Source organism: Myotis daubentonii, chromosome 5, assembly GCF_963259705.1.
Source record: "Myotis daubentonii chromosome 5, mMyoDau2.1, whole genome shotgun sequence".
NCBI lineage: Eukaryota > Metazoa > Chordata > Mammalia > Chiroptera > Vespertilionidae > Myotis > Myotis daubentonii.
In genome coordinates this window covers 78,967,938-79,038,166 of record NC_081844.1, presented here as the reverse complement: position 1 = coordinate 79,038,166, position 70,229 = coordinate 78,967,938, and the positions used below count along the sequence as shown (strand labels likewise).

The 70,229-nt window shown below is 51.1% G+C and overlaps 2 protein-coding genes and 1 pseudogene across 5 annotated transcripts; 2 read left to right on the top strand and 1 right to left on the bottom strand.

Moving 5' to 3' along the window:
* Positions 1-1,255: 1,255 nt before the first annotated feature.
* IL9 (interleukin 9) lies at positions 1,256-4,688 on the top strand. The gene is made up of 5 exons (XM_059699537.1): positions 1,256-1,369; positions 1,488-1,523; positions 1,609-1,641; positions 2,713-2,844; positions 4,578-4,688. Exons 1-5 carry the CDS (start codon positions 1,256-1,258, stop codon positions 4,686-4,688), a joined length of 426 nt encoding a protein of 141 aa, XP_059555520.1.
* Positions 4,689-13,722: 9,034 nt separating this feature from the next.
* On the bottom strand, positions 13,723-55,631 carry SLC25A48 (solute carrier family 25 member 48). Of its 4 annotated transcripts, XM_059698438.1 has the most exons (8): positions 55,484-55,628; positions 50,390-50,433; positions 46,529-46,600; positions 43,764-44,022; positions 27,978-28,235; positions 25,329-25,462; positions 18,087-18,216; positions 13,853-14,003 (listed from the first exon to the last, which is right to left on the bottom strand). In XM_059698438.1, exons 1-7 carry the CDS (start codon positions 55,527-55,529, stop codon positions 18,094-18,096), a joined length of 936 nt encoding a protein of 311 aa, XP_059554421.1. In that variant the 5' UTR covers positions 55,530-55,628; the 3' UTR covers positions 13,853-14,003; positions 18,087-18,093. The 4 variants fall into 4 exon arrangements, with proteins under 4 accessions (XP_059554420.1, XP_059554423.1, XP_059554422.1 ...); XM_059698437.1 differs by lacking the exon at positions 18,087-18,216 and having other exon boundaries at positions 13,723-14,003; positions 55,484-55,630; XM_059698440.1 differs by lacking the exons at positions 25,329-25,462; positions 27,978-28,235 and having other exon boundaries at positions 13,723-14,003; positions 55,484-55,631.
* Positions 49,000-49,563, top strand: LOC132235671 (small ribosomal subunit protein eS12-like; annotated as a pseudogene).
* Positions 55,632-70,229: the final 14,598 nt, after the last annotated feature.

Genomic DNA, 70,229 nt, shown 5'->3' with positions numbered 1-70,229 from the left:
GGGTGGGTAGGAGGGTGGTGACCCAAGCCCAACTGGGCAGGCCAGAGTTTGGCCTGGGGAGAAAAAAAAATGTTAGTTTGCTCACTTTTTTCCTGACTTGAATATGTGCGGCTCCCCCTAGTAAACCAGGACCTACCCGAGATACCAGTGATACCTCTGGCTCATGGGCCATCAAGCCCTCTCCCCAGACAGCACAGGACAGGACGGGCCTCCAGCCCGTCAGAGATGAGGCAGCCCTGGTGTCAAAGCCCCTCCCTTCTATCCAGCGGCCCGAGCTGAGTGAGCAGAAGGGAAATGGGAGAAGAGACACTGGCTTGGGCCACCAGCTCCTGGCTTACCCTTCCGTGGCGTGGTTCCCATGAAGCTCTTAGAACTGTGACTGGTATGCAGTAAGTGCTCAATAAACGTTAGCGACGATCCCGTTGCGAGCGCTGAGTTTTCACTCTGTGTAGCACAGTGCTATGTGGTCTTTCAAGGCCAGTGCCAACAGGCACGCTTGCTGCATTCTTGTTCTTACACGGAAGAGGTCCTCTTGAGACCCTTGTTCAAAGGAATGCTCGCATCGAGCTGCATGTATGTGAGGGGCAGAGTCTGGTCCCAGGCAAGGGAGACATCGTGGAGATCTGGGAATAAAGAACAGTAAGGCTGAGGTAGCGGTGACTAGACTGAGTTTGCAAAGACTGAGGCTGCAAAAGCCCTGTCCCACAGAGCAGCTCAGGAAACTGCACTATCTCTCATCCTCCTGCCCCGTCCGCCATCCTCTGCCCACCCAGCCCAGCGCCACCTTCCTCAGAACACCCGTGTCTGGCTATTACTCTATCGCATTTCCAATAAAGTGAACGAGGGAAAATACAGCCCTGGGCTTTCGTGGAGAGTTTTGACCCTCACAACCAGAACCTCTGCCGCATATGCGTGTGCGTGTGTGCGTGTGTGTGTGTGTGTGTGTGTGTGTGTGTGTGTGTGTTTTAAGATCTTTAACTTTTCCTATAGCATCCTCACACCCAACCTTTTCAAAAGCATTTTTTTCTAATGAATGATATTTCCTGAGATAATACAGCATAGTCTTTACCAAGTGACTCAGTTTGCTATAATATGTATATCTTTTTTTTTTCAATGTCAAGTGGCCCAAACTTACAAAGAAAAAGTGGGCACTTGGTATCAGTTTGATGTCGGGGTTTTTCCACATTTGCGAGGGAGCTTTAAATACGACTCGAGGTGAAGGTGTCTGCAGGCTGCGCTCCAGCTCCGTGTCAAGATGCTCCTGACTGTGGCCCTTGCCTCTGCCCTTCTCCTCAGCTCCGTGGCTGGGCAGGGGTGTTTGACCTTGGTAGGGATCAAGGACGTCACGCACCTCATTAATAACCTACAGGTAAGCTGCGGAGAGGGGCACCAGTGGGAGAGGCAGCTACTGACATGTAAGTGCATTATTTTAGGAGAATGAAAAACACATCACACATTATGGGTTCTTGTCTCTTAATCTATTTTAGAAAGATCCACTGTCAAAATGCAGCTGTAGCGGCAATGTGAGTAAATGCTCTGTTAAGATCTTTCCAAGCTGATTTTAATTTCCATATCTGGAATCTTCACTTTGAAATTACTCTTTTGCAGGTGACCAATTGCTTGTGTCTGCCCATTCCTTCTGTAAGTATAGTAAAAGCCTATAATCTTGATCTCGTTCTTTTTCTAAAGTGTTTAAGCAAAAATAATTGCTTTATTTGGTATTTTAGATAAGCAAGTGTTACTTAATAATTACAATTGTTACAGATTAGTATTTCCTTAAGAAAACAGGCTCTGGGAATTCTATATCATATAGATTTCTTTGTAGTTGGTCAGCTCTATGTTCCTTGAGAAGTTTGATCACTTTTTAATATTTAAAAAAGAATCTTGATTGTCCTTCTAAATGAGCTGTGCCAGGTGCATTATTAAATCAAACTGGAACTGAGATGATAACAGATGATATAGCCCATATCATATTATTCTCTAATGCACTTGACAATAACTCTTAGGTTGCAAAGCAATGTAAATAAAACGGCAACGCTGCATCTTTTCTCTGGACGCACGGTCTGCTTAGCTGATGTAGGGGGCCTCTGGGAGGACAATGGCCAAGGCTGTGGGTGGAGGGGAAGTGGGAAGGGCGTCTGGAAGTCCAATGCCCACTTGAGCGGAGAGGAAGTGGGGCAGGAACTTTCTGGCTGAGGTGAGGAGGAAGAACTTATCCAAGGGGCCCTGCTTGCTTTCTCTGAAGCAAGGACTGGGAGAACCAGAGCTCCCGCCCCAGCTGAGGGCCGGCCCACCCAGCAGCTGAGAACCGGACAGGCAGCACCACCAACTCTACCCCTTCCGCCCCTCGGCCCAGCCCACGGGGTTAGCTCCTGCAGAAACACCGCTGCGTTCATGGGCACATCCCGTCCGGCTGGTGTGCAAGGGCTTTTCCTTCTCTGACTTTCAAACTCACTATTGCCAGACTCGGAACAGGGAGCACTGTTTGACCAGGAGACTCTGAACTGCCTGATTTCCAGGGCCCGCAGGCCTCAGGCTCCCGGATAGAACATCCTGAAACCCGCAGGGAGTATGGCTGCGGACGAAGGGCCTCCCCAGGAGCACTGGTCATTTCCTAGACTGGCAAGGGATGTCGTCCGTTTCGGCTCCATTGGTTAAATTAAAATAGTGTCTAAAAGCATTCTTTTTCTAATTCCCTCTCAATATTCCCAGGACAACTGCACCACACCCTGCTTCCAGGAGGGCCTGGCCCAGATGGCCAACACCACAGTGCGAGCAAGTTTCCCCCTGGTTTTCAATCGGGTGAGGAAAACGGTCGGAGCCCTGAAGAACAGCAAGTGTCCGGTGAGTGTGTTTGCATCTGTGATATCCCTACTCGGCTCAGTTGTTTCTATGTGAATGTAATGCCAAGTCTGTCTGAGTGAGAATGGATGATGACGGTGGAACTGGTAGTTCAAGGTCGATAAGAGATATATCAGAAAATGAATCAGAACCACAGATTGAAGTGAGCGCTGCCGCGGAGAGCCCGATGGTCCCTAGCTTTAAAAACACCTCTGTTGCCATTTCCTTCTCTCCACCTACTGAATCCGATTGTAATTAGATGCTAAAATCTAGGGAGTTGGGGCCATAGCCCACAGAACACTAACTTATCCAGAGATTCAATTTGCTAACCTATTAGCAACAGAATGGCAGTTGTGGCCTGCACGTTAAAGAAGGTTTGGGGGAGGGTTGGCTAAGGAGGTGTTTAAAGGAAAACTCACCCAGATCCAGGTGAAAGCTGGCCATTTGCTCTACATGCCCATCAGCACGTTATCTTCTGTAGCCTATACCCTGTCCCTGCAGGGCTGGGGAGGGGAGTGGGCACCTTGGGAGTTGGCATCGCCACCCGAGCTCATAGAAGGCTGAGGGCCCTTCGCTCAGCTGCCTAATGCAGCGGTTCTCAACCTGTGGGTCGCAACCCCTTCAACGACCCTTTCACAGGGGTCGCCTAAGACCATCCTGCATATCAGATATTTACATTACGATTCATAACAGTAGCAACATTACAGTTATGAGGTAGCAACGGAAATAATTTTATGGTTGGGTCACAACATGAGGAACTGCATTTAAAGGGCCAGAAGGTTGAGAACCAATGGAACATGTTTCTACCATCAACAGCATGTGGTTCTAAGGGCTTAATATATACTGTTTCATTGCGTGGCTACCTTGCAGACTTGTCAGGTTTATCACCCTCACTTTAGAGAGGAGGAAACTGAGGCTCGGCGAGGTTAACTAATTTTCCTAAGGCTACATCTATACTAACGAAAGGATAATGTGCTAGTTAAACTGGAAGACATCCTTCTGGACAAAGCCATGGTGGTGGGGACCGAGATAGAGGCGGTTAGGGGTGATCAGGCTGGTAGGGGAGGGCAGTTAGGGCAATTGGGCCAGCAGGGGAGCAGTTAGGGGCATCAGGCTGGCAGGCAGAGGCGGTTAGGGGTGATCAGGCAGACAGGCAGGTGAGTAGTTAGGATCCAGCAATCCTGAATTGTGAGAGGGATGTCCAACTGCGGGATCGGGCCTAAACCAGCAGTGGGACATCCCCCGAGGGGTCCCAGATTGGAGAGGGTGTAGGCCGGGCTGAGGGACCCACCCACCCTGTGCACAAATTTCGTGCACTGGGCTTCTAGTATTTAATAAGTGGCAAAGCTGAGATTTGAATTCTGGTCAATGTGACCCCAAGGCCCTGCCCTTCACCACTGTGTTATAAATGACCTTAAAAGGACAGTAAAAAAATTGTTGGCCTCAAAGAGTCCAAGAAAAGGTTTTCCCTAATAAAGAAATTTAGGAGCATTTGATAGGGGTGTGTGTGTGTGTCCTGAAATCCTACCGCAAAGTCAGCCACCTGCGTGTCTACACAAAATGCTAGCCCTGGGCCTCCCCATCCACTTGCTCTGTGTCTCAAGCTCCCTGCTGCTTGCCCAGCTTCTCCCCAAAGAACCCCCGCCCCTCAGCAGGTCCTGGGCAGGGCAGTTCCTGGGCTGCTGGGTTCCATACTGCTATAACCACTCCGTCTTTGTTCACTTTTATCCCCACAGAATTTTTCCTGTGAACAGCCGTGCAACCAAACCACCACAGGCAACACACTGATGTTTCTCAGCAGCCTCCTGGGAGTTCTCCAGAAAGAAAGGATGAGAGGCAGAGCATAAAGATAAAAAATAGTATTTATTCTATTTATTGAATTTTAAAAGCCTTCTCTTTAAGTTGTTGCAGTTTAAAAATTAAGTAAGCCACGCTAAATCAAAATCAATTGTTATATTTTTTTATAATTAAAAATATATATTTGTTTAGATTTTTATATCTTTATTTTGGAATAAATATATATGAAAAAAAGAACACATCTGGTCTCCAGGTGCTTATTCCCACCTTGCTGCTCAGAACAAAGAGCAACAAGCTCTGCCCAAGGGCTGAACGGCTGCCGGGGGCTGAGGCTGTGGGGGGAGCTGAGGGCTGCTACTGGGGGACAAGGGCATGTCTGAGGCGCCCCAGCTGTGGGTGCTGGGGGAGGCAGGTTCAGGCATCGCCAAGAGTTTGGGGCCCTGAGAGACTAATGGTGGGAGAAGGCAGCAGTTTGGCAAGCCCAGAAGCGGGGAGAGCACTCAAGAATGTGGGCATGTTTATGCACAGAAAGTGCTGGGGCCGAGCCAGGAGCAAGTTGTGGAGCAGGCCCTGGGTCAGAACACAAACCAGAGGAACCCTGGGATCCCTGCAGCCAGCCAGCACCTCCACTAGCACCACCACGGCCGGGGCAGTGCTGGCTGGGTGCGCAGGAATTGGGGTGGTATGACCCGCAGAATGGCCCCTCCCCCGCAGCCCGAGGGTTCAAGCTTGGGAGAGCTGAGAGGCACCCGGGATGGGGACTGCTTTTCTGGGTACAGGCAGGAATAGAAGTGCTTCCCCTGCCTGTTGGGTACTTCTGACCACAAGGATATGGGAAGTTTAGAGCATCAGGAGACAGAATTTCTCCAAGGGCTTTGCTCAGCTTTTATTTTCGATCAACTACAACCTCAACAACATCCCACGTGACCTGCACGGCAAACAGCCCTTGGCCCGAGTGAGGTTCTCTGATGAGCTCGGTGGCGGGGCCCCTGGGGCTGTGCAGCTCCTTTAGCGACGGGGCGGGCACAAGTGCGCCCCTCCCCCCCTCTCCTGCAGCCCAGCCCCTCCCACAGAGGAGAGGGAGGAGGAGGAGTTTTCGCAAAGGAGGCCCATGTCAGGGACAGAAATTGTGGGTCAATCATACTTTTTTAAATCTTAGTTTGGACTGAAAGATAAATTTCTCAGCGATTAGTTTGCAGGGGTGTGTGTAGCAAAGGATTTCTAAGTCTAGAGGCACCCCTGGGTTAGCCTTCGGCCTCCCTCAGCGCTAAAGGCCACCAAGCATTCTGCAGGGGACACAGACCTTCAGACAAACAGATAATCGTCGCAGTTTGTTGATCCACCTGCTTCTCTCGAGAGGTGGAAAGTGGTGTGGCAGTGGTGGGTGAGTGGGGGTGGGACGCAAGCTCCAGCACGGTTTCCTGGGTGTGAGGATGTGTGTTGACCAGCCTCTCCCAGCATCTGCTACATGGTTTCTCCCCTGAGACTCCGGGCACGGTCCTCAGCGCCCGCCCTCTTCACCACAGTGACTCCTGCAGGCAGTACCCAGAGGGCTGTCCTGCCTGTCTCCCTAGCTTGGTTGTGGGTTCCCAGGGACAAACTGAGAAAAAGACCTATCAAACTATACACTTATTATTCATTAATATTGGCATGTACTATTAAGCACTTACTCTAAGCATGCCTCCTCCCACTCAGTCCCCCGTGGCCACGGGGTGGGAAACAGAGGCTCAGAAAGGCGGAATGAGTCCCGGGGCCCAGCTGGTGAGAGTTAGATAGGACTGGCCCCAGCTGTCTCTGATGCGAAACCCTTGCATTTCCCTTCTGCTCTGATTCTGTGAATACCAGCTGACCATGTTGTGCTCACTGACTGCAGAGGGTAAAAGAGATTTAAAATAATAGGAGCCCACACACCCACAACCAAAAACCTGGGGCCCCGTCGTCTTCAGCCGGCAGTCCGTTTAGCGGTTTAGGAAGGAAATACACAGTGCACACGTCATATGTTCCATAACACCCAGGGCAGGGCCGGGGCAGGATTCCGTCATTAAAGCCATTAATATTCTGCAGCCAACACAGGAGCCACCACATGAGGTGATCAGGTTTGGCAGCCAAATGCGTCTCCACAAACGCTGGGCTCTGGGAGCTGTTTGGACACAGAATTGTGCTGAGGGCTGAGGGCTGAGGGCCCTTCTCCGTCCGGCGCTGCCCCCTCACAGAGGGCTCTCCCCGGCTTACCTGGGCTGGGCGTCCCCGGCAGCGACACAGGCTTCAGCAGCTACCGGATGGCCCGCCACGTGGGGTCCGGGCCGCGCTGCAGGGCCTCCTCCTCTCCTCTCCTCCTCCTGGGTTTTCTGAATGACTGTCCCAGACGCAGCTGTGTCGCGTTACACACTGTGGTTTACAGGCCGCAGTGCCCGCTTCCCCTCCCTGCAAGCGCGCCCACGCTGAGATCACGGCAGGGGCAGATGCTGGCGATTGGGCTCAGAGCAAACCTGGGAACGCAATCGCTGCCGCAGAGGTGGGCAAAGAGATGAGCTGCAACCCACGCCACGGATTCCTCCCCAGCGGGGCTTGGTGGTTTCCCTCAGCTTTTCTGCAAAAGCTGTAAAACCCGCAGGACCCACCCCTGCGTCAGCCTTAAAGCCGCCTTCTCCCTGTGCCCCGCCGGTTGAGATTTCTCTAGAAGAGAACTCGCCTTTACTGAGTGTTTACTGGTACCAGGCACTGCGCTCAGCATGCTTTGCGGAATGTATAGTTGGACCTTTACCACCACCACCCCTTGAGATAGATACAGAATTATTTCACATAATTATTCCCAGCGCACAAATGAGGAAACCGAGGTCCAGACAGGTTACATACTAATAACTTGCCTGGGGCAAACGGCTTACAAGTGGTAAAGCCAAGGTCCTAACTCAGATACCAGACTCTAGACTCTAGAGCCAACTCCTAAATCTGACCAACAGGGGCCTGCTGCTGCCTCCTCCATGTTGCTAGGACCCAGGCTAAGTTGTTTCCAGGGGAAATTCCTGACCAGGCCACACCACTGCTGGTCGAAGCCACACCCCAATGCTGCCGGCCTTGCCGCTGACCAGTCCACATGCACCTGTTTCTCTATCTTCCCGTCCATCCAGTGTGAAATGGGACGGTATTGTGAAGGCTCAACCCTGTGATTCCTTCCCCACCCAGACCAAGACCGCTCTCCCTCTGGAAAGGGAGCCCTCAGCAGAAATGCAAAGACCATTCGCCCATTTAAGTGGCTAATTCAATGGCTTTTACTATAGTCACAGGGTTGGGCAACCATCACCACAATCTAATTTGAGAACATGTCATCACCCCTGGGAGAAACCCTGTACACACCAGCAGCCATCCCCTCTCCCCCCTTCCTCCGGCCGAGTCAACCAGTGATCTACTTCCTGTCTCCATCAATCTGCCTCTTCTGGATTTTTCCTATAAATGGAATCACTCAATACATGTTTTTCTGTGTGACTGGCTTCTTTTACTTAGCATGGTGCTTTGAAATTTCATTCATGTTGTAGCCTATAGAGATAGGCGTTTGGGTTGATTCTGCCTTTTCGCCATTCTGAATAGTGCTGCTATGAACATTCTTGTAAAGGTTTTGTGAGGACATATGTTTTCACTTCTCATGGGTTTACATCTAAGAGTGGAGTTGCTGGGTCACATGGTAATTCTACCTTAACTTTTTGAGGAACTGCCAAACTGTTTTCCAAAGTGGCTATACCACTTTATATTTCCACCAGCAATGCATGAGGTTTCCAACTTCACAGCCTTAGCAACACTTACTATCTATCATGTTTATCGTAGCCATCCCAGTCCGATTATCTCGCTGTGAATTTAGTTTATTTTCCTAATAACTAGTGTTGCATCTTTTGATGCAGCTTTGCGTCTGCTCATTGGCCACTTATATTTCTTCCTGAGAGAAATGTCTAATCAAATACTTTGACCAGAGAGGAGCATGGACGTGTCATAGAGCACAGCGGAGAGGCCTGGGTTGGCAGATATGGCACACATGGGCCATGTGGCCCGGGCCAAATGGGAATGAAGACGCTTCCACAGAAGCCACATGGAGGAAAGACCAGGACTTAGGACTAGAGAGGGGGGATGCCAGGTACGGTGATGTATCTCCCAAGAGACAGAAGCTTCTCCTATACCTCAAACCCCCAAATCTAACGAAAGCAGTGGTTCTCACCCTTCCTAATGCCGGGACCCTTTAATACAGTTCCTCATGTTGTGATGACCCCCAACATAAAATTATTTTCGTTGCTACTTCATAACTGTAATTTTGCTACTGTTATGAATCGTAATGTAAATATCTGATATGCAGGATGTATTTTCGTTGTTAAAAATTGAACATAAAGCATAGTGATTAATCACAAAAACAATATGTAAATATATATGTGTTTTCCGATGGTCTTAGGCGACCCCTGTGAAAGGGTCGTTCGACCCCCAAAGGGGTCGCGACCCACAGGTTGAGAACCGCTGATCTAAAGTCACTCTCAGGGCAGGGAGAAGGAGAAAATCCTGAACTGACTGCATGTAACCTGTAATTTCGGAATTTTACCCTGAAATGGCAAAATTACTTCTCATGCCATGAGGTAGAATGGATGGTGGTAAAAAACTAAATCCAGTTAAAGTTCATTTATTATGTACACACCTGAAGCTGTGGTGAGTCACTCAGCACATACCAGTGAAACCTGCAGGGAGCGCCAGGTGCCGACCTCAGCACAACAGCGAACACAGCAGCATCCTCAGAGTCTGCAGGTGTGTGTGGGGGGAGACTGGCCTTCGCTGCTGGGAAGCAGAGGGGCAGGGCACTAGGGTGGGTCTTGTGACTGGCAGGGGTGACTGAGCCCAGAGAATACTGGCCCCTCCCCACATTCATCCGGGGGGAGGGGTCGGGGGTGGTGGCTTTTCTGGATCCGAGGTGCTTATGGGCTGAACTCCTCTGCTGGACAAAATGTTTCCTGGAAATTTCTCTGATGTCAGTCTGAGAGAGGGGCCAGAACCCTGAAGGATGAGAATCAATGACTCGTCAGACACCCTGGGGACAGAAGGGCCATATCAGCATCTGCAACCACCCCTCCCCAAGTACACATATCAGATGTTCACGTATCGGTCCAAAGGCCTAGGAGACAGGCATCTGGAGCTCTCGGGGTTTCACCTGCAGAGACGAGGCCCAGGAAGCACCGCCGCAGCCATCCTGCAGCGCCCCCTGAAAATGCAAGCACCCCAGATGCACAGAGAGGAAGGCAGGCCAAGAAAAATCCCAGGGACCCACCCCTATGTTTTGCATTTTACAGTTTAGAAAACCACTTTTGCACTTGATTCTTATGGAAGCCCTGGAAGGTAAGTAGGGATACTCTGTGTGGCCATTTTACAGATGAGGAAACTGAGGCGCAGCAGAGGCAAAAGCTTGCCAAGGTCACGCAGCTAGCTGATGACAGACCTGGAACTAGAACCCAAAGCAGAGGTCTCCCTAGTCCAGTGATGGCGAACCGATGACACGCGTGTCAGAGATGACACGCGAACTCATTTTTTTGGTTGATTTTTCTTTGTTAAATGGCATTTAAATATATAAAATAAATATCAAAAATATAAGTCTTTGTTTTACTATGGTTGCAAAGATCAGAAAATTTCTAGATGTGACACGGCACCAGAGTTAAGTTAGGGTTTTTCAAAATGCTGACACGCCGAGCTCAAAAGGTTCACCATCGCTGCTCTAGTCTGAGGTTCGTCCCACAGAGAAGCGAAAGGACAAGAAGGGAGGCAGGAGGCCCAAAACACAGGAAGCGGAGTTACAGGGCCCGGACGCTCTCATCACCGAGCCAGGGTCACCAGCCACCCGAAGTCTATGCCTGTGCAGGATTTAGTTGACCTCTGCTGCCACCAAGTGGTGACTCTGCAGCTTACCAGCCAGGAAAGCCTTTGGTGACAGATTTCTTTTTGTGGAGCAGCCGCTCAAAGGGGCCCTGGGGTCAAAACAATTGTCATACCAAGTATAACATAAGATGGCATCCGCCCTTTTCACTCTCATTTTCCCACGAGTGTGCAAGGGAGCTTTCCACAGGCTACGCGGCAGCTGGCACCACAACAGATTGAAAGCAGAAGCGTATGGGGATCCGCCTGTCCTCTAGTTCAGCCAGAAGTTAGGGAGATCTGCAAAAATGTAACAGTGCAACTCTTTCATTATTTATTTTTTGGGGAAACATAGCCATTTTCATAAAAGTGTTATTATTTTAACATGTAATAGGGTTGTTACGCTTTATATAAATATTTTTTAAATTCTTTTAATTTCTGGCAAATGTTACAATCTGCATAAACAAAAGTTCTCTATAATTTTGAAGAATGAATGGGACCGCTGTTGAGAACTGCTGTGACCGAGTGCCAACGGATGCTTTTGGCACCGATTCAAGGCCAGCAAGAATCCCCTTTGGGGATGCAGTGAGGAAGGAAACTTTACTCAGTGCAAACGCGGCCGTGGGACAGCTGAATCGAGATGCAGCGCGGCTGTGGAAACTGTGGAACAGCTCTGGGGCCAGGGCTCCTGGGGCCAGGCCCCTCTCCGGCTAGACAGCTCCGCTCTGCACACGCTGGCCCGCTTCACGCTGCTCTGGCAAACCCTGGTGTTTCAGCTCAGCCAGGGATGACGCTTCATTCCTTTTTTTCTTTTGAGAGAGAAACATCAATTTTTTGTTCCACTTATTTATACATTCATTGGTTGATTCTTGTTTGTGCCCTGGCTGGGGATGGAACCCACAACCATGATGTATGGGGAACAATGCTCCCACCAACTGAGCCACCCAGTCAGGACCCCAGCTTCATTCTTATGTAGACAGAAATCCCTGCCCATGGTCCCTGATTGGTCCATCTCATGCAAATGAGGGCTCCAAATCCTTGCAGTTTGATTGGCCCAAAAGGCACTGACTGTCCTGATTGGTTAAAATAGCCACTCTGACTGGTCACAGCTGTGCAGCTCTGATTGGGCTGGGAAAGCCTCAATCCTACAGGTTGAAATAGAATTTCAGGAAACCTTTATAAGGGCTGGCTCAGATGGCAGAAACAGTGCAGGCCGGCAGTTCAGCACAGGCTTCTCTGTGAAGTGCCGTTTGCGTGAGAGGCTCCATGCAGGAATGGCTGCTACGCTGTTTTTTGTTTGTTTTTAAATATGAGCCCAGTTCATCACCAGGAGCCCTTCTTAGTAGACGTCTTCCCCACCCCCCTCAGGGTTCACAAAGGTAATGGTAATTGTTACTTTTTTCTCCGATACCAGAAATGCTCCCTGTTCATGGAGGTCAGGGTGTTCAGGCTAAAGAAAAGCAGAGGCAGGACAGCCTGGTGGGTGGTGGTCAGACAGGAGCTGGTCCCGTGGGTTTGTTGGATACTCAATCATTCCTTCAACAAACATTTAAATACTCACACGTGCCTGGTATTGGATGGGATGGGAAAATGGTTGGCAGTACGGGGAACCTGGGACAGAGCAGCAAGAGGTGAGTCTGGAAGAGCAGCTCTGATGGGGATTGCCAAAGGCCTTCACTGACCGTTCAGGACTCTGTACGTTACACAGGTGTCCCAACCACTTTCTCTTTCCCACTATGAAATGATGTTCCATGGGCTGGACAGCAGGGAGCAGTGTGGCCTCGAGATTACCAAATGGAACTGGAAGTACATTGGAGCCTCCGTTTCTCCGCCTGTGAACTTGGCCTCTTTCTGTTCACCTCCTCCTCTCATGGAGCAGATCAGAGAACACCAAGAGGAACTGCGAAGGATTCTGACACCCGAAGAAGGTTGTTTCTTGGACCTCAGCCTTATCAGCGCGTCCAGCAGACGCCTTCTGCTGGCCTTGTGAACACACCACCACTTCCAAACGAACTGGGCCACCGGGACCAGCACCGGGAAACTGTCTCGTTGAAGCCGACTTACTAGGAAAAACACACTGTAGACCGCGTTAGAGAAAAGACCTCAGGTTCACTGGGAAGGGACTAGATGACAGTGGACATCTCTTCACCAGTGTCCACAGGGCCTGCCCAGGACCAGTGATGCTGGGTGGGCAGGCCCACCTGTCAGGAGAACCATACACCAGAACGGAAGTGCTGCTGTCCCCGACACAAACGACAGGGTCTGCACGTAGTAGGTGCTCAACAAATGCTTGATGACCGGTGGAGGGGGGGAGTGTTGGACTGCAGCCTGCAGATCTGCCCGAGGGACCCGCCATCGCCAGGGGCTGTGAAGCAGGAAGACCAAGGAGGGCACATTGAGGGTTTTTTTCAAGGAGGGAACCCTTTGCTAAAGCATCAGGATAAACAATGAGGCTGAACACGTTCAACTTCTTTATGCCTTGAGCAGCGCTGTGCCTTGGTGCTGGGTCTGGTAGGGCAGGGAATTTCCAGAAACATGCTCTGAGTCACTCAAGGGCGGTGGAAGGGGGTGGGGAAATCACAGGGGGCGGGGAGGGAGAAAAGAAATCTAAGGATATTTTCACCACCAGGTTTTAAGCCAGGAATGGCAACTAGATTCCTTTGTCTGTCACTTCTGACCGGCTGGTGGTGGCTGCTCAGGGCACTGTGCTGAGGGGGACTCTGACGCTGCATCCGGCTCCACAGGAGGGGCTCCCTGCCTGATTCACGATGCCTGTTGTCGGCACGAAGAGTGGGAGTGACATCACGGGCACGAGCAATGGCCTCCCCACATGGCTCGAGTGAGAAACACAATGTAGAGTCATGACATCATTCTGGAAACCGGGCTGTGGACAAAGTATTTCATTTTGCTTCATTTTGTTCTCCATGTGAAAATAAGGCCAAGACAACGCCCACCCCACTCGCACTCAGTGCCCCAGCCTCTGGAGCGTGACCAGCACGTACTGCTGGCCGCGGGGGGTAGAGCGCCTACAGGGCTTCCTCTCACTCCGTTGCCCACCTCAGGGAGCTGGGAAAAGGGAAGTGAGACTTCTCACCTGCGTGGAGTGGCCTCTTCTCTGGTGACATCTACAGGGGTCTAAACAGAGGGAAGAGTGAGGGTGGCCTGTGTCTCTTGGAAGCCAGGCAGAAGCATCCGATACAGAAATGACCTGAAGAAGTTTTCATTGTTTTTATTTGAAAACTTAGAGACAACTCCAGCTCCTCTGTGAATTCCCAGTGAGTTTACAGCAGTCATGGGAAACAGGTCTATTTCGCCCCACTTTTTGCCAGGTGCCAGTGCAGATAAAAAACAGGTGGCGGTTTATCAATGGTCCAGCTGGGAGGGGAGGAGCAGAGTGCTTGCAATCCGAAAGAAGGGGTTCGGAGGTGAGCAGGTTCTGGAGAGGCCTCGCCTTGCAGGGAATGAGGCCCTGGTCCATGACACCAGCCCTGGCCCTGGGGAAAAAGGAGGAAAGGTCAGGCTTTCATACAATCAGTCAGCAAGAAGTAGTAGTCAAACAACCCACTTAGAGCTGCTTGGGCGAAGCAACAATTGGTAAAGCATCAGCATGAGAACAGGCTGGTGGAAGGCTATGAGGTCATCTAGGTTACAGTCAAACCTTGGTTCTCGAACGAACATCTCCCATCTTCAACAGTTCGCTTCTCAACCTGACCACCCTTTCATGCTGATACCTGTATGATCCGTCAGACATTTCTCAGGCGACTAACAAAGGAGAGAATGCGTGAGTATGAGTCAGTTTATTGCTAAACTGCATGTTGTCAACATCTCAGGAAATTGTGCACTGAATATTTGTGTGTGTTTTTGTTCTTATTGCTGCTTATTATTATTAAATTTTCATTTTTTACTGTACATTTCATTTCCTTTTTGTTAAATTTTCATTTACATTTCATGTCCTTTTTGTTTTAAAGTGTTTATAGATTAAACAGTACATTAGGCATGTCCTGTATATAAGTATTATATATTGAGAATATTATGATGAGTGAAATAAGCTAGTCAGAGAAAGACATGATCTCACCTATAAGTGAAATCTAATGAACATAATAAACTGATGAACAAAATAGATCCAGAAACATGGAGGTATAGAACAGACTGACATATCTTGGGGGCGGGGGGAGTGAGAAAGGGCAGGAGGAGACAGGAAGAGATTAACCAAAGGACTCATATACATATATGCATAACCAAAGAGCACAGACAATAGTGTGGTGAAGGTCTGGGGTGGGGTAGAGGCTGGGAGGGGGGTTAAGGGGAGAAAAATTGGGAGACATCTGTAATACTGTCAACAATAAAATAAAATTGTTAAAGAAAGGAAGATTACTAGTAAAACGGAATTATTTGGGGGTCTAGAATGAATTAATTCAATTTACATGATTTCTAGTGGGGGGCGGGGGGGTGGGGGGGAGATTCGGTTTTCAAACAGCCTTCCAGAATGAATCAAGTTCGAGAACCAAGGTTCCACTATATTTGCATATTTTCAAAAAAATGGGTGGGAGGGAGACTGTATCTACTTCCCTTGAAAATGAATTTCCTGACATTGAAAGTAGACCAATGAGGTTTGGAGCACGAAAGTCATGGCAGGGGCAGAACAGCATTATTTCTGGAAGGTTCTGGATGTGGGGGACCCAGGTGGACAGGTAGGAGTTGTGCACTGGATTCACTGGCCTCAGACAAGCCCAAGAACCGACCGCTGACCAGTGGCTGGGCCCCCTTTCTATCACCAAAGGTCATCTCCCTCGCGTAGTCTGACTTGGGTTTCTCCGTACGAACAGATAAAGCCACATCGTGAAACGACCACCTCGTGCTGCATTCACTTGGGTACAAACGGTCCGTGGGTCCCTCTTGTGTTGGCCTGGAGAGAACCACCTGAGCAGGTGGGTGAAAAGGAGGTGTGGGAGCCGGGAGCGCTCTGTATCTGGTTGTTAGATGGAGGCTGGAGCTGGCTGTGACCTGCAGGCACCTGAAGACAATTCCAGGGATTCCCACTGCCTGCACTCGGCACTTTTGAGATCGTCACCATCCTACCACTTCCCTAGTTCTCTAATGACATCATCTCACTGTTGTCAGTTTCCAGGGCTGGGCAAACTTTTTAAACAGGGGGCCAGTTCACTGTCCCTCAGACTGTTGGAGGGCCGGACTATAGTTTTAAAAAAAATATGAACAAATTTCTATGCACACTGCACATATCTTATTTTGAAGTAAAAAAACAAAATGGGAACAAATACAATATTTGTATTTGCATGTGGCCCGCAGGCCGTAGTTTGAGGACCCCTGGTTTAGACCATGAGGGAGGCACTGGTTTCCATGTGGTCAAAGCGTGGATACTACCTTGGCCTGAACCATGACTGGCCTGAGATCTCAGAGCAGGGGGTAAGTTCAAATCCAAGATCTGTTAGAGGGCCTTGGTGTTCTTGGGTCAGAGCAGGAGGCTTGTTTAAGATGAGGCTCCGGAAAAGTCACTGGGAACCCCCTCCCCAATTCTTGCTGGGAGCACCAGCCTCCTCCCACCCCAGCTGACATCTGTGCCCTTGTATGGTCAGAGCACTTTCAGGAAGAAACACTTCCAGTCAGGGGGTGTGTGTGTGTGGGGGGGGGCCGGGGGGGTGGTCACTGTCCTGAATGGCCAAGTCTAAAACAATCAGGGTTTGGCGTGCTAGAAACTTCTTCCTTCCTCCTGAAGTAGCCTGTCACCAGGGTGGTCACAAGTGACAGATGGCGACAGCTCCGGCAAGCGTCCAGCCACTCTGGGAGCGGCCAGGCCTTGGCATTAAACCACCTTGCGGCTGAAGATTTAAGGACATGGGGAAACGGTCCTGGACTATTAAACAGGAGAGATTATAAAACATTGTGAGAAGTAGGATCCCTTTTTGGAGGTACCACATACAAAACACTTAGAAAATAATAGAAAGGTCTTGGAATTATAGGGTTTTTGTTGCTGTTCTTTCAGTTTACTTCTTTTCCCCCTAGTTTTCTAGAATAAAATGCATTGATTTTATTATAAATTTTTTTAAAAGGGGGAATGGCTAATATCTGAGCACAGCTTTAAGAACCAGGCCTCCCTTCCCTGCCTTGGACACAACCCTAGTACAGTAACTTGTCACCCAAGATGTTTAATTATGCAAAATGCATTGCTGCCCTCTGCCTTTTATAAGAGAGGGCAGAAAGCCAGGGAAGCTGTGAATGTGGGTGCTTTAGTAAAGAGCTAAAAGCATTTGCTTTAAAGCCGTGTCCAGGGCTATCCCTGGCTTACTCTAGCCAGCTCGATCTGCCCTGCCCTCCCCCCTGGCCTGTCCAGGCATCCCACAGGGGTCAGCTTCCTCAGCGGAGGGTGCAGGGAGGTTTGCTAAGACCTTCCTGATGAAGACCATCCTTCCTGAGCAATCTGCAGTCACCACAGCCAAAGCACATTGGTTTCTGGGTAACTAGAAAACTCAGCGACTTCGTCCACTTTGTCTCTGAGCTCTGCAAGGGACCGGTTTGGGCCAGGGGAGAAGAAACAAGAGAGGAAAAGAAGAGAAAGAACTGAGAAGATATGGAAGTTGATCATCCAGCCACTTGGTGATATTTGTGAGTGGCCATTCATGTGTCAAGCTGTGTGAGGAGGCACAGGCCATCGAGGTGAAATAATAGCCACAGTTCTCCTGGGACTTCCACGCTGGCTGGGAGTGAGGCAAATCATCAGGCAGTTACAATGCAGGGGGATGTGGTAGGGGCTGAGCAGGGGTTGTGGGAGGGAGCCTACAGCAGGCACAACTCCTGGCTGAGGCATCAGGGCAGGCTTCCTGGAGGAGGAGACTTCCAGACCAAGGCCTGGATGACAAAGAGTTGAGGAAGCCAAGGACAATGGGAAAGGTATGAAAACAGTTTGGGGACAGCATGCCAGGCAGGGGCAGCATTGCAAAGTCACAGAAATGAGAATGAGGATGGTATACTTAGGATGGTGGTGAGGATGAAGTAGTTAAGGACTGATGCTTTACCTAGTGGGTAATGGGGAGCCACTGAAGGCATTTGAGCAAGGGAGTCTCTTACTCAGATTTCTGTTTGTAGATGCTTTGGGCCAGTGATCTTTCTGCAATGAGGAAGGGAGAAGGAAAGGGTGTGGGGGGAGGAAATGGGGCAGAGGCTGTTCCCTAGAGTTCTGGAAGCCTGCTGGTGGCTCTCAGACTCAGGCACTTAGCTCAGTTGGAAGGTGGGAAGATGGTGCCTGTGTGACAGGGGTGGGTACCCTGGTTTGAGTCCTCACTTCTGAGCCTGGGTCATTAAATTATACAGTGAAACCTCTCTCCAAGGGCCATGGATGCTGCTGAGTGGAAAAACAGATATGTGAGCTTACTATACAGAGGTCAGTTGTGTGCCCACCCAGCTCACCACCAGTCACAGGCAGGCATTTGAGAAGGGCTTTCGATGACAAGAAGGGTGGCGATCCGAGTCCCAGGATCAACACAGATTAGATAGGAAACCAATGCAGGGAGACATTTTCATGGCTAAGAGGAGAGTTTCAAGCTCTGGGAGGTGCGACTGACCTGGCACTCAGGGGCTGGTCACCGGGTAGTTCCCTCTGATGGCCCGCAGCGAGAGCTCGTACCCCAGGAACATGGCTGCGCTCATGGGGAAGCCCCGCACAGCATTCACCGTGATGCCTCTGAAAAACACCTGTGACAGGGAACAGCATTAGCACAGGGGACTGACCGCACCTCTGCAGGGCCACACCGGAGGGCAGGGAGCGGGCTGGTGGTGATGCCCGCTCAGGTCCGTCTCAGGCTGGGCCCTGCAGAGCCGGAAGGACCTGTGCGGGCAAAGGCTGCCTGGGATGCCCAGCCATGCCCTGCCCTGACCCAGGTCATGCTGGATGGCACTTCTCCTGCCAGGCCTGGCCCACATGCACTGTGACAAAACTGTTGAGTCCTGTGAACACCCACATCTCCTTGCTTAATCGCTGCTCTCTCTTGTGAGCACGCACATACACACATGCACACACGTGCATGTGCACACATGATTTCCAGGAATCTAGAAGTCAGAACTCCCCCCTCCTCTTTGCAGTGGTGGACAGAGCACCAGCCCCAACCAATACAGTGACAGGGGCTTCCTGGGACATGCCCAGGGACCAGTGGGGAGAACTCAGGCCACGTGAAGAGGGCAGACACAGAGTTGAGGCACAGCTGTGCCATTTAGTAGCTGTGCTATTTGGGCAAGTGGCAGCCTCTGGAATCTCAAATTTTCCAACTGTAAAACGGGGTGATCATGCCATTGACCCGATACAGCTATTGAGGGAATAAATGAGATGACGCTGTGGAGCACGGACGCAGTGTTGACTAGCACATCACCATCCTTGTTACCTAAAGTCATCGCTTTGGACAGAGTGGCACCCAACCTCGATCATTAGTGGGAGTGCCTCGGGGTGGTGGCCTGTTGATGAGCCGCTAGCCTTGGCCTTAATACAAGAAGGCTATGTTTGCCTTCCATCCCAGGGAATACGATAAGGTGCTTTCCTTCCTCCCTGAATCCTCTTGCCTGGTGCAAGAAGACACTAATCGATGTGACCTAGTTGCAGCCCTCGGAAAGTTTATAACCTACTAAAGGAGCGAAGCCCCACTCAGGAATAATTACAACATCATGTAGAATGTGGTGAGAATAGATAAGGGCTTTGGTGAGCAGTGGGGTGGAGAGGAACTGTCCTTAAATGTCCTCCCTGGACAAAACATCTAAAGGCAAATTCCTATCCAAGCATAGATGAGCTGGTAACTGTCAGGCATAAGATGCAACTCTGTCACCTGACTCCTGTATGATTTACTACGTTTATGAATTAGGGCTGGTATTGTAATTTTAAGAAAGTGGAAATCCAGCCCTTTGCATTCCCTGTTTGCTGAGTAGTTGGGCACTGTGGTGTCAGGTCAGGTGCAGGCCACTGACAGGGTGTCAGGGGACCTTCCTTCAGGAGCGGTGCCTGCGTCTTGTCACTCTGTGGCAGCCTGGGAGACGCAGCTGGATGGGAAGGGGAGAGGGGGCCTCATGGACTTGGGGAGCCTGGGCCTCGGGGAAGGGAGCTGATGGACAGGATCCAGGAGGTGAGCAGGTGGCTCCTCCAAACCCTGGAGCAATTCAGGTAGGGGGCAAGTGGGATCCTCGCGACATTAGCTCTCTTTTCTCATGTCTAACCTTTCTGGAATTCCACAGGCTCACCCAGAGTGACTGAATAATAGCCAGGAACCGGGTCAGGCTCTGGAGGGAAATTCCATGCGAGGTGCCCCAGAGGCTCCCCTGCAAGGCAGGCCAGGCAAATCCCCCTGTCCCACAGCACTGGGCCCTGCAGGAGCCCTAGGCCACTTCAGACAGACAGACAGACAGACAGACAGACAGACAGACAGACGCTCCTCCCTCCCTCTGCTCTGCGAGGCTGAAAGGTGGCTAACAAAACGCACACCTTCTGGCTTTTACTGCAGCTCTCAGAACACAGAAAACACCGGACTGAGTTGTTCCTCATGAAGCCTCAATGGCACACCACTGCCCAAGGTCAAGTGCACACCCTTCCCTGGCCTGTCAGGGCCCACACCCTCTGTTCCTGCTCTTTCCCTGGACTGCCTCTTACACCTCACACCTGTCACTCTGGGCAGTCTAAAAGCCTGTCATTCCTCCTAAGGGACCAGCTCTCTTCACCACTGGGCCTCTGCTGGAATGCTCCCAAATCTGGCTGTGCCCTCTAGTAGTCCTCCAGGCCACCCCGTGCTGGACTATGGTCCCCTGCCTTCTGTGCACTCATCTCTGCCATCACAGCACTTATCACACCCATGCCAACTGCCCGTGACTGGCCCATCCTCTCATTAATAACCCCAGTAAGGGCAGTGGGAGCAGGGCTGTGTGTGTGGCTCATCTCCGAATCCCCAGCACCTGCACTGTGCCTGGCCTAGAGGACCCTCTATAGCAGCAGTCACCAACCTTTCGGACCTCACGGACCACCAGCGGTCTGTGGACCACCGGTTGCCATTCTACAGATCTATTAAATGAATCAATGGATGAGAGGAAGGAAGGAAGGAAGGACTCGTTGATACCAGAAGAATGGTTTCTGAGCTGAAAGAGTCCCAGTGTGATGTGGTAGTGGAGGATTCCTGGAGTGGAGAGAAGGTTCCAGACCCCCACATTGCAGAACCAAAGAGCAACCAACCCTGGTGCTTCAGGAAGCTTTCTACTACAAATGCTCCTCGCTGTCTCCCCTTAGAGTTAACCACTCTTGTCCTACTGTCCCAAATCCTTCACAAGGACACCAAGTCACTCCTCCAGCATCCTATTTCAGATGACAGCTCTCCAAGTATGAGCCATGGCCCATGTGGCCCACAGCGATCCTCACAGCAGGCAGAAGATGGATCCAAAACTTGGTAATGCCCTGGACCATGGACTTCTCACCCCCATCATGAAGGCTGCTTTACTGCTAATCATTAAGAGTTACAAAAAGGGCTACTAACATTGAACACTGCCATCATTATTTTATTGCTTTCCAATTCTCTCTTACCACTGAGTTCTTCTCCAAGGGGAAAGTGGAAACAGCTTAGGGCTTTGTACACCCCTCAGTGAGCTGCAGTAAAAGTGTTTTGGAGGGGGTATTCCACAAAGCAGTGCCCAAGCCAAGTGGGACTGGAGCCATCCTTCAGGCCTGGGAAAAGGCGTTCCTCCTACTGCTACGAATATGACTGTGAGACAGCCCAACCTTCCGGGACTGTGTGGGAATTTTTGCTACCATATGTTATTTATGTTACTTATATGCAAACTTACATACAAATATACATAAATATCCATACACATATATATATGCATGCACAGGCTGGGAATATTTTTGGACTATATCACACAAAATAACAGTAATTGCCTTCGAGAAAGTACTGGGAACCACCAGTGATATTTAGACAATATATCTTCTTATACCTTTTGAAACACCCTATGTTCATACATAACCTTTTTTAACCTTCTAATAAAAAATTTAAAAATTAACCTCAGTCAATGAGGTGATTAATCAAGCTGACTATGGCTATCTTTGCTTAATACCTATCTCTGACTATAACTATGGACCAAATGCAATTGAGATTTAAAAATTGATCATCTGGCCTTAGTTGCCCTCAAGGACTTTTTTTTTTTTTTTTTTTTTTTTTACTGAGCACCATAATTTTTGGAGAAAATAATATCAGCAATATATTTTGCCTCTACAGGCATTTTTAGAATTGTGACATTAATATTTCAGATAACAGACAAAAAAATATCATATGAAAACAGAACATCCCCATTTGAATCTCTCTTATGTGTACTCGGTTGAATCACAAACTGTGCTTCTGCCAAAAAAAGAAAAGACAGTTGAGGTGAGAATTCTAGGAAGATGGCAGAGCAGGAAACACAGGAATCCATCTCCCCACCTACACAACAATTGTACAAGTAGAATCTGTCTGATTTTGGAATTCTGGAGTTTACTGAAGGTTTGGACAGTAAATTGTGATTAATTTCAATTCTTAGCATGGTGGCAGCTACCCACCTTCCACCCAAGCCCTGAGGGAGGAAGCTGTGCACTGTTCTTGGAGCACCTGCACACAGCTGTGGGAGCCAGGATAGGCAATAAGGACCCAGCCCCACCCCCTCCCCCCAATATCGAAGCTGGTTCTGATCACCGATTGCTGTTTCTGGTCAGTGAGGTACCATTGTTGTTTCACCCAACCCCACCCTCCATTGATACAAGCTCCTCCCGCTCTGGCTGAAGGGACTTCCAGGGGACTTAAAGGGCTAATGCCCTTCCCCCTTCATTTTTCTCTATTTCCCCTTAAAGATTAGGACATTCAAAAGCAACTGCATGTTTGGGGAAAATTAGAAAGTGACTGAACGTGCCCAGGGAAAGCTGCCGGCTCAGAAAGGACCTGAAAGGATCTATGTTCACAGCTGGTCCTGGGCACAGAGACAGCCTGCAGCAACCAGAAAATCAAAACAATAAACAGAGGCAATGACAATAAACACCACGCCCTTGGAAAAGAGAAGAATCTGATTTCCAGAGTTACCTCATTACTGTATTAGATTCAGAAGTCTAGTTTTTAACAACAACAACAAAAAATCACAAGGCATTCAAAAATAAATAAATTAGCAGAAACTGTTCCTGAAAAAGACCTGATAGCAGAACTACTTGACAAAAATTTTAAAATAACTGTCTTATAGATGCTTGAAGAACTGAAGGGAGATATGGAAAAAGTCAAGAAAATGATATATGAATGAAATTGAAATATCAGTGAGGAAACAAAAAACTCAGAAAGAAACCAAACAGAAATTCTGGAACTAAAAAGTACAATAGCTGAAATTTAAAATTCACTAAAAGGATTCAAAGGCATATTTTAACAAACAGAAGAATCAGCAAACTTGAACGTAAGACAATGAAAGGTATTGAGGCCAAGGAACAGAAAGGAAAAAGATTGAAGAAAAGTCAACAGAGACTAAGGGACCTGTGGTAAACTCTGAAGCCAGTCAACATATGCTTTGTGGGAGTCCCAGAAGGAGAAGAGAAAAAAGAGCAGAGAGAATATTTGAAGTAATACTAGCTGAAAAGTTCCTAAGTCTGATGAAAGACATGAATATAAACATCAAAGTCTCTCAATAAATTCCAAGTAGGATGAACTCAAAGAGACCCATACCAAGACACAAATAAACTTTTTAAAGACAAAGAAATAATCTTGAAAGCAGCAAGAGAGAAGCAACTCAGTGGACAAAGGATACTCAGGAAGATAATTTTAGAGGCCAGAAGACAATGAGACAATATATTCAAAGCACTAAAAGAAAAAAAAGTAGTCAGTTGGGAATCCTATATCAGCACCACTATCCAATCCTACAAGAGTGAGGGAGAAATTAAAACATTCCCAGATAAACAAAAGCTGAGGGAGATCATTACCACTAGACCCACTCTGTAAGAAGTGCTCAATGGAGTCCTTCAGGGTGAAATGAAATGACATTGGACAGTGAAGAAATTAAGAGCTCAATAAAGGCAAATGCACAGGGAGAGTGACGTCAGCATCGCAGCAGCACAAGACACTCCTTGCTTGGTCCCCACCTCAACAACAAAAATTCCGCATCCATCCATGAACAGAAGTGCCTCTGTGGGAGTTGAGGGATCCAGCACCATACACCAAGGGACCCAAGAGCAGTGGGTCCCATTTGTACATCAGGTAATAGGCAGACAGACCTCAGTACTGGCAGTGGAGCCTGCAGGACCTGTGAACTGGCTCCAGCCCCTGTTGGCCATGGTCCACGAGCATCTGGAGAATTCTGACTCAGGCAGTCTCCCACAGATGAGACGGCCTTTGTAGAAGTCCAGGCTTTGAGAGGAGAAGTTCCAGTACTCCATTGGAGCAAAACAAATAAAAGTTTGGATGCATTGGAGTGGGCAATTAGTAACTATTGGAGGGATTGGGACAAGGCAACTACATGAAAAAAAAAAAAAAAAAAGTCCAGAGATCAGTAGTAACATTTAAACTAATAAAAATCCTAATACTAATGACAATGACAAATGGATAACTTTTTCTAAATGTTCTCTATGTGTGATGCATTAAGCTAAGCACTTTTTATATGCACCATTTAATTTAACCCACAAATATCCCTGTCGTTCATGGTAGGAATGGTTATCCTTGGAGAAACTGAGGCCCATAGAGGTGAAGCAACTTGTGTGGATTGCTCCAGCTCACAAGTAACCAAGCTTGGCTTGGAACTCAAATCGTCTGATTCTAAGAGGCATGTCAAGAGAATCGGGGGCCTATTTGCGGGAGAGGAGACAAGACTGTTTCTTTGGAGGGTGTTCGGGGTGTCAGGGGAGGCAAGATGGACAGGGATGGATTTGTTTATAACCTTGGGTGCCAGATATGGAAGTCTGGTCTTCATTCTGGGACAGTTTAGAGGCAGGAAGGGGCTTGGGTTTAGGTAAAGACCCTTGGGTGCAGGGAGGAGAAGCGAGGAGGAGGGAGATGAGGCCTGGTTGGAGGCTGCCTCGAGAGCTGAGACCAGGGGGAAGGGCGTCTGTACTTGTGTGGGCGGGGGAGTTGAAGACAGATGGGGAGCTGGAACCTGTGAGACGTGATGACTGAGGTGGTTCTGGGACTTCCCACTTGGAGCGGGGAGGGGAAGGCGCTGAGCAATGAGTGAGGAAGGACCTCTAGCCCAGCGGTTCTCAGCCTGTGGGTCGCGACCCCTTTGGCGGTCGAACAACCCTTTCACAGGGGTCGCCTAAGACCATCCTGCATATCAGATATTTACATTACGATTCATAACAGTAGCAACATTACAGTTATGAAGTAGCAACGAAAATAATTTTATGGTTGGGTCACAACATGAGGAACTATATTTAAAGGGCCAGAAGGTTGAGAACCACTGCTCTAGCCTATCTCGATGAGAAGGCAAGTGTTGGTGACACACAGATGTGGGTCTGGGTCCCGGTTCTGCCATGCAGCAGCTGTTTGACCTCAGGTGGGTTCCTAGTCCTCTTTGAACCGCTGTCAGGTGGGGCGTGCACCCACCTCCTCCACCAGCCCGGGGCAAGGACCAGATGAGACAAGTTTCTCTTGGAGTGCTTGATAAATGGTAACCACCTGCACCTCAGTTTCCCTTCTCTAGACTCTCACAGCCCCTCAGCCTGTGACCCGCCTTCTAGGAACTGAACTGACCCCGCCGGGTTATTGTGTAAACATAAAAACTAGCACATTCTTGGATGGGGAGAGAAAAACAAACTTGTGCCAAAGTTCAAAGTACTGCTGTGGGCTTACTTTAAGACCGTCCTTCTGGTAACTCTGGGAGATACAGTCTAGGACACCTTTGTATTTGTTTATATAAACCCCATCAGCCTGGAGTCGACTTTTCACAACATCCATAGGAGTCGCTGTCCCCCAAGAAATTGCTCCTGTAAAGAGAGAGACAAACAGGAGTCAGGGGCTGGCTGGTTGGGGTCTGGAGGGGACCCTGCCGCTTCCTGCCACTAGGAAGCTTAGTCATCTGCTGAGGGAAGTGGAAAAGTTCAGGGTCGGGGCCCGTAAGGGCTGTTCCTGAGCCTCCCTTGAGACTTGCTGTGGGACCTCACAGAATTCTCCTACCCTGCGGGCCTTGGTTTGTCATCTGTAAAATGGGGCAGCAGTACCTGTCTTCATGGGGTTGCTATGAGGATAAATAAACGGACGCAGGTGAGGCATTTAGTGCAGTGCCAGGCGCATAGCCAGTGCTTCGTAGGCGGAAGCCTTTCTTAGCAGCTTTTATTGGAGAAACAGGAACAGGCTCACCAGTGCTTGCAGCGCCTTTCCAGGCGCCAGGGGAGGCCCAGGCTGAGTCTGAGGAGGAGGGCTCACAGCTCCCCAGAGGCAGGATCTACCTTGAACACACAGAAGCTAAACAAGCACTGGCCAGCCTGGGGATTGGAAAGAAAAGCAGGAGCAGGTCTTTGGAAAGCTCTTATCTCTTCCAGGTATTTGGAATAAAAGTCTTAGGACCTCACGCCCTGGCTCATCCTGGTTGGATATGCTCAGGTGCGCTGGTTTGGGCGCTTTTGTGACTTTCAGGGACTCTGGGAAAACAACACCGAGTTATTGTGTAAACACAAAAACTAGCACATTCTTGGATGGGGAGAGAAAAACAAACCTGTGCCAAAGTTCAGGGCAGCTGGTTTGCAAGTTTTGTAATTGCTGCCAAGAGGCTCCCCAAAGAGCCTTTGCCTGCCCCAGACTCTGCTCATCCCGGCCTCCCTCCAGCCCCTGTGGCCGCGGTGTCAGGGCGCCCTCTGCACCTCTCTTTTCTGCCTCAGGTCAGGATAACTGGCCACTCCCCCTGGCACACTCCCTGTCCCTCAGCCCAAGGGCGAGGGTACTACAGATGGAGGTTCGCCTGCCAGGCCACTCACACCTGCTCTCACCAGAAATGAGAGCAGGTGGGGCTTTGTTTGTCCTCAGCCAGCTTCCTGAGCACATACTAGGAGTGGCCAGCCTCAGGCAATGGGGCGTTGGGGGTGGTGGGAGTGAGGGAAAACACTGGTGTTTGGGCTTTGTTATGTGCTGGCAGAGTTTCACACACAGCTCATTATGATGAGGAGGAAAGACAATTTTCTTCTCTCCGCAGCAAAGGCCATGTTATCAGCCTCTTAAAAAGCATTCTCCATGTTCAATATTGACCAATGTCACCCCAATTCATTTAATAAATAAATAAAAGCATTCTCTCCTGACTCCCACGCCCCTCTAGCTATGCTGCACTTCTCTCTGCCCTGGTAGAGCACAGTCAAGTCCCTCCCAGGTGCTGGGTTCTCCAATTTCCTTTATCCCACCCTCTCAATCCCACTCCAGTCAGGTTGCCACACCTTCTCTTGACCAAAATGGGGCTTGTCAAAGTGCCTGGTGGCCTATATACCTCGCAGAGGTCCTTGGTGGGAAAGAGACAGGGCAGCCCACAGCACAGAGACCAGTGGGGCTGGAGCACAGCAAGCGGACCCAGGAGCAGAGAATTCGTGCAGACGGGTAACAGGCAGCCCGGTCGCAGAGGGCCTTAAACACCGCTGCAAGGACACCGACTTCTACCCTATGTGACAGGGGGATGCAGTGTGAATTCTGAGTAGAGAGGTTAAGTTCTGGTCCATGGTCACGAAATGGGTAAGTGGGGATTTGCACTTGGATCTTTCTGAGGCAGAGTCCCTGCTGAGGTCTGCACTGGCTGTGTGACCTTGGGTTGGCCACTTAATTTCTCTGAATCTGAACTTTCTCATCCTAAAAAATGGGGAGACTGATTCCTACCTTCTGGAGGTAATGAAATCCCCACACGAGGAAGGTTTATAGTGTGCCAATATTAAAATATGGTGAACCGTAATAACCAATTTCCTTTGAAAAGCTCAGTAACACCTGACACAGAGTAAGTGCTCAAAATGTATCTTCTGACTGAAAGTTCAATGAGCCCAAATAGGGACTTGCCATCCCCACAGGTCCAGTGGAGAGGAGATGGAAGAAAGGGAGGACCATTCTGCATTCCTAGTCCTTTCTCTGGCACATAGTAGGTACAGTGGGGCCTTGACTTACGAGTGTCCCGACTAACAAATTTTTCGAGATACGAGCCGTCTCTTGGCCGATTTTTTGCTTTGAGTTGCGACCTAAAATTCGGGTTACCAGCCAGCTTCAGATACCCCACCGCTAGTTGGCGCAGCGAACGTCACAGTGAACGCCACAACATCAGCCCAGCATCATGTGTCTCACTTGTTCTCTGTTGATTTGACATATGAGTAATTTGAGTTTCGAGCTCCGTCACGGAACGAATTAAACTCGTAAGTCAAGGCCCCACTGTATTTAACATGGAATTGTTGGATGAGGGAAGAGTAGGGCATGGTAGGCCCCCCAACTGTCCCACTGCGGTGGCCAGGACAGGGACAGGTACCAACACTGCTCTCTTACCTGCCACGCCACCTGCCAGCCATACAGCATAGGGGCTGGGGTCTGCACAGGCCTCAGGTGTGATCCAGTTGGTCAGGAACACATAGGGAACAAAGTAGAGGCAATAGCCCGGGACGTCCCTCAGCATCATGGCACCGGCACCCCGGTATAGCCCCGCCAGGCCCTCAGTCCGCACGATGGTTGCAATGCAATGCACAGGCCCCTGGTAGGCTGGCTGCTCCCCGAGAGCCACTGCCCTGTTCTTCAAACTGAGGCTGGCTGCAAAGACAGGGCAGGCAAGATAACAAGTGACCCAGGGGACAAGAGACTGGCCATTCTCTGGCACTAGAGCCAGCCCAGCCCACTGACAATTCCCTCTCAGGTGGCCCACTGGATTTTACCAAACCTCTGACCTTCTTGGCAGCTCAAACCAGGATTCTGGAATCCCAACAGAGAGCCCTGCCAACATGAGCAGCCAGATTGGAGACAATCTATCCAGGTGATAAAGCACCAGTTGCCTTAGAATGTTCAGGCGCTGCTGGTCAACCATCACTATGTCTCTCTAACAGATGTGACTGTAGAATGCCTAGGATCAACTATGAGAAGGCATACCAAGCTCTTTCTTGAATCAGAGACTGGAAAATCCAGCACATTATGCGTGTGTGTGTGTGTGTGTGCGCGTGCATTTGTGTGTGTGCATGAGTGTACTTGTGGTAAAAAAATACACGAGTCCTGGCTGAGTGGTTCAGTTGGTTGGAGTTTCGTCCTGTACACCAAAAGGTTGTGGGTTTGATTCCTGGTCAGGGCACATACCTAGGTTGTGGTCTGATCCTAAGTTGGGGCATGGATGGAAGGCAACTAATCAGTGTTTTTTTCTCTCTCTCTTTCTCTTTTTCTAAAAAATCAATAAAAAGCATATTTTTAAAAAAGTACATGAGATTTGGACCCAGTTCCAAATCCTGGCCCCACCACTTACAAATATTAGGTCCTTGATAGGCCACCCTTTCCAGCCTTTGTTTCCTTATCTTTATAAAGAAGACAGTATTGTACCCTTTATACAGAATACAGTACTGTATTGTATATTGACAGTTGCTAAGAGAGATTTTAAAAGTTCCCACCATATACACGCCCACAAAATGGCAACTGTGTGAGGTGACGGGCGTGTTAACTAACCTAAACTTGGTAATCATTTGCACTATACACACATATCAAATCACATTGTATACCTTAGATTCACACAATGTTTACATTAATTATCAATAAAGCTGAAAAATATTTGCTCATAAAAGAAAAGGAGCACAGACTTTTGTGAGTATAAATAAGGCAGTAACTATAAAGTTCTCAGCACAGTTCTAGGAACATCGTGGAGGTGCAGTAGATGGCCGACAGGTTATTACTAAGACCGAGGTTGACTGGCACACATCAGGTGCAGGCTGTGCCGGCTGGAGGGCTGGACAGTGCTCCCTGGTGCCATTGGCCCCTCCAAGACCAGGGCGCAGGGCTGCTGTCTCCTTGTCTGACTTCCAGGGTCAGGTCACAGGTTGTATGTCTAGCTTCTTCTAGGGGTATGCGTAGCCACCAAGCAGCGACTCTGGCTCTCAGATTTAATCCTTCCCCCGGCTCCCCCGGCTCCATCTCTGATGTTCATCTCCTCTGCTATGGACCCTTTAGCACAGCTTTGACTCATGGCCAGAGAGACTTCCCTGTCCCCATGCAGGTAAAGCAGACTTAGTCTCAACTTGTTCCCATCTTAAAGAACTACCATGACATGCCTAGGAAGGAAGCTTGCCTATTTTGCCACCACACCTATTTTGCCACCAGGGTTTAACTCCCAGAATGCACCATTTCTGATTTTCCACACCTGGCAAAGAGGAACATCAGTTTCATTATACAGTTGAACTTCCAAGTTCCCCAAATAGTTCCATCTTTATTAGAGGAAAGGTCGGGACAAGACATTCGGCTCCATGGTGCCGCGGTCCAAACTGGAGATTTGGGGGTAAAGTGCAACCTGTCCTTTCACGCATCCCAGAGTAAGTGAGGTCAAGGAGGAGGTTTCCATTTTCCTAGGAAATGTGCTTGAAAAAACTAATCCTGCATTTTCCTTTTGTGGGGTGGGGAGTGGGGACGAGCACCCACAGCCACACATGTTCAGACAACTGCAGTGTGGGCAGGAGACTGAGTCCCACTCGCTTCTACAGCCGATCCCACAGGAAGTGAGTTACTTTTAGTGGCCACTTTTGGGGGGCACAGGGCCCTCTGAGCTCAGAGCAAGATCAGACACTGTGGTCTTTTAAAGCCCACTGAGACGTCACTGGACACCCCTTCCTCTCCCAAATCTACTATAACATGGCTGGGGTCATCCGGGGATATTTTGGCACAAGGCAAACTCGATGCAATTGTCCCGACATAAACTTTGCCTGGCCACTCAAGTCCAAGTGCAGTGATCTGAGTAAGAGTTTTAATGAATCAGCGATGGAAATGAGGTGGCTTTCTGAAGTTACTGATTGAAGGAGCGCACCTGATAACATCCTGCTGATTCAGAGGATGGATGTTGAAAACAGTATTTGCCCAACCTCCAACTGGCCCTGGGGATAGAGAACCTGAACTTTCCTTTTCTTTCCAGAGTGAGCAATAAGGAAATCCTCCCCAGTTCTCCCAGGTTTGTTACACAAGCAATCTAGCTTTTATTGCTTGAGTATGATCCACTAATGACTATTAAAGCAGTAAAATTGTCATGGTGATGACCATCATCTGAATACTGACTCGAGCCTGAACTGGCGGCCAGTGCCTTCTGGGCACAAGTTGATACTATGAAGGCCTTGGGACTCCACCGGACTCCCTCATCCCCATGTAATAACAAGTGTTGTTTAAAAAAACAAAAGACTTATTTGAAAAAAAAGACAAAAAAGAAAAAAATTGTATAAAGAACACCCTTAATATTCACTATCCAGATTCGCCTGTTATTGACATTTATTTTATGGTTTGCGCACTCTCCTCCCCCACCCCTTCTCCCTCAAACATGCGCATGCAATGACTGAGCAGCTGCCACTGTCCCCGTGCCTAAACCTGTCTGGGCTGTTCGTCTCCAGGCAACAGTGACCTGACCTGGGGTCAAGGTTTCACACGTCAGCTATGGGTATGATGTGGGTTTCAGGACTTACAGATTGAAGGGCAGTATCTGATAAGGTCCTCCTTGTCTGAAGGTGTCAATGTTGGGAAAACACTTGCCAAACCTTGAACCAGCCTTGTGAACAAGACCCAAACCTGCACTTCTTTTCGTTTACCCCAAGGTAAGCAACAGGAAATTCTTTATATATGCATGCATATATAGTTTTATATTCTGAACCACTTTAGGATGAATTATATACAAAATGGCCCTTTACCCTTAAATACTTCATGTATTTTCTAAGAATAGGGTGTTGTCTTACATACCATAGTGCAGTTATTGGTTTCATAAGCTACGTTGACAATACTGTTATCTAATGTGCCGTCTATGTTCACATTGTCATTTGACCTCATAATGACCTTTATAGGATCCCTCTCCTTCCCCAGCACAGAATCCAGTCTACTCAGGTGTTGCATTTAGTCATCATGTCTCCTTAGCTTCCTTTAATCTGGAGCCTTTCCACAACCTTTCTTTGTCTTTATGACACTGACATTTTTTTGAGAACTCACTGCCTCCCTTCTTGTAAACGGAACTTTCCTCATTTGGGGTTTGTTTGATGTTTCCTTGTTATTGTGTTGAGGTTATGAGTTCCTGGCCCAGCCTCCTCTCCATTCTCACTTCTTTTCCCATGAAGAGTAATCACTTTCAAGAGCCTTCTCTGGCCTCCTATGCTTGTTTTGCAGTTTGTTTGGTTTTTTTGTTTTGTTTTGTTTGTTTGTTTGTTTGTTTTTAAATATATTTTATTGATTTTTTTACAGGGAGGAAGGGAGATGGAAAGAGAGTTAGAAACATTGATGAGAGAGAAACATCGACCAGCTGCCTCCTGCACACCCCCTACTGGGGATGTGCCCGCAACCAAGGTATATGCCCTTGATCGGAATCGAACCTGGGACCCTTGAGTCCACAGGCTGACGCTCTATCCACTGAGCCAAACCGGTTAGGGCTGTTTTTTAATTGAGGTATACTTTACATTCAATTAAAGGTATAGCTACTAAGTGCACAAAAGGAGAGTTTTGACAAGGGTCGCTACACCCTACTGAGAAATGACCTCTTATACTTAAACTATTTTGGTTTCAGCCCACTCAGGCAGTGCAAAAATTCCAGATCTACCTACCCTCTCCCGCTTTTCAAGGTAAAGAACTCTGCCCATCCACATCACTCAATGAGAAGCATAGCTTTCTTTTAGGCGATGGTCGCTCAGGCCCATCTGCATTAGCAGTAGTGGTATGGACGATTCATCTGGGACCACAAAGCAGAAACTGCTATCAGTTGCTCAGAACACAAGATGCTCTGTGGCTGGGGCAGGGAGGTGTGGCCCTGAGAGGTAAAACCAGGGAGCCTTGACAGCTAGACATAGGAAAGCACTGAGTGAGAGTTCCGGGTAACGCTAGCAGTGGACCAATTTTAGTTTGTGAAAAACCAATTTTGATCCCTAAAAACTGACTTGGGAGGTTGCTGGCAAGCAGTTCTTAGAAATATGCACAACAGAATGCCATGGCCTCCCCTGTCATTCCTGCAAGGACCCTGAGGAAGGCGGCCAGGTGCTGAACCAGTGCCATGTGTCTTCACTTAACACCATAGATAGCCCGGCCGGCATGGCTCAGTGGTTGAGCGTCGACCTATGAACCAGGAGGTCATAGTTTGACTCCTGATCAGGGCATGTGCCTGGTTTATAGGCTTGATCCCCAGTGGGAACATGCAGGAGGCAGTCAATCAATGATTCTCTCTCATGATTGATGCTTCTACCTCTCTCTCCCTCTCCCTTCTTCTCTGAAATCAATAAAAATATTAAAAATTAAAATTAAAAAACAAAACACCATAGATAGGCTCCTGTGACTCTAAGCAAAATGATATGTAAAGAAACTACTTTACCACAAGCTAATTGATATAAACAAGAGTTAAGTTCCGACAGCAAGTTTCTGGTCACAAAAACTTCTTCAAACTTCTAAATAAGTAATCAAAACACTTCTAATATTAAACATTGAAATAAATGCGAGCTATATGCACATTTAAGAAGGATTCATAGAAAACAAGAAAAAGATTATTTTCCAACCCGTTTATTCCAATTCAGGATTTCAGGTGGCCAGAGCCTCTCCTAGCAGCTCAGGGTGTGGCATGACCCACGCTGGAGACACACACACACACACACACACACACACACACACACACACACACACACACTCAGACTAGAACAACTTAGACACGCCAATTCACCTACCATTGGGATGTGCAAGGAAACCTGAGGACCCAGCGAAAAGCCACTCAGGCATGGGAAGAATGTGCAACTCCACACAGACAGTGGCTGCTGCCTGGAATTGATTTTTCTCATCATTGTTATAAAATGACGTTGAACGAAATGATGTTATTCAAGGCCCCACCGTACTCAGCTCACACTGCACCACTGATCTCAGCCTGTTGTTCCTGAACTGTCAGGACTTGGGCTGAGGAGTGTACACATGCATGTGAAGGGATTCACATTAGGTTTTGTTATTTTGAAGAGGTGAAATGTATTTTGTTTCTCTAATTATAATTTTTTGCTCTAAAATGAGAATAAAACCATGAGTCAAATTTTGCTCATTTCTTATCATGAGTGCTTCCCTATTGGACCATTTTTTGCTGTGCTCTCTAAGTCAAGAGCTATGACCTTTCACAATGATAGGTATGGGTTATAAATCTCAAATGCTCATAATGCCTGTGTTTTTCTTTGTTTTGCCCAAATTCAGTTAGGATCAACTCAAGAGCTCTATACCAAGACTGGCAGGATGTTCAAGGTCAATGAAATTGGCTCCCACTCTGCTCCTAATTTTCCCCTTGGAGTGGAAGAGGGCCTACAAAGTTCTAAAAGAGCCTCCTCCAGATCCCTCCCACCTTGTCTGGAGCGGCCCACCCCCTAGATGTGGCTCTGACCTCACTGCCCTGCACCAGTGGCCAGTGCCTTGCTTGCCTCCTCCCTGGCCAGGAGGTCCCTTTGAAGAAGACTCTGCAGAGGGTGGGGGCTTCCAGGTTTGGCCAATCATAAAGTACCATGCAAGCACCTCTTGGGGGTCCTTCCAGACACAGGTCAGGGTTCCCACAGACCTGCCACTACTGCTCCTCTTCTCAGAACCCAGGACCACACCACAGCAGCCACTGTGCCCTTATTAGATACAAACAGGGAAAGTTCCATTTCTTTCCCTTTCTTAGACAATGCCTTTCAATTTCTTCAATGGGCCATCACCCTGCAAACAGGAAAGCTCACTGAAACACAAAGGCTGGTCACTGATTTACAGAGGGCCTGGCCCTCAGCAACACAAAGGCCTGGCCACTCTCTGGAAAGGAAAGCACCACCAGGCTGCCCCTGTATGTGAGCACATAGGGGGTCACTTTCTATAGAAAATCCCTGACAGATTGGCCACCCACAGACGAGGCACTGCTGGTCCCCAGTCAGTGACGAGCGGGTTTACCAAATGTCCTGTGCTTAGATATGTCAGGGCCGTGCGGCTCTCAAAAGGAAGTGGCAAACATGGAGTTATTTCAACAGACACAAGAATCCGAGAGCACTGTAGATGGAGAGAACCCCTAAAATATCTGACACATACATTATGGCCATTTTTTCCCTCACGTGTAGGTGCTATTATGGAGAATAAAAAAATATTTACTTAAATATTCTAACCCACAGTAGCTTCTTGTAATACGTGTTTTCTTAACCCATGAAAATGGAAAGGATGGTTGCAGCTCTATGGGCTGGACCCCATTTTACAAATAAAAAGGGACTCAGAAGAAGCTGGGAGCCGCCAGCCCATGCAGAGGCTATACCCCTGTTATGCTCTGTCCTGATCGCTGCTATTTTGCTCTCACTGGTATTTCCTGCCATCGGTTAATGTCCAGATGGCAGGGCTCACACACTGTGTGTGTCCCAGGGCCACTGTAACCTCGTACCTGACACTGTGCCCCATGTATGTGCTTCAACATCCATGCAATGAACACCTGAGCATCTGATTGAGCAGATCTCAAATGTTCACCTCCCATCACCCATCTTGGCATTCATCCAAGCCTAGTCCTCTCTGGTCCTTCTGCCAGAGGCTATATGAACTAAAAGAAAGTTACAGCACAATCCCAGGAACCTGGCTGCGGATGGCTTAAAGCTTCAAACAGGACACCAAGAGCCAAACGGACACCATCTGACATTGACTGGCACAAAAGTACCTCATGGAAGGCCCGAAATCAGCATATAAAATAGTTAGCCTCTCCTTTCCTCTCTGAAATCAATAAAAATATTAAAAATATAAGATACCTAGGAATAAATTTAACCAAGGAGGTAAAAGGCCTGTATTCAGGAAACTATAGGACAATGGAAAAGAAATAGAGAAAGAAACAAACAAGTGGAAGCATATATCATGTTCATGGATTGGAAGAATTCATTAAAATGTCCATACTACCCAAATCCATCTATAAATTCAATGCAATCCCAATTAAAATACCATTAGCTTACTTCACAGATTTGGAACAAATATTCCAAAAATTTATATGGCACCGTAAAAGACTTCGAATAGCCACAGCAATCTTGAGAAAGAAGATCAAGGTTAGAGGGATCACAATACCAGATATGAAATTATACTACAAAGTCATTGTAACCAAACAGCCTGGCTACCGGCACAAGAACAAGCAAATAGATCAATGGAACAGAACAGAGAACCCAGGACTTGATCCATGTCAATATGATCAATTCATATTTGACAAAGGAGGCAAGTGCATGCAATGGAGTAAAGGCCGTCTCTTTAATAAATAGTGTTGGGAAAATTGGACAGGTACATGCAAAAAGATGAAACTAGACCACCAACTTACACCATAAATAAGAATAAACTAAAAAATGGATAAAAGACTTAAATATAAATCACAAAACCATAAAAATCCTAGAAGAAAACATAGGCAGTAAAATCTCAGACATCTCTCATAGCAGAATTTTTGCCAATACATCTCCTAGGGCAAGAGAAACAAAAGAAAAATTAAACAAATGAGACTATATCAAACTAACAAGCTTCTGCACAGCTAAAGAAAACATCCTCAAAGTGAAAAGGGAACCCATTATATAGAAGAACATATATGCCAATGATATATCTGATAAGGGGTTCCAAATTATATATGGAACTCATACAACTCAACCAAAATAAAACAACCAATCCAATTAAAAAATGGCTAGAAGATCTGAACAGACACTTCTCCAAAGAGGACATACAAAAGACATATGAAAAAGTATTCAACATCACTAATCATCAGAGAGATGCAAATTAGAACAATAATGAGGTACCACCTCAGCCCTGCCAGAATGGCTACCATCAATAAATCAACAAACAACAAATATTGGCATGGATATGAGGAAAAGGGAACCCTAGTACATTGCTGGTCAGAATGCAGACTGGTGCAGCCACTGTGGGAAACAGTATGGATATTTCTAAAAAAAGTTTAAAATAGAACTTCCATTTGACCCAATGCTCCCACTTCTGGGAATATATCCTAAAATCCCAAAACACCAATCAGAAAGAATATATGTACCACTATGTTTATAGCAGCATTATTTACAACAGCTAAGATCTGGAAACAGCTCAAGTCCCATCAGTAGATGAGTGGATTACAAAAGCTGTGGTATAGTCCTGGCTAGTGTGACTCAGTGGTAGAAGTTGGTCTGAGCACCTACTGAGTTCGATTCCCAGTCAAGGGCATGTACCTGTGTTGCAGGTTCATTTCCTGGCTCTGGTTGGGTGTGTGCAGAGGACAACCAGTCAATGTCTCTCTCTCACTTCAATCTCGCTCTCTCTCTTCCCTCCCTCCCTTCTACTCTCTCTCTCTAAAAATCAATGGGAAAAAAATCCTTGAGTGAGGATTAAGAAAAAAACATGTGGCACATTTATACCATGAAATACTATAATACTATGCAGTTGTAAAAAAGAAGGATCTCTTACCCTTTGTGACAGCTGGATGGACTTGGAGAGCATTATGCTAAGTGAAATAAGCCAGTCAGAGGAAGACAAATATCACATGGTCTCACTCATATGTGGAATCTAATGAAGAAAATAAACTAAGGAATAAATAGGTCCAGAGACATGGAAGCATGCAACAGATTGACAGATCTCAGAGAAAAGGGGAGGGGACAGGAAGAGATTAACCAAAGAACTTACATGTACATATGCTTTACCCATGGACACAGACAATAGTGTAGTGAAGGCCTGGGGTGGGATGAGTTGGGAGATGGGTGGGTTAAGGGGGGGGGGGGCGGATGGGGGACATCTGTAATACCCTCAACAATAAAAAGAGAAAGGAAGGAAGGAAGGAAGGAAGGAAGGAAGGAAGGAAGGAAGGAAGGAAGGAAGGAAAGAAGGAAGGAAATAAATAAATAAATATCCAAATCATGGTCCCAGCGACTGCGTAGTCTCAGATGCTTGGAGGCATCCAGTAATGTGCATGTGCCTCCTCGGGCATCAGGCTGGGCGCTACCGCCGTGGTCGGGGCTGGAGCAGGCTGTGTAACCCCTCGTTCATTTCCTCAGGATATTACCAACTGGCAAACTCTTGCCTAGTTCCTGTTTCCAAAGAGTCCAGCAGTTTCCCCATGATCTGAAGGGTCCAAGGTATGCAGACAGTTTAGTGGAAAGAACCCTGAATTGGGAGCATCTGCGATTTGCTTTGTGACTCGGTGCCATTTACTGTACAACCTGGTGCAAAGAAATCCACATGGGGCCTCAGTTTCCTCATCATCTATAAAAGAGGAAGAATAAGTGGCCTGTCCACATCATTTGGTTTTTGTGAAAACTAAGGGCAAATGTTGGCAAAGGTACTTTACTAAAATGCATGTTGTGCAAATGTCCTTTCCTCGAGGCAAATTGCTATCATTCCTAATTTTATGACCCTGTCCTGCTGTGACTCCGGATTCCGGAAATGCTGGACCTGCCAAACTGAGGTGCTGTGGCCTGCTGCCAAGGCTGTTGGGAGAGATTGTGAATTCCCGCACGGAGCCAAGAACTACCAATACTAATGTCACGTCCAGAAATCAGGACAATACTTGCTCTTGTCAGTTGATTCAAAGAACAAATAGATGTGTCACCAACATACGTTACTTCACAATGGTGTGTTCTGTTGCAGTCACCTTTGTTAATCTCTGGTAGCTTTGTGGGGCCACAGTTTGAAAAAGACTCAATCAAACTGACCAGAATTCAAGGACTCCTGTAGAACGACATGACTAAATGCATGGCCTGCCCACAATCCCCCTCCGTCCACGTCTGGGCTGCCACTGCTCCCGCCCTCACTTCCTAATAGCAGCCAGAGCCTGTGTGAGAAGGAGGCCTAGGCCAGTGATGGCGAACCTATGACACGCGTGTCAGAGGTGACACGTGAACTCATTTTTTGGTTGATTTTTCTTTGTTAAATGGCATTTAAATATATAAACTAAATATCAAAAATATAAGTCTTTGTTTTACTATGGTTGCAAATATCAAAAAATTTCTAGAGGTGACACAGCACCAGAGTTAAGTTAGGGTTTTTCAAAATGCTGACTCGCCGAGCTCAAAAGGTTCACCATCACTGGCCTAGGCTGTGTGGTCCTGGCTTGTCTCCACTTTCTGTGCCCCTTGTCGTGCTCCGAGGGTTCCTGCCTTCCCACACAGGCTTCCCTTCGGGAAAGTTAGCATCAGTAAGTCCTGCCCTGCACTAGCAAAGTATTGGAAAACCCGTTGTATCAAAAGGCTGCTCCTCCCAAGGCCAACCTGCCTAGGGAAGAGTTGTTTATCTTGGCAGTCACACATCTTTATAGCAGCAATAAAACCACGCTGCCAAAGAGACCAACTGATGTATGGAGGGCTCTGAGGCACAGCTAGTGATCTTCCCAGACAGACACTGCTGAAGACGTGGGGAAACTGGAGAAGTGTTTTCACCCCAGTGGTCAGCGTGGGGATTCCTGGGCTCAAACAGGCTTTGTGTTCTGGGTGCAGTGGGCGACCTCGTCCAGATCCGCCTCCGCACTGCCCTCTCTGCTCTGACCCCGCAGCCCAGCTGGGCTCCTCTTGACACGCCCAGAGACCAGGACTCTTTCTTCCTCCAATCCTGGTCACACGCTGCCCCCTTTATTCTATGCACATGATCTTGAACATGGTAGAGGCCAGCACCTTCCCTTCCTCCCCCTTGCCCTCAGAATTCTCTCTGAAATGTCTCTTTCCTTGTCCTCTCCCAACTTGGAAAGAAAGCCTTCTTCCTTCTCCACCCCTTGGTCTCTGTGCCCAGTGTCACCCCTACTTCAGCAACCCTCCCTTCTCTCTGCTGCCTGGCGCTGCTGACAGGAGTCTCTCGGGCCTCTGTGTCCCCTGCTGCGGAGCTGGGTGGCCTTGGCAATGCCCTGTCCCACCTGAAACAACTGAGTGAGCAGGCAAGCCACCTAACCTGAGCCTCAGTTTCCCTGCCTGGAAAATAAAGAGAATGGCAGTGCCTATTCACAGCTATTATGATTTAATCACTGAAGGTACGTTAGTGTCATTATAGGTCTCTGCTCCTTCCCAATTTTTTTTTACTGTTTTCTCATGGATGTCCATCCTCTGCTTTTTTGCAGCTTGCCTTGACATTGGTACCTGATGTCATGACTGCGCCTGTCACTTCTATGTCTGACATTCCAGCTGTGGTCCCACCGGCACCTCACACGTGAGCCAAGCCAAACTCATCACGCCCTCCCTCAAGCCTGCCTGCCAGCCAGTTCCCAAGCAGCAGCGATAAGCACGTATTGATCACCTCCTCTACGCCAAGCACTGTCTCACACACGTCATTTGCCATTTAATTCCCAATGTGGGAGGTTCCACTCAACAGTCACCCAACTTTGAAATCCCCGGGCCATTTTTGACAATTTCTTCTCTCCTGCATGGCTTGTTGGTTCTATATCATCGATGCCCGCTGCCCTGCACCTGAGCCCATCCTCAGCTAAGAAAGCCACACTCTTCACAACTCACCTGCATCTTCCCCTCCCTGCACTGCACGTCCACACTAACCAAGGCTCCCACGACCCGCCACGTGCCTGCCTTTCCTGCCACTGACTCTTTCCCTACACTGTGCCTGAGGCTGAAACACCTCTCCTTGTCCATACCCCATCTCTAAATCCTAGCCGGTATTCAAAGACCCGGTCAGCAGCCACTTCCTCTCTGGAGCCTCCTGATCTACAGCGCCAGGCTCCAAGGTTCTAGTGTCCTCGACGGGCCCTGCTCATTCCATACATCTGACTTCCCACCAGACTGCACTCCCTGAAGGCAGGGCTGTGGCCTGATGCCTCTGATTTACCTGCTGTGTTTGGCTCAGAGCAGGGACGGGAAATGCCTGTGAATGAACGAGTCAGAGTGAACTCAAACTGGTGTGGCAGTCAGCCCGGTGCCTCCTGCTGGGCCTGGGGAAGTCACCAGGATGGCCAGCAGAGTTAATGCCCAGGCCTCTTCTAACCCCCCAAAATCTGCCCTCTGGTGGTATTGAGGGCTTTCTGATCTGCATATTGATTAGGCTCTTACTGAAAACACAGACCAGATGGGGGAGGAATGAGTGCTGTTGGCCATCAGCCTCCAGGCTGGGACTTGGCCAGCAGGGCTCCCCGTGGGGCTCATGACTGTGCAAAGGGTAATGATGACTCTAAAAGGGAGGGTCCCTTTACAGGTGCCCGCTGTCAAGGCCACGTCCCACTGAACTCAGGCCAGCTCTTCCGTGTTTGCCAATTGGCAGAGGCCCAGGAGGAAGAGTTTATGAGGGATACTGCTGTTCTGGACGCAAGGGCAGTCAGTGCCAATGAAAACTCTCTCTGACCTCCAGCAACCCCAAATGTGAGCTGGCAAAGCCCTTCTGTATACCAATTTCACATGTACCACGAATCTTAAAAGTGACCATAGCCTTTGACCCTCTCAGGAATCAAAGAGCCCACACATTTAGGGAAGTAATCCTAAATAAAGGCAATTCTTTATGGAAATGTTTGCTGACGACATCACTATTGTTAGAAGAGGAAAAACTGTAAACCACCTAAATGTTCATCACTAGAATGACTGTTAAATAATAAGTTTACTAAATCATAGCTAGCACTGGTTTCGACTTTTCAGTGTGTTAGGACCTTCATGTATAACATTATCCCATTCCATCCCAGATGCAAAATAGCTGCTATTATGCCTGCTTTGCAAATGAGTAACCTGAGGCTTGGCCATGTTAGGTGAGGCGTCCAAAGTTTCTTGACACTGGCAGAGAATTAGAAGCAGGTAGTCTACCTCCAGAAACTAAATTGTGACCACACACATCAGTCTTCTCAGTGTGTGTGTGTGTGGTGTGTCTTTGCATGCACGTGTCTATTTGATGGAATATTGCACATCCTTTAAAAATATTATCCATCTATTTTAAAATAATTTATATGCTATTTTAATAACAAAAATATTTGTTATAATGTTGAGCTAAAAACAGAATATGAAACTGCGTAGGTAATATCAGTATAACCTCCTAAAATATTTAATCTATGTGTATAGAAAAGGAAAAGGAAATGTGTGTTAACAGTGATTGTAGCCCAGATGGTATAGCTCAGTGGTTGAGCGTCAGCCTATGAACCAGGAGGTCACGGTTCAATTTCCAGTCAGGACACATGCCTGGGATGCTGGCTCGATCCCCAGTAGGGGGTGTGCAGGAGGCCGCCAATCAATGATTTCTCTCTTATCATTGATGTTCCTCTCTCCCTCCCTTCCTCTCTGAAATCAATTAAAATACATTTTAGAAAAATAACCCAGGGATTACATTTGGGAGGATGGGCATCTTCTCCCTCTATAGTCCATGCTCTGCATTTTCAGCCACGGGTCACCACCAATGGACAATCAGGCTTTAGTAGAACCACTGGCTTTATGTTTGCAAATCCGCCAAGCCATGACCTGAGCTGCAGAGAAGCCGGAGGCTTCTGGCACTTGGCTTTGGCACATGGGCGTAGTCTCCCATGGCTCAGTGTCACCACCCAGGAAGTTCATGGGCAATTCAGGGGTAATGCCACAAGCCATGAGCAATCCCACAAGCCCTGTTCAAGGCTGCTGGAAACGCCCCCCTCAGCCCAGTCACCATGCAGAGAGGGCCTGACCCAGAGCAGCGGCCACAACTTGCAGCCAGCCCCCGCCTGCACTGTGCTTTGGCTGTGCAATGTCATGTTGTGATTGGCTTTGTTTTTAATGGAATTATCTAATAATTTCCAATTGAAAGACCCCACAGATAAATCTAGCTTTCTGCTGTCTCTTAAAAATCAAAAGATCCAGGCCCCATGGCAATTGTCAGCAGGATCTAGCCACTCCCTCGGATAGGATGTGGGCCCACCACTCCCTACTGCCTCCAGGTACGCAAGCTGATGCACGTGCTTCAGCCACTGCCTTTCTAACAGCAGAGTGATGTGGAAAGGGCAGGACGTCTGTGTCCGTGCTACATGGAAAGAGGAAAAATGAAACGTAGGCTAGGAGGGCTGTGGGTAGCCACCAGTGGAAGAGGTTTCATTCTCCGCTCACTTCTGTTACCTCCCTGGTCCCAATGAGTCTGAGTTTTCTCCCTCTGGCCTCAAGGGTTCCTGAGGAACAGTTCAAGGCCAGTCCCGGCACCCTCCCGCTGGGCAGGGAGGGCAGGCTGAAGACCCGCTGGCTGGGCTGCTCCTGTGCCAGCTCTGGGAGCTCCGTCAGTGGGCGCACGGAGTCCACAGGGTCACACGCAGCAGGCTGCCGGGGAGAGGGGTCTTCTCCGCGGGGGCAGTCAGCCCCGTTGGGTGCCTGAGGTGACAGGAAGGGTCACGAATCCAGCCCTCCCATTATACAGAGCGGGAGGCTGAGCCGAGGAAGGGGCGGTACCTTCCCTGAGGAGACAGAGTGAAATCAGAGCCAAGACCCAAACTCCAAGGTGCTGAAATTTGTCTTCTAAGACCCCCAGCTCATCCTTTTAAAGCCGGCACCTTCTCCTCAGCACAGGAAGTGCCTCCTGGTACCGTCCCTCCTCCTTGGTCAGAACCACTCCCAGGAGAAGATGCGGGAGCCTCTCAGCAGGAGGAAGTGACAGGTGCAGGAGTGGCCACGGGGCACACCGAGAAAGGAAGCTTTCACTGGAGTGTCAGGGGCGAGGAGAGCAGCAGTCCCCTCGCGCCCCTGCGGCCTGTCCGGGTGCGAGGCACAGGGACATGGGCAGGTGTGGCTTGGACCTATGCCCCAGGCCTGGCTCACTGCTCTGCTGTTACCCTTTTTCAATTCTTAATGACTTTGAACAAGGACCCCACATTTTCCCTTTTCACTGGGCGCTGCAAACTGCATAGCTGGTCCTCACTCACAGAGATTAATCGTGTCCCGAATCAGTGCCTTGACCTCTGGGAGCCTCAGTTTTCTCCTCTGTAAATGGAAAGGGTAATAGCATCTGCCTCACAGAATGGCCATAAAGACGAATTAAGAGAACACAAGCAGAGCTCTCAGCAGTGCCCAGCACGTGGTAAATACGTAAGCAGTGAGAGTTCCTATCTAGGTAAAGGAATAATAATGACAGACTATTACATGACCACATAGATGCCCTGCTCAATAGAAAGAATGCTATCCCCGCACCCCAAATCTGGCAAATGAGGAGGGGGTCACAGGTGCCCAGACACCAGGCCCCTCCCAGGCCTCTTACTTTCCCGAAATGCCTGTGTTTGCATCTGCAGGCGGATCTTGATGAGGTCCACAGGCGTGCCCAGTCCGACGGACACCACGCCGGCCACCATGCTGGCCAGGAGCAGGTCTGACAGGGTGTGGGGCGGGCTGGCCTCAGGCTCCCTGCTGTGGAGCTGGCTGAGGAACCTCTGCGTGTTACTGAAGACCCCAAACACCACCGAGTTGTACACGGCGATGCTGGCCAGGGGGAAGGACATGCCCTTGAAGAAGCCGAACACCTGTGGGGAAACCGGGAGAGGAAGCGTGAGAACTGCAGGCGGCGCCAAGCTCCCCACACTGTCCGGGGCACAGACCTGCCCTTCCGCAGGCTGGTGGGGAGACATAAATCCATGTGCCAGTGAAGAGGACACAGGCAGATGCAAATGTGGAAGGAGATGGTGGTGAGGACATTCCTGCCCTGAGGAGAAACCAGCTTCTGCGTAAAGTCTTGTTGACAGAGGGTGTGTCCTGGGCCTGTAACCAGTATTTGCCCCTGGATGCTGTGACAGGAAGGGACTGGCAGCTGTCTTAGGCAGTGTCCGAGGGGTCTGTGGAGCCCTAGTGGGTAAGTGGGCTTGCCAAGCATCACACACACCCTCCTCATTGCCACTCCCATGAAAGCATTCTCTGGGCACTTGCCACACACGTGCCAGGCGCTGGGGCCAACAATAAGAAGGAAAGTTTCCCTGAGTTCAGGTCTGGGGGTGGAGTGGGGGAGGGGTGAATCTGGATGGACAAAGCTTATATAATAAAGAGGTAATATACAAATTGACTGTCACGCCCTCACAAGATGGCTGCCTACAACCAGGCCGGCAGGGGGGTTAGTGAGGGATGATCAAACAACTGAACAGCAGGCTGTGTGAGGCGACCGGGGGGGCGGGGGGGGCGGGAGGAGGAGGTGGCATGAGGGGCGACCAGGCCGGCAGAGGGAGGCAGTTGGGGGTGACCAGGCTGGCAGAGGGAGGGGGGGTGGGCAGTTAGGGGCAATCATGCCGGCACATAGAGGCAGTAAGGGGAGATCAGGCTGGTAGGAGGGGCAGTGAGGGGCAATCAGGCAGGCAGGCAGGTGAGTGATTAGTAGCCAGTGGTCCAGGATTGTGAAAGGGATGTCTGACTGCTGGTTTAGGCCCGATCCCTGGGGGTCGGACAACCCCCAAGGGGTCCCGGATTGGAGAGGGTGCAGGCTGGGCTAAGGAGACCACCCCCCCCCCCCATGCACGAATTTCATGCACCAGGTCTCTAGTGAAACTGTAATGTGCTATGTTGTGGTGAGGGACTAAGAAGAGGTGCCACAGCCCCCAGGGACACCTGGGCCAGCCTGCAGATGGGTGCCCCTGAGCAGGGGTGTCTCTCAGAAGAAGAGCTCAAGGAAAGAGCCCCAGGAAAAACAGCATGGAAAGGCTTCTGCATGCAGGCAGGACACTGGAGGCTGCGGAGAAAGTCCTTCAGACTGTAAGCTCGGTGAACAGCACAGCTGCTCTGCAGACACGGGAAATCCCATAACCTTGGAGGAGTCAGGGTGGCGTCTGAGCTCCACCCCACGCCCAAGGTGAAAATCCTGGAAGCCGTCGCACAAACCCAGGCCTCATGAAGACCTGCTAATCCCAAACGCGTGCCTGCACCTTATGTGCCAGAGATAGGACACCTCCCACATGCACGTTTGCTCACACATGCAGCAGACACACACACACGCACACACACACACACACACATATGCCCTGCTCCCCCTCTTCCTCAGGTCACCTGGGGCATTGCTAAGCCCTGAGCTGCTGTGTCTCAGAGGAACATCCATGGTCCCCACAGAATCCATGGAGCTGACACTGGCTGGCAGACACGTGGGGGACATGTGCCAACAGGGAGGATCAACAACCACCCCCCGGCACTGAGGGATTGCGCATTACCCTGGAACAGTCAGTACCAGGTTGGTCGGACTCGCCCAGCTCCAAAGCAGCCTATCAGAGAGATAGAACAACACCCTGACACAGGACACACTTGATCTGAGGAGAAGCTCCAGGTGCGGGCGGAGGCCCCCCAGCTCCAGGCCACGTCCCACGGGGACAGTGGTCAACAATGGGGCCACATTTCTGGTGACTCGAAGACAAGCCTGGGACTGCCATGGGGCTAACACCTGGCCATTGCTTTAAATCAACAGGTCATGTCATCCTAAATTTTACAGTTTATTTTAAATCCCCCCAAAGAGGCCTCAGATAGTCTCCCTAAAGCATCCGATAATTCTCAAGAAGGGCACCTGATGCATCTTCTATAAAACATTATTCAGCCTTTCCCCATTTGCAAAGAAAGATCTTGGGTCCCAGGGCCTCGAGCTGTGGTTCAAGCCAGCTGTGGGCGTGTGATGGCGCAGCGCCTGGCTCCAGCGCTGGATGAAAGGAAGCCTGTGAGCACATGGTACCAGCCACTCACTCAGTTTTGAAAACCTGACAGGTCACCCTGTTTCTTGCAGGAATTTTCCACACTGTGGTGAATTTCTCCAAAGCAGTTATACAAAACCAGGTTTTTTCTCCCATAGCATCACACTAGGTGGCAGGGTTAGGCGGTGTGAGCTGGTCAGGGAAACTGGAGCTAAATGTGATGAGTGGGAACAGACGGGCCTCCACCCAACCTGCCGGTGGCAGGGCTGTGGCCACGCCCCCAAGCCTGGATGGGCTTCACCCCATTCTGTGGGAGGCCCTGGTGGGTGTGGCTCCAGCACCCGCCCGCCCGCCCGCCCGCCCAAGGAGCACTTACACTCTCCTTCCTGTACACCATGCGGATGCAGCTGAGCGTGTTCCCATAGCCCACGCCGGCCTGCAGGCGAGTCTGCAGAGAGAGGCAAGGGGGTGAGGCCAGGGAGAGGTGCTGAGCGCCCAGCACTGGGTCCCCCAGCAGGAACGAAGGCCCTGCCCAAAGTGACCCCGGCAGGAGGGAGGGCTGGGCTCAGTCTTGGACAGGCTGGCCCTGTCCTCCTCTGGGCGTCCCATGCAGACCTTCTCCTGGTCCAAGAGAAGAACAAAGGTCAGTTTGTTGAACAAACACGATGCTTGTTGGGGACGTCTGATCCCTGCCTCGGGTACAAAAAGCTAACTGGTGTTGTGGCTCTGTCTGTCACTCTGAACTCCCAATATTCCCGGGAAGTGACCTGCTCCTCTCACCTCCAGAGCCCTTCACCTCTCACCGGCGTGATGGCCTGGCCCCTCCATGGCCCCTGCTCTCCCTCACTCCTGATACAGTCAGACTGATCTCTGATGGTCTGATGAATTGTGTCACTGCTGCTTATGGCTGTCCAGGGGCCTCCTATCAACTTAGAATAGACTCTGTGTTTAGTCCGCACCCAGGAGGCCTGGGTGAGTGTACAAACCTACCTCGCACCCCACCCTGCCATTTCCTCCATCCCCTGCCTCCGCCCCACCGTGCACATTCCCTGAAGCATCGGTTTTTCCCCCCTCCAGAACTTTCCACCTCTGTTCTTACCCCAAAGGCTCTTCCTCCAGCAACTGCTCATCTTTTTGGTCTGAGTTCAATGTTGCCATGGTGACATTTGTTTGCCTGTTTACCGAGCGTTTGTTTGCACGCCTCGTCTCCTACTGCCCTCTTGTCCTGGAGCCAAGTGGGCCCTCGCTTCTGGCCCCTCTGCACTGTCTGAGGTGGAAGGTGTGGTGTCCTCTAATGGGGGCTGGCCATGGTGACCAGGGGCATCATGAGGGCACAGAGGGTCCGAATAAGCCCATGAAAGTGCCCAGGGCGCCCTCTATCCTGGTCTCAGAGGGTTCTACTTCTTTTAAGATGTGTGGCCTATAACTCCCCATTACAATACTTCTTGCCCTGGCCGGTTTTGCTCAGTAGTTAGGGCATCAGCCCTCAGACCAAAGGGTCTTGGGTTTGATTCCTGGTCAAGGGCATGTACCTCGGTTGTAGGTTCCCTTGCCCTGGTACACACAGCATCAGCATAAACCGTAAATGTACCCGCTGTGCCAGGAGCCAGGTGAGAATCCTGGCCCCCGCCCCACTGTCATCAAACAGCAGTGACAAGGAAGCTGCAGGCAGGGCAAGGAAACTTTGACCCAACTCAGCACCCAGGTAGGTCTCCTTGCTTGGCTCTCGCATGGGCCAGTCTGGGGCTTGAGACACATCCCAGCGTATGGCCCACTCATTGCTCTACCCTCAGTGCTTTCTGCCCATTTCACAGACGAGGGCACCAAGGCTCAGGGAGATTAAGTGCTGTGCCCTGGTCCCAGGAGAGTGGGTAGGGAGGCTGGACTGGACTAGGGCTATTCTGACTCTGAAGCTCTACCCAGACCTTTGTCAGTGAAAGGGGATCTAGAGAAAATGTCAGCCAGAGGAAAGAAGGAGGAGGATGTTTTGGGGAGAAATGGCCCTGGGACACCCTCCTGGGCTGGACCCAGAGGCTGGCCATGTAAGCTGGCATCTCCAGGCGGCACCCAGCAGGGTGGTTCTCAGGCTGAGCAGACACTGGCTTTTACGAATCAGAAAGGGTCCCCTCCAGATGCTCAGGGGACAGAGTGAAGAGAGGAGGAGAGCTCCAGCCTTTTCAGGTGACATGTGGCCAGACCTGCTTATGCAAGGTGGGATGGAGGTTCCAACAAGGCCCACTCACCCCTGGCCAACCGGGGCGAGGGAAAGACACTCTCCCAGGAGACGCAGAGTGTCTGGAATTATAGGCTGGCAGGGTAGGGTGCGAGGTAGGCTTGGGCGCTCACCCAGGCCTCCTGGGTGCTGACTAAACCCAGCCTTACATTATAGACTGGAAGGCCCGCAGGGCAGGGCTTGCACTTGCTTGGTCCAACACCAATGCCTTGCCATCCCCACGGCGCCCACACAAAGTGGTTGCTGTGTGAGCAGAAGGCAGAGCCTGAATGAGAAACACGAGGAGCCAAGAAGGATCCTCCACTATTTAAGACAAGTAGATGAACCTCTCACAGGCAACAGGCCTGAGCTCTGACCTAGGAGGGCCCGGTCACGCAGGGAGGGGAGGGGGGGTGCTCAGCCCTGTGAGAAGGGCCTCGAGGGTCCTCTTTGTGTGTGACCCAAGCAGAGCTTTATATCTGGATCTGGATGTCACTGTTTGTGGCCATGCTCCCTGAGTATGGCTCTGAGTCCTGCTCGCCACTGGGGACAGGTGGTAGGGGTGGGAGTGGAGTCAAAAAATGCTCCTCTTCCCCTGTCGCCGCGGAGTTACGCAGAGGCGGAGGCTTGGTTCGTTCAAGATTCAGCTCTACCCATAACCCACTGCCATGGCCGAGGAAGGCGTGGCTGCTGGGGGTGTAATGGACGTTAATACTGCTCTGCAAGAGGTGCTGAAGACCGCCCTCACCCACCACCGCCCAGCGCGGAATTCTCGAAGCTGCCAAAGCCTCAGACAAGGGCCAAGCCCCCTTTGTACTTGCATCCAGCTGTGATGAGCCTATTACGTCCAGTTGGGGGAGGCTCTTTGTGCTGACACCAAATCACCCTAAATAAGGTTGACGACAAGAAACTAGGGGAATGGTGGCCTCTGTAAAGTCGACAGAGAGGGACACACTGTAAAGTGGTTGGTTGCAGCTGCGTGGTGGTTAAGGACTATGGCAAAGAGTCTCAGGCCAAGGGTGTCATCAAGGAGTACTTCAAATGCAAGAAATGAACAAATAAACTTGGCTTTTGTTTATTAAAAAAAAAAAAAATGCTCCTGCCCGGCCAGCATTGCTAGTGGTTGAGCATTGACCTATGAACCAGGAGGCCACGGTCCTATTCCCGGTCAGGGCACGTGCCTGGGTTGCAGGCTCTATCCCCAGTGTGGGGCTTGCAGGAGGCATCCAATCAATGATTCTCTTCATTGTTGATGTTTCTCTCTCTCTCTCTCTCTCTCTCTCTCTCTCTCTCTCCCTCTCTGCAATCAATAAAAAATATATTTTTTAACAAGTGCTTCTTGTAGTAGCTCACTCCTTGCTATGTGACCTGAGGCCAGCCCTCCCCGCTCTGAGCCAGCTTCTACATCTGTGGACCTAGGGGCTGAGTGACCCCATGCCAGATGGCCCTGCTGACTCCAGAGTGCTCACACCACATGAGCTCCCTCAGCTCCTAACAGCTTCCCCTTCCCAGCCCAGGTCCAGAGTCCTACCCTGACACCCAAGGCCTCCGAGGGCTAAGTGCCGACCTCCCTGTCCTGGCTTCAGATCCGCAGCTGCTGTCAGAAACCTGGTGTGTCAGCAAACTGGCCGTGCCGGTCTTTCCCAGGTACGCCCCGCGAAGTGTCCCCAGCTCAGTGCCTCTTTCTCATCACCTAGTACCCAGCCTTACATTTGGGGCTCAGAGGCTAAGTCACACTTGAAGTCTTTCCTGGTTCCTTAGTCCCCAGGGGCTTATAGGACTCTCGCCAGTGCCTTCCCCCACCCCCACAGTTCATGAGAACCTAGAGGCAGAAATGAGACATTCGTCAAAACAAAATCACTGCCAAGCAATGAGGGTAGAGCCATTCCAAACCAGGCCTCCTGGCACCATACCCCCATGAACTGGCACAGAGAGCCTGCCGTAGGCTGGAGACGGGATCAGACACGGCAGGCAGACTCACTCCAGGCCCTTTCCAAGAGGTAATGATGAACAGGGCCATCGTACCTTGACCGTGTCCAGAGGGTAGCCGACAATGACACTGGCTGCACCTGTAGATGGAAGAATACCTGGTCACTCAGCCTGCACTTGCACTTGCTGGCTCTTGGGATAGGACAGAGGGCTCAGGCACTTACATTCACTTACTCTAGCAATGCCCACTCACCAGAGAGGCCTCGCAATGTGCTAGGCCCCGGCCAAGGCATGGAGGAAGGCAGAGGAAAAGTGGACCAAAACCCGGTTCTGCCCTAAGAAACAAGCGCACCCTCCCCACCCCCCACAAAGGGCAGTGAAGGTGCTGGGATAACTGGATATTTACATGCAAAAGAATGAAGTTAGACCAGCCGTGGGCAAACTACAGCCCGCGGGCCGGATCCGGCCAGTTTGAAATGAATAAAACTATTGAAAAAAAAGACCGTACCCTTTTATGCAATGATGTTTACTTTGAATTTATATTAGTTCACACAAACACTCCATCTATGCTTTTGTTCCGGCCCTCCGGTCCAGTTTAAGAACCCATTGTGGCCCTCGAGTCAAAAAGTTTGCCCACCCCTGAGTTAGACACACTTGCTCCTACCATATACAAGATTAACTCAAAATAGAACACAGACCTAAATGGAAACCTTAAAACTATAAAAGCCACATACTAAAACACAGGGGAAAATCTTCATGACCTTAGATTTATAGTAGATTCTTAGATATGACACCAAAGGCACAACTAACAAATGAAAAAAAATAGATAAATTGAACATCATAAACATTTTAAACTTTTGTGCATCAAAGGATACTATTAAGAAAATGAAGTCAACCTACAGAATGGGGGGAAATATTTACAAATCATATGTTGATAAGAACCTAGGATCCAGAATATGTAAAGAACTCTTATGCCTTAAAAAATGGGCAAAGGACTTGAAGAAACATTTCTCCGAAGAAGAGATGCAAATGACTAACAAGTACAGGAAAAGATGCTCCACATCATTAGTCATTAGGGAAGTGCAAATCAGAACCACAGCGAGATCCCCTCCACACCCACTAGGATAGCTACCGTTTAAACCAAAGAAGAGGAAAGTAAGTGTCATCTAGTATATGAGGAAATTAGAACTCTCATACATTGCTGATGGAAATATAAAATGGTGCATGCCTTGCCGGCGTGGTTCAGTGGTTGAGCGTCGGCCTATAAACCAGGAGGCCACGGGTTCGATACCCACATGCCCAGGTTGCGGGCTCGATCCCCAGTGGGGACATGCAGGAGGCAGCTGATTGATCACTGATTCTCTCTCATTATTGATGTATCTATCTCTCTCCCTCTCCCTTCCTCTCTGAAATCAATAAAAATATATTTAAAAAAATAAAACTTAAATAAAAATAAAATGAAATATAAAATGGTGCAGCCACTGTGGAAAACAGTGCGGCAGTTCCTCAGAAAGTTAAGTATTGAATTACCAAATGACCCAGCAATTCCAGTCCTAGGTAAATATCCAGAAGAAATGAAAACGGGCACTCAAACAAGTACATGTGCACACATGCTCGTAGCAGCACTATCCACAATGGGCAGCAGGTGGAAACAGTCCAATTGCCCATCACTGGATGAATGGATAAGCAAAATGTGGTCTACCCATACAATGGGATGTTATTAGATGCAACTAGGAATGAAGTGCTGATACAGGTCACAGTGTGGATGAACGTTGAAAACATTATGAAAATGAAGAGGCCAGACTGATTCCACTTATATGAATTATCCAGAATAGGTAAATCCATAGAGACAGAAAGCAGACTGGCAATTGCCAAGGCTTGGGGGAGGGGAAATAGGAGTGGCGGCATGGGTCCAGGGACTTCTTTGGGCCTGAGGAAAATGCTCTGGAACTAGATAGAGGTGATGGTTACAGGGCACTGTGAATGTACTAGATGCCACGGAACCGCACACTCTAAAAAGGCTAATTTTATGTTATGTAAATTCATCTCAAAAAAGGGGGAGGATATGAAGAGAAAACCTAGAGACTTTTCAGTTAAGTTATTTAACTTAAGCTGTGTAGGTCGAAATAATATTAGCACCTACGTCACAGCCCCACTGTAAGAGTAAAACAAGGTTATGAATATAAGTGCCAGCAGAGAGCCTACCACTTACAGGACATTCAAAAAGAGATGCTGCTGCTATTGATTTATTATTTTATTTTTAGAGAAGGCCTCTTTGAAAAGGTGATGGATACTCTGGGTCTTTTCACAGGAAAATGCCTACCCATACACATTCACAAGACTGGAACCATTTTGGAGGGAAGCTTACTCTGAGGTCATGTAGATTAAGCAGCCCTTATTGGAGAAGTCAGTGGTGATGAGATTGAAACAGGAGCCATTTTTCTAAGACAAATTCTTCATCACAGTGATGAGGAAGAAAGTGTCTCGGCTAGAAAGTGTCTCTGCTCACCGGGTAAGGTAGGAAAGGGGTACTAAAATATGAGATATTTACAGGGAAAGAAACCAGCTCTTGTCTAGAACCTCCTGACCCTTCACAGCCTCTGCTTCCCACAGGACTGGGCAGAAGCAGAAAGGTGATGGACAGCTGGGAGCTGGAACATTCACTCCACACGAACCCTTCCCAGCAGGGAAGGAAGGAGTCTGGTCCTCAGGCTCCAGCTGCTCCCTACCCCCGTGAGTGCACCCTTCACTACGGCATCATTCAGGACCACGCCCCAGATCCAGCCCTGGGCCAGCATCTCCCTGTTCGTGTAGCTGGCCCATCTGAAAGCAGCGATGCAATATAAGAAATCAGACTGTCAGGCCGTGGGACTCTACAGACCAGTACAATTTCAAACAAAATGTGAAGGATGTAATGGTGAAATTTTACCATGCGAGGTCATTAAGAAAACAGCACAGACAAGCACAAGGGTTAAAATGGCCCTGGTGCCGGACTGCCTGGGTTATTCCAGTGCTCACGCCACCGGAGGGCCTTGGGAAAGCCACTGAATTTCTCTGTGTGTCCTCATCTGTAAAATGGGGATGTAATAATCGTAGCTACCTCATCTATAATAATAAAAGGGTAATATGCTAATTAGGCCATACGTCTTCCCGATGTCATTCTGGATGTCCTTCCTGATGAAGCCAGGGCTGGAGGGAAGCCAGCCTGGGTCCTGGGTGCCTGAGGGTGGCCCGAGGGAAGCCAGCCCAGATCCTGGTGCCTGCTGGAGGCCGGAGGAGGGAAACCTGGGTCCCGGGTGCCAGAGGGAAGCCAGTGCCGGCAGCCGGGGGAAGGAAGGCCTACTCTTGAACGAATTTTTGTGCATCGGGCCTCTAGTTGGAATTATAAAGAAATATACATAAACAGACACGAGACCACATATTTTTGGTTCCATTAATATAAAGTGTCCAGAGGAGACTAATTTATAGAGCCAGGAAGTAGGTTTGTGGCTGCCCAGAGGGTAAAGGAGGGGATGGGGTTTAACTGTAAATGGGTACAAGGATCTTACACGGGATGAAAATGTTCCCAAGCTAATTTATGGTAATGGTTTCCCAACTTGGTGAAGTTATTAACAATCACTGAATTGTACACTTGAAATGGGTGAATTTTATGATATGTAAAATAACCTTAAAGTTATTTTAAAAATATACACAGAGCACTTAGCACCTGGTATCCACTAAGTATTCACTGTTACTACACTCACCATTTCATGGGAGCACAAAAAAGTTAACATCAACAAAATACGCACATTTACAGAATAAAGGGCACTCCACCACTTGCTGTGTGCACTGGGGAGCGTCTCCGTGTCATCAGAGACTCGGAGCTCCTCTGACAGCGTTAGCCTCCGGGGGTTTCTACACCAAGCCTCCAGCAGCCCTGCTGAAGCTGTCTGGCTGGAGGGAAGCTGCGAAGGGAAACCTTTCCCTGGGAATGGCTGAAGGGCTGTCTAAAGACGGCCTCCAGGTGCAGCCCCCCGAGTGGGAAAATTAGGAGAGGCAGGTCTCAGCCAACCTGAGAGAGCCAGTGTCAGCTTAGAATTGCCCACCCTGAAAGGAGCCACCTCTGCTCAGGACGGTGAGAAGCAGGTGCCCTGCAGCCATCTGTGGGGGGCAGTGTAGATGCCTCCTAGGTGGGAGGGGGGTGCCAGAAGGGGAAGGACCTGGGATGCTATCTGGCCTGTTGCCCGCTCCCCCCTTCTCTGTTTCCTACAAATCTCCTGGTCTCCTCCATACCTAGAATGCTTGTGGTGGTGGTGGGGGGGGGGGTCACAAACGCACCATATCCTCTGCCTCAGCACCTCAATATTTTATTTTGTCTTTGGGGAGGGGCTGCATTTGCCAACATCCCTTTGCCGATGGTCCTCTTAGATGGGACCACAAGGGAGATATTTTACAGTAAGTCCCTCAAACCTTCCCCCATATTCCCACTTACATCTGAGAAATGGAGGGACTGACCTATCCGGAAGAGAAGAATGGAGAAGGAAAAGGATGAATCTCCTGAGCAAGCAAACCCATCTCAGGCCCAGCAGAGCGTGGCTCCTGCAGGGGTACAAGGGACCACAGTGCCAGGAGGGGGGCTCTGACAGTTGACAGGGGCTGAAGAGGGGAGGGGTTCCTACTATCTGCTCCCTCCAGCCGGGGCACCCCTAGGACCAGCCTGATCACGCAGTGGGGCTTCCCATTCTGCGCAGGGCCAGAGGCCAAGCGCCACCCTCACCCACAAGTTCCTGCCAGCCGCGTCCCCAAATTCAGGTGCGCCCCAGGCCACCAAAGGGTGTGCACGCGCCGAGACGCTCCATTGGCTGTCGGCTTAATCATTACCGGACCAAGCTCCCCGGATCCTAGCTTGGAGGCAACTCGGGAGCTCAGGTGAACCTCAGTGAGCTCAGGTGAACCTCCGTGAGGCTCGGGGAGTTCAGGCGGGCAGCCCGTGGGGAACTCAAGGTCCCAAGTGCGCGGCGGGCTCTCCCCGCAGCAGGTGGCGCGCGCGGCGCGGGCAGGATCCGCAGGCACAAGAGCACCCTGGTCCGGCCCGGGGTGTAAACTCAGCCCACGCGGCTCCCGGCTCGCCTCTTTCTGTCTCTCGGACCCGGGGGCCTCCCTAAAGCACACACACCTCTTGGGGGCCCCTCCCATCCATGGTGGGCTCACCTCCGATCCAGCCCGCCGCAAAGTCTTCCAGCTGGAAGCTGCCCATGGCCGGGGCCGCGGCAATGCGCCCGCCGGGGCCGGGTCGGTGCCCATTCAATGTGTGAGGGGCGTGGCCCGCGGGAGGGGCGCTCGGAGGAAGAGGAGGAGGAGGAGGAGGAGGAGGAGGAGGAGGAGGAGGAGGAGGATAGCAGAGCTCCCAGCGCCGGTGGCGACGCCCAGCCCGGCCTCCAGTCCCGGGCCGACAGCACGCCCCCAGCGGACCTTAAAGGCGCAGCAGGCGGACGGGCACCGCGCACCCCAAGGGAGATGCCAAGGCTGGGGCGACTCCCTGAGTCCCACCTTCTCCCGCGGACCTCTCCCTTGCAACTGCAGGACCTGGGCGCCTTGAGGCAACGGTGTCCGCTGGTGCCTGTAATTGTTCACATCGCGTGGGACACTGGGAGGAATTCAGGGACATTTTTGCAAAGTTCATTACAAGAGGGAGGGAAGGATGCTATATGAAGGTCAGGAAGACTCATCCTCTTTTAAGCTAAAACAGCACTGAAATAATTCTTTTTTTATTTTATTTACTTCTGGGCTTTTTTTTATTGCTTAAAGTATTACAAAGGGTATTACATATGTGTCCTTCTCTCCCCTCCCCCCGCCCCCCCCCCCTTGACAATCCCCTGGCCTCCCCTACCCCCCAGTGTCTTATGTCCATTGGTTATGCTTATATGCATGCATACAAGTCCTTCGGTTGATCTCTTCCCCCCCTCCCTCCTGCCCCCCAACCCTCCCCTGAAATAATTCTAAATGTCCAACTAAACTGGACTTCTTGAGTTGGTTGAAAGCCAGGGGGCAGTTTCGCTATAAAAAACACAGCACACGCAATGTTCCAGCCATTTTAGAGGTTAGGGGTGCCACCCCAGGCTGCTCACCACATCTTCCCATAGCCTCCAGGTTTCAGGAACCTGTCTATTCACGAAACACTGAAATAACGTGTGGAAAGCACCCAGTCCGGGGTAGGCTCCAAGACAGCTCTAAATAAATATTGTGACTAACGGCCCGCAGTTCCTGCGCACTTAAGCCATGCCCACTCACTGGGCCTGGGCTGCTCCCACAGCAACCCTGTGAGGTGGGGCTGTCCTGATCCCCATTCCTAGGTAGGAAAGTGCCTGTTCAGTGTATATAATGTGTGTGTGATATATAGACTTGAATCTTTCAGAAAACTGGCCCAAATTAGATGAAAGTTGTCACCCCTGAGCTGTAGGCTTAGCTGTGTGAGAACAGCTGAGCTTCTGCCCAAAGACCTGGCTGTCACCGTGGAGAGCCCAGGAGAGCCCACACCCAGACTGAAGGCCCTGCAGGAGGCGCACAGCCCCTGCTGAGAGCACGCTGGCCCGGTGGGAGCTTCCAGACCCTGAAAACTCTCAGCCCGTCCCTGGCCAGGCCTTAAGGAGGGGTGAGGCTAGTCTGGAAATTTCCTTTGACAGCTGCTTGGGTGTGGGTTTGGGTGGACAGACAGCACACTGTGCCTTGCAGGTTCCAGAATCCATGGGGCCCGCTCACCCTCCACCTCTCTGGGCCAACTCCTACCTGGTATAGACAAGCAGGCTCCAAACCATTCTGCCACCTTGTCTGAAAAACTTCCTACCACCCCCTCCCTCCACCCCTACCCCTACACACACCCCTGCCTCTCTACCTGCCTGCTCCAGACAAGCAATGGAGCTGCTTGCCAAGGATATCCTCAAGCCGAAGTCTGTGCTGCAGGCTTTACGCACGGCCCCACTCCCTCCTCCCAGCAGCTGTGAGCTAGCACCAGGATCACCCCACTGATGGTCAGTGTTGTGTGTCACCTCGGCTGGGTGACAGTCCCTGGTGATTCAATCAAACACTAATATAGGTGTTGCTGGGGAGGTATTTTGTAGATGTGGTTTCATCTACAGCCAGTTGACTTTAAGGAAGGAGCTTACCCTTGAAGCTCATCTTGGGCTTCATCTAATCAGAAAAAAGGCCTCAAGAGCAAAGGAGATTTCCCTGAGGAAGAAGACACTCCCCCTGTGGAATGCAGTGACTTGCCCAGCCAGTCCCCACAATACACATCTACACACACACCCTGGTTCCAGGCTACAGCAATAAAATGAGTCAACATTTTTGCTGGTGGAAGGGGTTGCCTTCAGTGTGTAAAAGACGCAACACGCTGAAGTGCAACAAAATGAGGTGTGCCTGTGTCTCCTACAGTTCTGCTTCTCCGGTAGAGCCCAGACTGTGTTCACTTGTGAGACAGACATGAGGAGACCCAAGGCTCAGTGAGGTTGTGAGACCCTATCAGTCAGGAGGGTCAGTCCCACAGCTGTGAGATGGGCAATTCTAGGGACAACCTAGACCAGCCGTGGGCAAACTATGGCCCGCGGGCCGGATCGGGCCCATTTGAAATGAATAAAACTAAAAAACAAAAAAAAGACCGTACCCTTTTATGTAATGATGTTTACTTTGAATTTATATTAGTTCACACAAGCACTCCATCCATGCTTTTGTTCCGGCCCTCCGGTCCAGTTTAAGAACCCATTGTGGCCCTCGAGTCAAAAAGTTTGCCCACCCCTGACCTAGACCTTGCTCTTGTTCCCTCTGACCTCCCCCCACACCTCTCATCCTCCCCCCCCCTCCCCATCCAGCTCCCCTTCCTGAAATGGCGCTTGCTGGGTGCTCACATTCCCCCGGGCCTGTGAGGATGGTGCTGATCCCAGCCAGCCGTGGGCTCTCTTCCCCGTCCCACCTTTGGGCAGTGATGCTTGTTGCTCTTGTTGGCTGCAGAAGGGGCACAGCTGACAGCACGTCAGGTGGAAATGTAAGAGCGTGGAAGTTCCTGGAGGCCCAGGGTCATGCCTAACTTCCAGGTAAGTTCGCCAGGGGCCCAGCTCCCTCCAGGCCCAGGCTCAGCCTACACTGTCTACCCTGGGCCACCCTGGAAGAGGGGTGGTCCTCGCCCCCTCAACCTCTCTCTGTAGACAGGGGCTGCCCCCAGCTAGGCCCCGGCTGGAGGTCCCTGCTCGCTGGGGGTACATGGCCTGGTGGCCTGGCGGCCTGGCCAGAGGAAGGGGCTTTGGCCCAATGGGAGCTCCCTGCACGCCCTCTGAGGAGCATGACTTGATGTCCTTCACTGTCCTGCTAGTCTCCAGTGGGGACCCGCCCTGGCACCCGGAGTTGTAGAGAATGGTGAGGGGTATGGTCTGGGGGAACGGGCCTGTGCTGGGCCTGCTCTTTTCCCACTGGCACATGCATGACACATCTTCCAGGCTGTCACGCGGCAGCAGCCAGCCAGGCCTCCTCCATCTACAGAAAGACAGAATGCGACCACTGAGGCTGCTCCTAAAAGGGCTGAGAGGCGTGCTGGGGAGGGGATGGGGTGGGGGGGGGGGGGTCATCACCGATGCCCAGGCTCTGCCATGCCATGCTGGGGTATGTGCTGAGACAGTTATAAGAAATTAAGGGGCCCTAACCGGTTTGGCTCAGTGGATAGAGTGTCAGCCTGCGGACTCAAGGGTCCCAGGTTCGATTCTGGTCAAGGGCATGTACCTTGGTTGCAGGCACATCCCCAGTAGGGAGTGTGCAGGAGGCGGCTGATCGATGTTTCTCTCTCATCGATGTTTCTAACTATCTATCCCTCTCCCTTCCTCTCTGCAAAAAAAATCAATAAAATATATTTTAAAAAAAGATAAAGGAAAAGAAATGAAGGGTCTCCAAAGAGTGGCCCTTTTTATCAGTTGACAGTTGGAAGGAGTGCGTAGGTGGGAAGTCCGCCAGTTCTCCAAGTTCTTCTCTTCTGGCAGACCCCTTAATGGGTGCCAGGCAGATTGTCATTCCCTGAGTCCCGTGTCAGCATGGGACCAACTGGGAAGGTTCTGAGCTGTCAGTCAGTGACCTGGCAACCCCGGGATGGAATCTTGAGCCCAGAAAGCTGCTGCTTGTCCTGCTAATGAGCTGGAGCTGAGAGGAAGGATGGCTCCTTTCCAGAGTGAGCCACTGCGCTCCATTCCTAATGTGTGCCCTGAGGCTGCCCGAGAGGCACAGCACCCGAGGGAGATGGCGCTCCCTCCTCTTGCCTTTCTCAGGGCCACCTTCTACCCCCTTCAGGCCTTGCAAAGAGGCCTCTCCAGACCTGTCAGCCAAGGTCAAGACCTCGTGGCCCCTGCATTGACCTCAGACAATGGGGGCTCTGAGGTCCCTTTCCTGAGTCCCAGGGGAAGGAACGTATATGGTGATTTTCAAGGTGCTATATGAGCTTCTTACTGGGGGCTGCATGCCTTCCTTAATTGACAGTTATTTGAGAAAGTCTATTTAGAGCATATCCAGTTGTATTTGGCCCAGCATCCATTCAATTCAACACTCCAAGTTAAGAAATAAACAGAGCCCGGCCAGTGCGGCTCAGTGGTTGAGAATCAACTTATGAACCAGGAGGTCATGGCTTGATTCCCAGTCAGGGCACATGCCTGGGTTTTGGGCGCGATCCCCAGTGCAGGTCATGCAGGAGGCAGCCAATCAATGATTCTCTCTCATCACTGATGTTTCTATCTCTCTCTCCCTCTCCCTTCCTCTCTGAAATTAAAAACAAACTTTTTTTAAAGGAAAGAAACAGAAGCAAATGATGCTGGAGTGAGAGGCAAAACAGCCGCTGGGCTGCCTGGGCTCTGCTTCTAGGGCTGCTGCTGACTCACTGGGCACCTTGGGCAGGTCCATGCTTCAATTCCATCCCCTCCCCCCACTCAACCCCTCCCCCCCCCCCACACACACACACACAAACACACATCTTTTGAAAGGTAGAAATGGGTTCCCTTCTAGGCAGTGTCATGAAATCTGAAATTCTGGGCCAGGCCATGGAGACACCAGCTGTGGGTGTCTTGTCAAGCTACACCAGCAGAGGGCGCCGCTGCACAGCACTTGGGGCTCTCGGGCAGAAATGACCAGCTTGGCTGCCCCAGAGGGAGAGTTTTCTGGCCATTTCCCAGCGCTGGGCTGGCAGAGTCAGACCCAGTATATGCTTGGTCTATGAAAGAGGTGCTGACCTGGAGGCTTAGGAGGAGTCTGAAGTGACAGAGTGGACCTCTGAGAGGCTTGATAAGAACCTTCCTGGGGCTTCTTGGGAGCTGACTGTGTGTATTTAGAGGGAGAGCAGCCCAGTAGAGAGGTAACCCCCCAATCTCTTCACCTGCCTTGATTCCTCAAGGCCTCAGATGGTACCAGGCTCTTTTCCATCTTGGGGTGCCAAGCTAGCCCAATGCTATGTGCTCTGCCTACACCATCTCACTGAATCCTGAGAGGCAATCCCCATTTTACAGATGAGAATATTGAGTCTCAGGGAGGTTAAGCAATTTCTCCAAAGCCACACCACCAGTCAGTGGAGGATTACAGATTCACACCTGCTGTTTGATGCCAGGGCCCAGCTCTTAACCAAGGCGCTGCCTCCTGGCCAAGACTCAGAGTGGAAGTGACTTTCCCAGAAGTCCTTGCTCCACCTCCACCCCCTGTATAAATGCCCTAACTTCTTTGCCTCAGTTTCTCTACCATCAGTGAGATGGTATTAACAATATCAACCGCTCTCCTATTCTTAGGTCCCCTGGGCAGATGCCTGCAGTCAGGGGTGCCCTGGGATGACTTCTGTCCTCGGTTCTGACAGGCTCCTGTGGGCCGAGCTGGTTCCTGTGCGCATCTGAGGACACGGCAGCCTGGCCCCGCTCAGCCTTTTCTCCTCACTGATAAGTGGGCTGGTGCTGAGGACACATGGAGGCATGTGAGCCAGGGGACCAGGAAACCTGGCTGAAGAGATCTGGGATTGAGGGGTTCCTGTAGAAGAGGGGTGTGGGGTGGGGGTGGAGGGAGCTGTTAAGGTCACTCTAGAAGCCCCTGCTGAGTGCCTGCTGTGCGCTCACCTGCTGGGATGGAGAGCGCTTGCGATGCTGACAGGGAGAGTGGTCTCCTCCACGTGGGCTCACAGACATCAGCTGCAGGAAACCAGGAAACCTCCCACCTTCCTGGCCTGGAAGGAAGAGAGGCCAGAAGGACAGAGAGACGGTCAGGAGGGCAGCCTGGGAAGGAGGTGGTGGGGGCGAGGTGGACAGGGGACACCCTGAGTGACGCCAGGCGTGAAAAAGCAAGGGAGCATGGGGAGCTTCGCTTACCCAGAGCCCGCTGCTGAGGGAGAGGACGCTGCTGAGGGAGAGGACGCTGCTGAGGGAGAGGACGCTGCTGAGGGAGAGGACGCTGAAGGCTAGGAGTCTGCCGCAGAGGACCTCGGTCGGCACGGGGGGCTAGGAAGTGACTCTGTGCTGCTGGGATCTGCTGGTTACCGGCGGTCCTCAGTCCTCCTGCTGCTCTGTGAGTGGATAGGGAGCCATCTCAGGGTCAGCTGCCTCTCGCCTGGACACACCATCCTGGACCACGCTGAGGTGGCCTCAGGCTCCATGCCCTGTGGGGACCTCAGGAAGCTGGCGTCTGTGCTGGCCCAGCCACTCAGGAGGCTGTGATCTCCCTCCCCCACCGGCCTGAGGACGGTCTCTGAATGCCCTGTGGGTGAAGGTGGGGTCGGGACTGGGACTTGGGTTATGGGGGTCAGTTACTAGAAGTATCAGTCCATTCTTTCCACTTGCTGTGGGTCTTTGGATGCACTGTTTCTTCTGGCCCCAGTTTTCCATCTATTAAAAGAAAGGCCAGACTTAAGACCCCCCCACCTTGAGAGAAGAGAGAGAGGGTGCAACAAAACCATCAGCTCTGAGCCCTTGCACCCCACTGCTCTCCGCTCTAGGGTCAGCGTGAATGTGACAAAGAGCAAACACCCTGTTTCCCCTAAAGAAATAGATTTTAAAGGACTTCCAAGACATCTCACTTTTGATGCAAATACAAAGAAAAAAATTTAAAAGAATAAAATTCCCAAACCATATGAGTTAGATTTTCTCCAAGACAGACAGATTTCCTAAGTGACAAAAGCTATGCCCAAGGAGGAGGCTCAGAACCAGACTAGAATGAAGGACAAGCCCACTTGGGGTGGGGGTGGGTGGGGGTGAGGCAGAAGGAAATGGCCACTGTCCAAGCCCTGGCTCTGCAGGCAGGGCTCCTGGCCCCACAGCTGGGCCCCCTCCCTGCTCCCTTCATCCTGACGCCTCTCCCAACAGGGACTCTGCCCGAGGCAGACCCACCTTCTCCCCCGCAGGCCCCCCTGCCCCTTCCACCAGGGTCTCCACAGTGACTGAGGCGGCCTCACTGTCTTCCCACCCTCCTCCCCCCACTCCTTCCCCAACTTTGGGCTCCATATGACACCATGTGCTCCCTTTCCTGCCTTTATTGATGATGCCTCACAGTCTTCTGACAGTTAAAGCCTGAGGACCTACTAGGGACCAGGCGTAGAGCTGGGTGCCGGGCTCAGCCCTCCCCAGGATAGTGCTGATGCTGCCTCCGACTCCCCACCCCAACTCCAGGGCCTGCCTTGGTGGATGAACTCTCTCCGTGAATCACCAGAACTTGGCAATATACCTGGTGCCTCATATTAGAGCATGAGGGTAGCCAGTCCCCACGTGGCCCCAACGCTTCTCACCATTCATGTCCTTGTGAGGCCTCTTTCCACAGTGAATTTCAGCTGCTCTGTGTGCCCAGCAGATGGCGTGACCAACAGCTAACTTGTGTGCCTTTTGAGGCTCAGCTGTAAGCAGCATTGCAGCTTGTGTCAGTCGCTGGGGGGGGGGGGGGGGGGTGCTCCCCATGCTGTGAGGCTGCTCGAGCAGCCCGTGGAGAGGCCCACACTGAGGAACTGTGTCCCCTTCCAACAACCAGCACCCATCGGCCAGCCATGGGAATGAGGGGGCAGGTCTTCTGCCCCAGGCAAGCCTTCAGATGCTACAGCCCTGCCAACGCCCTGAGGCAACATCACGAGACTCAAGCCAGGGCTACCCAGCTAAGCTGCTCTCAGATTCCTGACACCCAAAACTATAGGAAAAAAGGGGTTCATTTAATGTTTATCATATTCTAAACATAATGGTTGAGAGCAGGGCTCAGAGGAGTTCGATAGTGTTCTCATCCTGGCTTCAGTTTTCCAGCTCTGTCTCTTAAGTCCGTCCTTTAATCAGCCTGTGCCTAGACAGTCTCACCTGTGAAGTGGGGGTGTCAGCTGTAGCTAAACAAAGTCATACTCCACTCATCAATGCAGTGAAGTGCTCAGCAGCTCGACAAACAACGACGTTAGCTCTCCCCATTGTATGGCCTGGGGCCCGACATGTGTGTTCGTGTCCATGTTGGCACAGAGTAGCTCCTGGCCAATGCCAGCTGCATGGACCAGAGCAAAACGCTCTTCCACTCAGCCCAGCCCTTCCCCTTCAGCTCTCTGCTCCCGGCTCGCCCTGCAAACTGCTCCTGCAAGACCTCAGTCCTAAAAAACTTGAGAGTCTCTCCATCCTCATGAGCAAGTGAGGTCCCACCAGCTCCCTCGGAGGCTGGCAGGTGGCTGCGGGGCTCCCGCCCTACATGTCACTCACACGGGAAGAGGGGCCCCACCGTGACCCAGCTTGGACTGCGCAAGGAGAGAGTGGCCCCAGTTTCGAACATACACCCAGGCACCCCCAACCCTAGTCTGCTTCTTTGAGGGAAGTGAGGGCCCAAGGATGCCAGCTCACACCCCCAACCCCGTGGAACATGACGGAGACCAGGCCAATCCCGAGTCCCCTCCCAGAGCACAGCCCAGGTGTCTTCCGGCCAGAGCACCTCCATTTCTCTCATCACACTCCAACCCACAAGTCACCTGCCCACAGGGAAGTCGTAGACGTGCCTCTGAAATATTAGAAACATGATTTTTCAAGAAGAAATTCTTCAGTGTCGCTAAAGTGTGACTGACTGATTTCTCTCCCCTCCTCCTCAGCATCTGTCCCCCAGAAGAGCAGGGAGGTGAGGGTGTCCCCTGGTGAAGGAGCAGGAACCCAGCCATGAGGGGTGAGCAGGCCACAGGAAGGGGACATGGCCCAGCACCACAGGACGGCGTGGCTGTGAACGTGAGGCACACGTGCATGCCTGTTTCATCCCGGACAGGGCTCAGGAGCGGACGGGCACACGCTGTCATTATCCCCCGTGCTTCAGCCGCAGGGCTGTCTGCTGCGATGTGGGGCGAGCCTGCAGCCGGGGGGTCAGGCTGGGCACCAGGAGACACGTCCACAGAGTCCAAGAAGGCAGGGCTCGGCAGCCTGCTGCGCCAATGTCCTCAGCCTGCTGCCCAAGCGGCAGGGAGCCTGGGAAGGGAAGGCAGCGGAGCCATAGGAAAAGCAGGGTGGGCTGGGTCCAGGCCCGCCCGGGGGCAGCAGCTGGCTCTCCCTTGCGTGTGAAGGCTCACTGAGGGGGCTGAGGCATTCAGGCCCGAGACCAGACAGAGCTGGGCACGAATCCCAGCTCACTGTGAGAGCTCACGCACACGAGGCCTGTTTCCTCGTCTGTAGAAGGGAGGTGACACCAGGATCTCCCCCTAAGGATTATGGAGATAGTCTCCGGAAGGTGACTGGTATATAGCAAATGCTCCATAAATGGAAGCTGTGAGCATTTCTCCAAGCATTGAATTAGTGCACCAGCTCCAACCATTGGAGTGAAATGATTTATTTACAAACCCTGCCTCTGGTCCCGGCATCCCTCAGCTGTCCAATGGACCCTGCTCCCTCCGCCTGGGCTGGGTAGGCTACAGCAAGACCGATGGGAAGGTGTGAGCGCCGGGCCAGGCAGAATCCCCTTGTGGAGCCTCATTGGGCAGATTTTCCAGCTCAGAGGGCCAGGTGGGAGCAGCTCCTGGTGTGGGGGTCCCTTCCTGGGGGGTGTGGCTGATCACGGGCACAGCCGAGCTGCTTCCTCCTGTTCCTTGAGAAAGGCAAACCCCAGGCCTGCTGAGCCGAACGTCAGCATGGAGCCACACCGCGACCGGCACAGCGCACAGCGTGTCCTTGCCTGCCCAACTCAGTGGGCTGAGAGGGGACGGGAGAGCCTGCCAGCTCTGCAGGTGTGGGCACTGCGGCGGGGAGGAAAGGCCAGAAGGCTCTGGTCCCAGGGCAGCTGAGCTCTGGGAGCCTTCTGCCCAGCCATCTTGGCCCTCACTGATCAGCAGGGGCTGGGGGCCCGACTCTCGCTGCTGCCGGCTTCGGGTCCTTACAGTGTGGTGGCACCGGGCCTGGGCACCTGCCCTGTGGCCTCTTGGCCACCCGCAGAAAGGCAGCAGCCCCCCGGCTGGTGTGCAGCTTCTCCTCGGGGGTTCTGTAGTAAGGCATGAATCCTGAGTCACATAGGGTGTGGCCACTGGGGGCAGCATTGCTCGAGAAAGTGATGTCCAGGCTGTTGTCATGGGAGTGCCCTGCAGAGACCAGCAGGATGGTGCAGCAGATGGGTGAGGACCCAGAGGCCGGGTCCAGGCCTGCCGAGGCAGCCTGGTCAGAGGAGACAAGGTGGTTAGCCAGGCTCCCAGGTTCAGTCCAGACCCAGGACTGGCCTGTGCCTGCACCCCCACGGGGGCGGTAGGGGAAGGGCCCATCCCACGCTGGAGATCACTCGCCCCTCCAGGGCTCCCAGCTAGAAGGGGTGTGTCTGGGATTAGAGCCCCTCATCCTGCCCCCTCCATCTCTGCAGTCATGGGCACAGTGCCCCGCTTCATGGTGCTGGAGGTGGCCGTTAGTAACAAGGCACGGGCTTGGGGGTCAAATCTCAGTTTGTTCTTGGTAGCAACTGTGCCCTTGGCCAAGTCACTTAGCTTCTTTTAGACTCATTTTTCTCATCCATAAAATGGGAATAATCATGAGAATTATCTCATCAGACTGTTATTAGGATAAGTGAGGTGATACATATGAAGTGTTTGGGTGCCTAGCAAGCCATAAGGGCTACACAGATGCTTCTGTAGGGGAGCACCAGCTAAGCCTGGTGTCACAGTCACGTTATTATGTGTAATTTGCACAGTGGCTCTGTGGCTGGCTACTACTTTATCTTCATTTGACAAGGAAACTAAGACTCGCCAGGCGTTAACACATTCCTCAGGCCACTGTATTATTAAGTGGCCGAACTGGGACTGAGTGAGGTAGTCTGCCTCTAACCCCTGTCTTAACCAAGGCCACGCTGCTCCAGGAGCCCTAGCAACCCTGGGGGTGGGGCGCTGGCCTGGCCTCTTGGGGCCTGAGCCCTGGGACGAGTCTGAAGGCCAGGGGCCCAGGGCTGCTCCCCACACCCTTCTGTGGCTTCTCACAGGGCCTTACGCACTCACAGGGCTCCCGCTGACGACTGTCCTGTGGAAGCAGCCAGCCCGCGCCTCCCTTCCGGTGGGCGGGTCTTGGAAGGCCCTAGAAGAAAGGCTGGGAAAACTCTCCTCCTTGGAGCGGTAGTAAGGGAAGAGCCCACCAGGTGGTTCAGAGTCCTCCCAGGATGGCGCCTCCCTGGTACTCCAGGGTCCTCCTCGGTCCCTCCCAACCTCTGGCTGCAGGGCCGACTCCTCAGTCAGGAGCTGTCCATAGGTGCGGAAGAAGGGTAGGTACTCCAAGTTCACCAGGGGCCCATGGGAGCGGCCAGAGTTGCTGATGGGCTCACTGCCCGTTAAGCTGGCGGCCTGCTGTTGCTGGGACAGGAGCCCCGAGTCCTCCTCCTCCTCCAGGAAGTTCTGAGAGGACGAGGCTCCAGGCTCATCCTCGCAGCTCTGCTGGGACGTCTGGGAAGAGAAGGGCACTCCATCTGTTACTGCACCCCAACTTCTCCAGAGACCCTGAAGGCCGGGGGGGTCTTTCCAAGCGCAAACCTGAGTGTGGCTCTCCTTTAAAACCCAGCTGATGGCTTCCAGCCAGGGATAGGTTACCCATGAACCTGCCAGCACCTGCAACCTCCTCTTACATCCTCTGCCCCTGCTTGCTCCACTGGGGACACGCTGGCCTTCCTACCAGTCCTCAGTCACACCACGCTGGTCCTGTTTGAAAGCCTGTGCCCAATCTGCTCTCCCATCAGCTCAGAGGAGCCTTCCCAGTCCCCACTCTCCACCCTGTGACTGCAGATCACTTGGCCCTTCACTTGCTCCCACACCGAAAAGTTCTCAGTCTGTGGCCTTCACACTGCGTGTATGCAGTGGTCTTGTCTGTCTGGTGCTCCTGGCTCGTCGTAGGCACTCAGTTGTAGTTTTCCAACAAATGATTGGTCTAATCTGCCGATTCTCAGCCCATCTCCTATTCCAGCGGTCACCAGCCTTTCAGACCTCACGGACCACCAGTGGTCTGCGGAACCCCGATTGGCGACCATTCCCTTCACTCTGTTTGGTCTGGCCACACAGACCTTCAACTTGCCAAGCGGACTCCCAACACAGGGCCTTTGCACATGCTGATGCTCCTCCCTGAAATCTCTTCTCTCTCCTTTTCCCTTTATGACAACTCCTTCAGCTCTTGGCCCAAGGTCACTTCCGTGGTGTAGCTGCATCACAATGTAGTATTGACGCCCACCACCCTCACCCACAGCAGCCATTCCTCCCCTGTGAAGCATTCGTAGGCATGATGATTAGTGTCTCTTATCTCCCAGTTATAAATTCCACCGAGGCCAAGTCTGTCTGTCTTCTGTATCCTCAGGGCCTATAACAGCCCTGGCATGCAGTAGATACCAAATACTGGAAGAAAGGTGGGAGGGAGGGAAGGAGGCCAGGAGCAAAGTCTTTGCCAGACTCAATGTCGATGGGAGGGAGAGGCCGTGTCTTGGGGGGAGAAAGGGATGGAAATAAGGAAGTACTTCCTAGGCCCAGTGGGGATAGAGGCCCAGAACACTGGCTGTAGAAAAGCCAGCGCAGTCTCCACCTTTGCCTGTCCGGCCAGACCCAGAGCCCCTGGTACACATGGTGGACTCTGCCTCCCATAGAACTATTGTGGTCTGGCCCCAGCTTCTTGGTCCCTGCTGGGGCCTCTGGACCTTAAGTGCCCTCCTCCACCACGTGTGGTCCGTGCTTGTCCTAACTCCTTGAGGTCACCTCAGTCCCAATCTTAAATCCTAACCTGCGGTAAGTCCCAACCCGCGCTCCCACGGGCGGCAAGCTCCTGGAGAGCAGGCACCAGGCCCCGCACCTGAGTCCCAGGGCCCAGCTCAGGCCAACTTGCTGAGTTTCTGCCAATCCCCTTAAGGTCTCCCTTAGGCGGCCTATGAGGACGGACTTGCCTTTCCAGCTTCGCTGCAGTGAGGACACAGGACAGGCTGGTGCAGCGCTAGGGTTTGAGCCCACGTCTGCCCTGCTCCAAAGCCCGGGCCCTTTTCACTGTGATTTACACGGATTGTGGGCTGAACTGTGTCCTTCACAGATAATCGAAGCCCTGACCCCTGGTATTTGTGTGTGTGATGTTATTTGGAAACTGGGTCCTTGCAGATGTAATCAAGTTCAGATGAGGTCAGACCGGGATTGAGTGGACCTTAAATCCAGTGACTGTGCGCTTATAAGGCCCGGGAAATCTGGACACAGACACAGGGACGATGTTACGTGACAATGGAGGCAGATCAGAGTGATGTTGCTTCCAGCCAAGAACCGCGAGGACCGCCAGCCACCACCACAGGCGGGGAGCGAGGCCAGGAGCAGGGTCCCCCTCTGGGCTCCCGAGGGGGAGCCCTGCCCACACCTGGTTTGGGGCTGTGGCCTTCAGATCTGTGAGAATGAATCTGTGCTAACACCCCCTTGTGGGGCCTTGTTACTGCAGCCTTAGGACCTCACAGGCTGGTTGGCCGCTGTGTGGCTGACGGGATTCAGCACAAGGCGAGGATGGCAGGGCTCTCCCAGCCCCACCCGTGGGCAGCTTGTGGGGAGAGACCCATTGCCGTGACTGCGGTCCCCTGCGTGGGCTGGGCAGGCTAGGCCTTACCCTTCCTGCCATCAGTGGTGCTGGCCCAGGGCAGCCCCCGGGCTGGGCCAGTGGCTCCCTCACACCTCGGTCTTCCCCGCCTGGGCCCTGGCTCCACTTCACCAGCGAGTCCTGGATGGAATGGGCCAGATGTGCCTCCACCAACTCCCCAGCCGCTCAATGCCACTCATGCTGCCCCTGAGACACGGCCTCCAGGTCCGCTCTGGGGTCAGAGGTAGTCCCGAGGCGACATGATCAAGCCTAATCTTCTAACTCTGGCTGAAAAGACCAGGCCTCTCCCCCACGCCCCACCCTCCCGGACTTCTCTTCTGTTCGGCCAGTCAGAGAAGATTCCAGCATGAAGTCACAAAACCTGGTGTTGGGCAAGAAAGTCAGATGGCTCCGTTACCATGGAGGCCACTGCCCAAACACCCAGTGCATCTGTGATCACCACCTGCCTCTAATTCATCCTAATCCAGGTCTCCCCTGAGACTCCTGGAGACAAAGGAAAGGCAGAGGTCTCTGGAACCAGATCAGTTCTCCCTGAGGGGCCAGTGGGCTCCCTGGGACCTGCACCCAGACACCAGCGGAGGGCCCCAGGGCCTTCTGGGAAGGTGAGGGGGTGGCTCCACGGGTCCTTCTGCTACCCTGGGCTCCTTACCTGGTGCCTCAGTTTCCTCGGCGCTGGTCTCTGCTCTTGTCACTCAGCGTCAGTGGCCTCTCCTGTGGTTCTTCCCAGGCATCCTGGGCCCGAAGTGGGACAGTCACAGGACTGGTTACGCCGAACGCCGGCTTTCTCCTCCACTGCTGCGTCTCTCCCAGGTCTGGCGCTCCTGCTCAGCGGGACGTGACCTCCAAAAATGCCACACGAAGTCCTGGCTGCAGACTTCAGGTCAGGAGGGGGCACCGCTGTTCTGCCAGCG

What these genes read in the sequence shown, in the direction of transcription:
- SLC25A48 (XM_059698437.1), bottom strand. Translation starts at nt 55,529, where the DNA reads ATGGGCAGCTTCCAGCTGGAAGACTTTGCGGCGGGCTGGATCGGAG. An exon ending in AACACAGGCATTTCGGGAAA is followed by an intron (nt 28,236 to 43,763) that starts GTAAGAGGCCTG and finishes CTGTCTTTGCAG; the next exon opens with CCAGCCTCAGTTTGAAGAAC. An exon ending in ACCAGAAGGACGGTCTTAAA is followed by an intron (nt 14,004 to 25,328) that starts GTAAGCCCACAG and finishes CTTTTTCCCCAG; the next exon opens with GGCCAGGGCTGGTGTCATGG.
- IL9 (XM_059699537.1), top strand. Translation starts at nt 1,256, where the DNA reads ATGCTCCTGACTGTGGCCCTTGCCTCTGCCCTTCTCCTCAGCTCCGTG. An exon ending in TGTGTCTGCCCATTCCTTCT is followed by an intron (nt 1,642 to 2,712) that starts GTAAGTATAGTA and finishes CAATATTCCCAG; the next exon opens with GACAACTGCACCACACCCTG. An exon ending in TGAAGAACAGCAAGTGTCCG is followed by an intron (nt 2,845 to 4,577) that starts GTGAGTGTGTTT and finishes TTATCCCCACAG; the next exon opens with AATTTTTCCTGTGAACAGCC.